This window comes from Lepidochelys kempii, chromosome 13 (genome assembly GCF_965140265.1).
Source record: "Lepidochelys kempii isolate rLepKem1 chromosome 13, rLepKem1.hap2, whole genome shotgun sequence".
Taxonomy (NCBI): domain Eukaryota; kingdom Metazoa; phylum Chordata; order Testudines; family Cheloniidae; genus Lepidochelys; species Lepidochelys kempii.
Window position 1 is genome coordinate 41,107,444 of NC_133268.1, and position 60,948 is coordinate 41,168,391.

Sequence of the window (60,948 nt, forward strand, 5' to 3'; positions counted from 1 at the left end):
CGGACCATATGGGGAGTATAGATTTGCATAACCCCTCCCAAAGTTAGCTTCTCGGCTTCCTCAAGCAATAGGGCAGTAGCTGCGACCGCCCGTAAACATGCCTGCCAACCCTTTGCAACCTGATCCAATTGCTTAGAAAAATAAGCCACAGGACGCTTCCATGCTCCTAACAGCTGTGTAAGCACTCCTAGGGCCACCCCCCTTCGTTCATGTACATACAACTGAAACGGCTTAGAGAGATCTGGCAGGCCCAGAGCCGGGGCTTCCATCAATTTTCTTTTCAGGATTTTAAATGCCCTGTCAGCCTCTGGGGTCCAATAGAAGGGGTCATGATCTGCTCCTTTTACACAGTCGTACAGGGGTTTAGCCCACAGTCCAAACTCTGGGATCCATATCCTGCAAAAGCCTGCCATACCCAGAAATGCCCTGAGCCGCTTACGGTTACTTGGGGTAGGAACTTGACAGATAGCTTCCTTTCTTTCGCTTGAAAGCTGACGCTCCCCTTGCCTTAGCTGTAACCTGATCCCTCTTCACCTCAGACAACAGGGTTCTCAGGAGGATATTACAATCATCCCAGTCTGGCTTGTGACTACTGAGGCACCCCTCAAAGACTGATATAAACCTGCTTGGGTTGGTGGAAAACTCTCCTGCCTGTGCTTTGAAAGCAGCCAAATCCACAGGATTAAAGGGCACATGAGTATAAACCTGCATAGTTGTGGCAGGACGCCTGTCTGATCCAGACCGGGCGACTTTAGTTTCAGTGATTAAGGGGTATAGGCCAACCATTGGGGACTTACAAGGTGTGGGTGTAGGGGCCGAAGGGGACACCGGCTCTGCCATTACAGTGGGGGTGGGGGTCTGGGGACTAACATTAGCTGCTACCAAACCAGTTGGAGTCAGATTACAGCGCTGTAAAATATCTGGTCGAGTACATAAAGTCAGAAACAAATGCGCATACATATGTTCATTCCATTTCCTTGTTCTCTGACAGAACAGGAGTAACTGAAGGATCGTGTTGTAATTAATTGACCCTCCTGGTGGCCACCACTCCTGGTCCTCGAGTTGATATTGAGGCCAGTCAACTGTACAGAATCGTTTTAATTGGCTCTTAGTCATCGGATCCGCACCAAATACCTTCCAGTTTGCTAGAATGCACTCTAGGGGCGTACACCGTGCCCTAACCCCTGAGCTCTGTCCCTGTCCCATACCTACAGGGTAACTCTGGGCGTCCCCAGGTTCCAACAGAGCATATAATCCGGATTTTAAAGGATCCTACCTTATCCAAGGAACCGGTTCTTCACCGTGGCCTGCAGCTGCTCCTCCCCCACGTCCAAGGGACCGGTTCTTCACCGTGGTCCACAACAGCTTCTCCACTATATGAGTGCGTTGCACCGTTGTGCCCTCTGGGGTCGATCAAATCGCGTCTCCTCCGAGGCCCCCGATGAACTCACCGGTGCGCGCTGGGCGTCGGTTCTCGCCGCAATCCTCGACCTCCAGGAGGGGTCCGGGCAAGGCTAAATTGCAGCCTCGAGCCCACCCAGGGACGCCAAAAGCTGTTGCCGGCACCCAGTGCCGAGAGGCTGAACAACAGCTGGAGTGGTTCGTTACCCGGTGTGCTACACCCAATAATCACAACGGGGTGGAGAAGCAGAAAAGTTTATTTGAAGCTTCAAAAAGGTACAGGGAGAATAAAATCTCAAATCCTGCACAACAGAGCAGGAAGTTACACAGGCTTTTATACATCCTTTTTCCCAGCATACTTATCCAATAGCAAGCTGCTCCAAGTATCCATATAGCCAGCCAATCCAGTTCCCAGCTAGTTCCCTGATTCTCTGTATCATTTGTTAAACTATACATAAAGCTGCTTTATTCAGCATTGTTCTTCCATATCTCCCCTGTTTGGCCTTGCTTAGTTTCAGGCAGTCTGACTCTGCAACATACTGTTGCAGATTCTCAGCATAACTGCTGTGTGTGCCTCCAGGCAGGGGGGCCAAGGACACTTGGGCCTAGCACGCAGAGCTGCTGCGAGTGCCTCCAGGCGGGGGGGGGGGCAAGGACACCGGGGCCTAGTGCGAGGGGGCTTCATCGACACTTGTGGTCTTCCATCCCCTCGAGTTACCTAGTGGCCATGCCCCAGTGTTCCCAACAAGACCAATGCTCAAACCACTGAGCTATCCCTCCCCCAAGGGCTATGGCTTCTGGGGAACTCCACTGGATTCTCTGGGGCTGTTTCCCCTCTCAGCCACACACCCTGGTGTAAATCATGAGTAACTCCATTGGACTGAAGGGAGCTGTGTAGATTTCTACCAGCTGAGAATCTAACCCATACATTGTGAGGGGGGAGGGGACGTTCATGCTTGTCTAAGCTCTCCTGCCGTGTGACACAAGGCAGAGAATTCCCCCCAGTGGTGTGAAATAAGAGTAACCTGGGCCAGAGGTTCAGCTGGAAGCCTCTGAAGCCAACAGAGCTTTGTCTTTGGTTTGTATCCCCTGCTGTTCCCCTGCCCCTTCTCTGTGTCTCTGTGCACAGGGATGTATTCGTGCCCTTGTGTGGTTATGTGTGAGGGTGAAATTCACCGCTGGGCAGACAGAGGGCAGCACACATCCTGTGCACCACTCCACCTCACTTTTCACAGTACAACAGCCCCCACCAACTCCATGAAGATCCTGGCACTGTTGTTCTGGGTGCCGCTCCGACACTGAGTCAGACAGACCCAGCCATTCAGAGTTTGCCATTTAAATAAACCAAACACAGTAAGAATTACCAGCCCCATTCTACAAGGGAGAACTGAGGCACAGAGAATTTCAGGGTTTGATTGTCGAAGGAGCCATGCTGCCAAAATTACAGGTTTCAGAGTAGCAGCCGTGTTAGTCTGTATCCACAAAAAGAACAGGAGGACTTGTGGCACCTTAGAGACTAACAAATTTATTTGAGCATAAGCTTTCGTGAGCTACAGCTCACTTCATCGGATGCATGCAGTGGAAAATACAGTGGGGAGATTTATATACACAGAGAACATGAAACAGTGGGTGTTACCATACACACTGTAAGAGTGATCACTTAAGGTGAGCTATGACCAGCAGGAGAGCTGCGGGGGTGGGGGACCTTTTGTAGTGATAATCAAGGTGGGCCATTTCCAGCACTTTACAAGAACGTCTGAGGAACAGTGGGGGGTGGGGGAGAAATAAACATGGGGAAATAGTTTTACTTTGTGTAATGACTCAACCACTCCCAGTCTCTATTCAAGCCTAAATTAATTGTACCCAGTTTACAAATTAATTCCAATTCAGCAGTCTCTCATTGGAGTCTGTTTTTGAAGTTTTTTTGTTGAAGAATTGCCACTTTTAGGTCTGTAATCGAGTGACCAGAGAGATTGAAGTGTTCTCCGTCTGGTTTTTGAATGTTATAATTCTTGACGTCTGATTTGTGTCCATTTATTCTTTTACGTAGAGACTGTCCAGTTTAGCCAAAGTTCAGTGGGCATTGAACACTTAATTCCTACGGGTTTGGGAAATTCTCAATCTGGTTGAGTTGTGTAAGGTCACAAAGAGAGTGTGTGGAAGAGCTGGGAATCTGTTCCAGATTTCCTGGGTTCCAGTCTGAGCATTAGCCATAAAACCCTCCTCTTGTCATCGGGATGAAAGTTGCTCTGTGTCTTTCTGGGCCTCCGGCGTGTTCTCTTACCCTCCCCTTTGCACAGTCGGTTCAGGACAAAGGGCCTTTAGAGGATTACAGCTGATTTAACTGAATCAAAGGTGTTCCTTCATGAGCCAGGTAAGTGGAATAGACACAAGCCTCGTCTTGCACCTCTACTGTGCATCTACACTAAGGGGTTAGCTACATCACTGGGAAGCTCTATAGTGTGAACAAATCCATACACCACACAGAGAGGGATGTGAGAGAAACAGGGCTGGATTAGGGGCTTTTCCAGCAATGATCTCATCCATCCATTTGCTGTAGCCCAGCGCCGCAGTTTTAATAAGGCCACTTGTGATTCCTCTAATCACTATCACTTCCTGCTCCACCTCTGGTGGGCATCTTACTTGGGAGCCAGAATGAAGGGGCAGAAGCAGATGTTATAATTAATCTCTGTAGAAGTGTTATCCCCAGCCCAGTCAGAGCATCCCACGGGCTGCAATGGCCATTGGGATTAATTAAAATGTTGACGTTTCTAATGAATCCCCAGGCTGGGCTTTCTCACTGCACTGGGTACCAAGCTCAGAATTTACTCTTGTTTTGTGTCAGCTGAGTTCCGTGTATCATTGCCACGTACCACAGTGCCGGAACTGCATTTGACTATTTTAATTTGTATTATTACTATAAGTATCATGTTCAATACCCATCACAGATACAGAGACACAGCCCCAGCCTGAATGTGATACATACTTAATAGCTGAGAGTGACAAAGGATTTAATTATCCATATATATAACAGGTGGGGAAACTGAGGCACAATGCGATTTAGTGAGTTACTACAGGTCAAACAGAGAGTCATCTACAAAGCCTATACTTGAATCCAGATCTCCTGTGTTTCAGTCCTTCGTCTTAGCTGCAAGATAATGGTTTGCAAATAATTCCCATGGGCTTTTTAGATGTAGGTGCGATGAACTGACACAGTTCTCAGTTATAAATATTATAGCCACCTGATCTCTCTGCTTCTCCCTCTACGGTCACGCAGTGCCCATGGTTTTGAGGTAAATGGAGCTTTCCCACTGTCCAGCAGAGTCTATTGCGGATTTTAAAATCAATGTGTGTAATTTCTGCCCTGATCTTCCATTCCAGGTTCTCTTATCTCAGTCACCATAGTCTGGGTTTGTGGCTCTTTGGAAATTGATTCCCTGGACCAATGCAAAGAAACCACAGAGAAAATTCAGGATGAATCCCAGCAGTGCAAAGGGGGGCGCTGCGGTGCAGGGAGTGGTGCAGGTACCTTAGTTACTCTTCCCTCAGAGTCAGGGCTGTTTCTAGTGCTGCCATGTTTACTCCTGGGGAAATTCTGCACCACTGCACAATGCAGAATTTTGTAGAATTCCCGGTTTCCCCCACAGAATCGGGGCTGCAGAGCTGCCTGGTACAACTAGGAGCCACTGGACTCTGTGGAGCCCAGCTCGCAGTGAGCAGAGAGCCCAGGTTGGCTGGGCTGGAGGCTGGTCACTCCTCTTGATCCCCATTCTCCTGGGGACAGGAGAGCACCTGGGAGACCTATCTCTAGCAAAGAGTGAGGAAGGGCAGGGCTGCACCGCACCGCATCCCCTGGCAGGACAATAAAGAAGCTGGGGCCAGTAAAAGCTCTAGGGGTGTGGGTGTCTGGTCCAGGGGGTGCCCCATGGCTGGGTCCTGTGAGGAGGGGGGTGCTGGTGTCTGGTCTAGGGGGTGTGCCGTGGCTGGGTCCTTGGGGGAGGGGAGTGCTGGTGTCTGAGCTGGGGGTTGCCCATGGCTAAGTTTTGGGGAATGGGGGTGCTCATGTCTGGGCTGGGACGTTCCCTGTTGCTGGGTTCTGGGGGGAGGGGGATGTTGGTGGCTGAGCTAGGGGGTGCCCCGTGGCTCAGTCCTCGGGGGAGGGGAGTACTGCTGTCTGGGCCGGGGGGGTGCCCTGCAGCTTGGCCCTGGTGGGATGGGAGTGCAGGTGACTGGGCTCTGGGGCCTCCACACAGCCCCCTCCAATGCCCCCCACCTGGAACTGGTTTGTTCTAGGGGTTTCTTTAACTCTCTACTTCTGGGGGAATCTTTTTTGCTGTTGTCTGTATTGCTGACATACTTGTTGTCAGGTATTTTGAAATAAATTACCAAAATAATTGAAAGGAAGTGATTATATTGTGATATTTTCACAAATGAAATATGCAGATTTTTGCAGAATTTTAAACTATTATGCACAGATTTTTTAAAATTTTTGGCACAGAATTTCCCCAGGAGTAGATGTTGGGCTCCCATGTGCTGTTCTGCAGGGAGAAGGGCCAGGAGCCTGGCTCATGGTATCTACCCCACGTTCCTTTCACGTTTTTTATTTTATTATTTTTTCATGTCAAGGCCACAAGGTTAAAACCCACATCCGAGGAGTCAGTGATCATTCTGAACAGTGCATTATTATTTCTGTTGTATGGAAGGCCTGGAGGCCCAGTTGCAAGGGATGCTACACTGACACAGTGAGAGACAGCACCAGCCCCGAAGAGTTTACAAGGGAAATGGGTGGGAGAACAGAATAATTCTTACCACAGTCTCTCAGATGGGGAACTGAGCACCAAAGAGATGATGTCTTTTGCCTCACTTCCTGCCTAGCCCTCAGAAACCCTGGCATGAATGTATTCGCTGCCTGCCTCACCCAAACACTGGGTAATTTCATTAACTTAATGCATCACCTGAACCCTAGCATCACCCAGCTGCCCTACCTCAAACCTTTGGCCTTTTCCCTGACCCTAACACTAACCCTAGGAAAACACCAGTGTCCTCCTCCCTCACCCTGGGAAAACTCCACTGACGTCCCTCTGAACTCCAACCCTGGAATAGCTCCTCTGACCTCCTCCCCAGTTGGGATCAGGATCTCTGGGTAAGGGGGCGCAAGCAAACAATGTGTATTTTAATGTAGCTGAACGTACGCACATACATCTAGGAACAAAGAACCTAGGTTGCACTTATAGGACTGGGGACTCTCCTGGGGAGCCATGACTCTGAAAAACATTTGGGGTCGTGGTGGAGAATCATCTGAATGTGAGCTCCCAGTAGGATGCTGGGGCCAGAAGAGCTAATGTGACCCTGGGATGCATAAAGGAGGAATCTCAAATACAAGGAGAGAGGCGATTTTACCTCCCGTTTGGCCCTGGTGTGACCGCTGGTGGTACACTGTGTCCAGTTCTGGTGTTCACAATTCCAGACAGGTGCTGATAAATTGGAGAGGATTCAGAGACGAGCCATGAGAATAACTGAAGGATTAGCCCTAGCAATGATGTAAGTATGGTGATTTCAAAGGAGTTCCGCCAGCAGAGAACATGAAGTGAGATTTCTAAATGCAACGTGAATTGGGTTTCCAACTCTCACTCTTTCCATGGGAGTTGGGTACCTACAAGCCCTTTATGCCTTTTAAAATCTCCCCGTTTCTTCCAATAATTTAATTCCCACAAGACTAAGGGGGAAGACATTCCATTTCAGCTAGAAATTATTGCTGGGCTGCCTTTAGCCACCTTTCATTCTCCTGAATGCTGCCTTGACTTCCTTATTCCTCAGTGTATAGACCACCGGGTTCAGCATCGGGGTGACCACATCACAAAAGATCTGAATGGGGGTAGCCAGCACCTTGCTCAGGGACGGCTGGGTGTAGAGGAGGGCACAGGGCCCAAAGAAGAAGCATACTACCGTCAGGTGCGATGCGCAAGTGGAGACGGCTTTCAAACCTTCCTCTGCGCTGCGCATTCTCACCACGGAGGCAGCAATCCTGACGTAGGATGTGAGGATGAGGAGGAAGCAGGTCGTGGGCACCATGCCAGTGTTGGTGAAGGTCACGGTCTCGATGATGTATGTGTCTGCACAGGCCAGCTTGACCACCGGGAAGATGTCGCAGAAGAAATAGTCCACCACATTGGACCCGCAGTAGGGCAGCGTGAAGGTCAGGCTGGTGAGGATGGTGGCGTGGAAGGAGCTGGTGATCCAGGTGCCGGCGGCCAGGAGGGCGCACACCCTCCGGTTCATGATGAGCAGGTAGCGCAGGGGGTGGCAGATGGCCATGTACCGGTCGTAGGCCATGACGGTGAAGAGCAGGCACTCGGTGCTGCCCAGGAAGTGGTAGAAGAAGACCTGGGACATGCACCCGCCCAACGAGATTGTTCTACTCTTGGCCCAGAGGTTGGCCAGAAATTTAGGGGTGCTGATGGAAGAGAGTCCGAGGTCTAGAATGGAGAGATTGCAGAGGAAGAAGTACATGGGGGTGTGCAGACGGGGGTCAGCAAGGATGGCTGAGAAGATGAGCAGGTTGCCCAGCAGGGTGCAGAGGTAGAAGGATAAGAAGGTGACAAAGAGGATGGTCTCAAGACCTTTGGTGTTGGGGATCCCTAAGAGAATGAATTCAGACACCACAGTGCAATTCTCCATTTCCATGCAAGATGGCATCATTCCTGGAGACAAAGATTATGCAACCAGATTAGCAATCTCAATAAATCATTGTTTATTTATCTCTTTGCACCCCACAAGCTTTAATCACAAAAGGTAAATCTTTCTAACCAGCCTAAGTTTGGTGAAAGTGAGTGGAAAGTCATGACTCTTATATTTGGTTGATTCTGTACAATTCTACTCGATTCTATTCAGCTGTCCTCTATTCTATTCAATTCTTATAGCTCATCTGTCATCGTGGCATCAGGGAGCCAAAGAAAAATTAATGAAAGCAAAGCAAATTATCATGAATTGGAACATGATCTTACCTGACTCCTAGGTGCCTTCACAATGAGTGTACAAGGCAGAAGGAAAACCTCCAAAATGCTTCAGCATGATAATGCAAATTTCTCTTCTGTATGTGTATACATAGAGAGAGAAACTGTATATTGAATGGGGGAGAGAGAGTAAGTTTCAGAGAGTTTAAGTCCCGAAAGGTCCATTAGATAATCTAGTCTGACCTCCTGTACATCACAAGCTGTTAACTTCCACGATATATACCCCACACTGAACTCAATGATTTCACTTAAACCAAAGTACTTCAGTTCTCAAAAGACTAAACTTCTGTGATCTCAGGCAATGAACAGGAGAAACCAAGGAGCCCCCAATGGCTGAGGCACAGAACTGACAGAGTGAGAAACTCAGATTATCCCAGCAGGTGACCAACCCCCAGCTGCAGAAGAAAGTGAAAAAACCCCGAAGGTTGCTTCAAATTCCTTATGCACACAAAATCTGGTGATCAGTTAAACCCGAGCAAGAACCAACCAGCTCTTTCTCCCCCGTTTGCTCCACCTGTATAGATAGAATCAGATCCTCTAAACCCAAACAGCCTGAGCTCTGAGCAAAGTGTATGCTGTTGGGACTTGGAGATGGTCTCTCTTAGTGACAGAGGTTACAGGCGAGACCTGCGTATTGACACAGCCACCATGGTGACACCAGAAGTGTGCGTAATCTCAAGCTGCAGGAGCATTTATGCTGTTCTTGAGCCCGGCCTTTGGGAGCTTAGCCCTTGGGCAGCTCCCTTCTCCCAGTCTGAGACCTGAGCAGAGGGAGCAATTAATCAGCTGTTTTCCAGTTACTTGTGGCACCTTTAACAAATTTATGAGAGCATAAGCTTTCGTGGGCTACAGCCCACTTCATCGCATGCATAGAATGGAACCTAGAGTAAGAAGATAGACATATATACATACAGAGAATGAGGAAGTTGCCATACAAACTGTAAGAGGATAATTAGTTAAGATGAGCTATTATAAGCAGGAGAAAAAAACTTTTGTAGTGATAATCAAGATGGCCCATTTAGACAATGGACAAGAAGGTGTGAGGATACTTAACTTAGGGAAATAGATTCAACATGTGTAAAATGACCCAGCCACTCCCAGTTTCTGATCAAACCCAAGTTAATGGTATCTAGTTTGCATATTAATTCAAGCTCAGCAGTTTCTCGTTGGAGTCTGTTTTTGAAGCTTTTCTGTTGCAAAATTGCCACCCTTAAATCTTTTACTGACTGACCACAGAGGTTGAAGTGTTCTCCTACCAGTTTTTGAATGTTATGTTATGTTGTGTCCATTTATTCTTTTGCATAGAGACTGTCTGGTTTGGCCAATGTACATGGCAGAGGGGCATTGCTGGCACATGATGGCATATATCACATTAGTAGATGTGCAGGTGAATGAGCCCCTGATGGCATGGCGAATGTGATTGGGTCCTATGATGGTGTCTGTCATAAATATAAAGGGAAGGGTAAACCCCTTTAAAATCTCTCCTGGCCAGAGGAAAAACCCTTTCACCTATACAGGGTTAAGAAGCTAGGATAACCTCGCTGGCACCTGACCACAATGACCAATGAGGAGACAAGATACTTTCAAAGCTGGAGGGTGGGAGAAACAAAGGTCTGGGTCTGTCTGTGTGATGCTTTTGCCGGGGACAGAACAGGAATGGAGTCTTAGAACTTAGTAAGTAATCTAGCTAGGTAGGTGTTAGATTATGATTTCTTTAAATGGCTGGGAAAATAAGCTGTGCTGAATGGAATGGATATTCCTGTCTTTGTGTCTTTTTGTAACTTAAGGTTTTGTCTAGAGGGATTCTCTATGTTTTGAATCTGATTACCCTGTAAGGTATTTACCATCCTGATTTTACAGAGGTGATCCTTTTTTACTTTTTCTTCTATTAAAATTCTTCTTTTAAAAAACTGAATGCTTTTTTCATTGTTCTGAAGATCCAAGGGTTTGGGTCTGTGGTCACCTATGCAAATTGGTGAGGATTTTTATCAAACCTTCCCCAGGAAGGGGGGTGCAAGGTTTTGGTGAGGATACTGGGGGGAAAGACGTTTCCAAACGGGCTCTTTCCTAATAAAATAAAACCAGTTAGGCATTTGGTGGTGGCAGCAAAAGTCCAAGGACAAAAGGTAAAATAGTTTGTACCTTGGGGAAGTTTTAACCTAAGCTGGTAAAAGTAAGCTTAAGAAGTTTTCATGCAGGTCCCCACATCTGAACCCTAGCGTTCAGAGTGGGGAAGGAACCTTGACAGTGTCACTTGAATAAATATGTGGACACAGTTGGCTTTGGTGCAAGGATAGGTTCCTGGGTTAGTGTTTTTATTGTGTGGTGTGTGGTTGCTGGAGAGTATTTGCTTCAGGTAAGGGGGCTGTCTGTAAGCGAGGACTGGTCTGCCTCCCAAGATCTGTGAGAGTGAGGGATCATTTTTCAGGATAGGTTGTAAATCTTTGATGCGCTGAAGACGTTTTAGTTGGGGGCTGAAGGTGACATTCTGTTATTTTCTTTGTTGGGCCTGTCCTGTAGTAGGTGACTTCTGGGTACTCTTCTGGCTCTGTCAATCTGTTTTTTCATTTCAGCAAGTGGGTATTGTAGTTTAAAGAATGCTTGATAGAGATCTTGTAGGTGTTTGTCTCTATCAGAGGGATTGGAGCAAGTGCGGTTGTATTTTAGAGCTTGGCTGTAGACAATGGATCATGTGGTGTGTCCTGGGTGGAAGCTGGAGGCATGTAGGTAGGCATAGCGGTCAGTAGGTTTCTGGTATAGGGTGGTGTTTATGTGACCATTGCTTACTAGCACAGTAGTGTCCAGGAAATGGATCTCTTGTGTGGACTGGTCCAGGCTGAGGTTGATGGTGGGATGGAAATTGTTGAAATCATGGTGGAATTCCTCAAGGGCTTCTTTTCCATGGGTCCAGATGATGAAGATGTCATCAGTGTAGCACAAGTAGAGTAGGGACATTAGGGGACGAGAGCTAAGGAAGCGTTGTTCCAAGTCAGCCATAAAAATGTTAGCATACTGTGAGTTGGGTACCTCTCTCCCTTCAGCTCCTCTGAAAATTCCAGCCTAAAAGACCGTATAAAACTCTTCCCACACCAAAAGGTCCTGGGCATCCATCTAGTGGTTAACACCGTTAGCAGTTACCTGTGTTCAGGGGTGTGCATTAAAGTACATGTATGTTGTGATACAGCATGGCCAGAGGGCAGCAGCAGAGTGGTTTTTTTGGTTTTGTTTTTTTTTTTGAGGCAGAAAAGAATTTATTTGTGTAACACTTACAAGGAATCACCAAAAAGGATAAAGCAAAACTATGCAACAAAACAAAAGCAAACACAAGGTATAACACAGCAGCCTTCAGGAGGGAGAAGTGTTCAGGCTAGCCTGGGCCCAGAGCGGGGGGGTTTCCTCAACACTCGTGGCCTTCCACCCTCCTGAGTTACCTGGTGGCCTAGAGCGGGGGGGCTTCCTCGACACTCATGGTCTTCCACCCCCTCAAGTACCTAGTGCCACGCCCAGTGTCACCAATTATCCCTCTCCTGAGAGTGCCCGACAAGATAGGCACAGCTGCGGGATGGGCGGTTTGGAGGTTGGGGGGACGTACACCCACGTGTGATAGGACCCCTCCTAGGTGACAGTGATGATGGTATCCACGGCGGCAACGGCTGGGGCTGGGGTCTCTCGCTCTTCGCCTCAATCAAAGGGTCAGACAGAGGGAAACGGACGGGGTCATCGAGCAGAGAACCCCGGACAGCACCCACCGCTCCTCGAAAGTGTCAAGGGAGTCGGTGGACGCCGCCCAGAGGAACTCCGCCCGGATACGTGAATGTACTGAGGATCGGAAAACGGCTCTACAGTCGCAGGACGCTTCATTAGCCAACCTCCCCTCTCTAGTTTTATAAATGGATGTTTTAGCTAGGGCTAGGAAGAGGTTAACTAGGAGATCTCGCGATTTTGTGGGGCCATGGATGGGCAGTGTGTAGATAAAAAGGTGAGGGGAAAAGTGTAGCCAAAAGCATAATAAAATATTTGTGAGGAGCCGGAAAAGGGGCTGCAGCCTGGCACACTCCAAATATACGTGCGCCGGGGTTTCCCTCATATTGCAAAAAGGGCAAGTATCCGGGATGGGGGTAAACCATTTCAAAAACACGCCTGTGCTCACAGCTCCGTGAAGGAGCCGCCAACTAATGACCCCGATGGGCCTCAGGACCAAGCTGGCCCACCGGGGTTGCTCACCTTCCAAAGGTGGCAGGAGGTCCCGCCACTTTGTATCGGGGCGGGACACCAGGGGGTGGGCGCGAAGGGTGTGAAGCGTGAGTGTGTATAGATATTTCCGTGGCGCGATTTGGAAGCTGACCGGCTGCAGTTCATGCAGACGGCTCGCAGTGAAAGGGTGAGGGGTTTGTTGGGATCTACAGCATAGGGGCCCAATTGAAAGGTCCGGCAGGCCTGGGGTAGAGGGTGGGCGGGGTGCGCCCTCGCGCAGGGCTCGGTTGAGATAAACCCGAGCAGCGGTTGTCAAGGCGGCCTTCACCTCCTGAAGTATGTGCCGGGGGGTATGAGGTCTGGAGAGCCCCATGCGCCGAGCGAGCGTCAGGGGATCCAGCCAGTCTCCCTGGTCGTAGTCCAGGAGGTCTCCGACTCTCGTGACTTCCGCCAGGACCAAACTCTGGAGCACCGAGCGGGACTCCACCACCTGCACATGGAGCTGGGGGTTGTGTAGCAGGGGCTTCACGAGGAGATCTGCTCCCACGGTGGCCGCCACGGAAATGGTCTTTGAAAACAGTTTCCAGGTCCGGAGGAGGTCCTGGTAGAAGACCGGCAGCCCAGAGAGGTCTCGCGGAAAACCTCTCGGACAAAGATAAAAGAGCTGCTGGTCATATCGGAGCCCTTGGAAGCGGCGCAGGAAGGCGTGCGCCAATATGCTCCACGTCCCCCACCGCCAAGCCAGAGCTCTTGACCCAGTTGACTTGGGCGGAGGAGGCTGCCGAATAGATGGCCTGGCAAGCCTCCACCCGCGCCAAGTCCCCCGGGTCCTGGACCACGAGGAGCACGTCATCGGCGTACGCCGACAGGACTAGCCGCAGCTCCGGCTCCCGCAGCACCAACCCCATCAACCTCCTGCGGAGGAGACAGAGGAAGGGCTCGATCACCAGAGCGTACAGCTGGCCCGAGAGGGGGCACCCCTGCCGTACTCCTCACCCGAAACTGACCGGTCAGGGTCCAGTTGAGCCTAACCAGACACTCCACGGAAGCGTACAGCACCTGGAGGAAACTCACAAACTGAGGTCCGAATCCAAACGCCTGCAGAGTGCCCAGGAGGTACCCATGGTCCACTCTATCGAACGCCTTCTCTTGATCAAGAGACAGGAGGGCGAACGACAGACCGTCTCTACGCCCGAGTTCCAAAAGATCTCAGACTAGAAATAGGTTGTCAAAAATGCTGCGACCTGGGACAGTATAGGTCTGGTCCGGGTGGATCACGTCTGCCATCACGGACCCTAGCCGCAGCGAGATTGCTTTCACTACGATTTTGTAGTCCGTGCTAAGGAGCGAGACAGGATGCCAGTTTCGTAAATCACGGAGGTCCCCCTTCTTCGGCAACAAGGCGAGCACTGCTCGCCTGCACGAAACGGGGAGGACCCCGCCCTGCAAAGACTCAGCCCAGACGATGGCTAGGTCTGGGCCAAGGATGTCCCAGAACACGCGGTAGAACTCCACGGTCAGCCCGTCCATGCCCAGAGATTTATTGGTGGGCATGCGATGGAGGGCTTCCAAGAACTCGGCCAGGGAGAGAGGCAGCTCTAGTCGGTCTCGGTCTCCCACACTGACCGTGGAGAGTTCCTCCCAGAGCACCCTGCAAGCGCCAGGATCAGTCAGATCCGGGGAGAAAAGGCTTGTGTAGAAGTCACGGGCCCTCCCACACATCTCCACCGGATCCATGAGGGGGGTGCTGTCTTCTGCTAGAAGGCAGGTGACATGTTTCTTGGCCCCCCTCATTTTCTCCAGGGCATAGAAGAAACGGGAACCGCGATCCATCTCCCGAAGGAGGCGGATGAGGGATCGAACAAAGGCACCTCGGGCCCGATGGTCCTCGAGGGCCCGGAGCTCCTCCCGCTTCTCCCGGCATGCTCCACAGAGGAGCGGGTCCTCGGGGCTGGTGGCCAGACGCCTCTCCATCTCTAAGACCTCCCTTTCCAACTGCTCTATCGCCGCATTTCTCCGTCGGCTGGTGCCCCGGGTGTAGTCACGGCAGAAGAGCTTGGCACGCACCTTCCCTAGGTCCCACCATTGCCGCGCCGAGGGAAAGGCATGCTGCTGCTCTCGCCAGGCCAGCCAAAACTCCCAGAAGGACGTCACGAAGCCCTCATCCTCCAACAGGCTGTTGTTAAAGTGCCAATAGGCCGGCCCCAGCCTCTCTGCACGGAGGGAGGCCGTTATGGTGGCTAGATGATGGTCGGAGAATGGGGCCGGCCGAATGTTGGAGGAGTGGGCCTGTGAAAGGTGGAAACGGGATAAATAAATACGGTCCAACCGAGAGTGGTGTGACCGATGGGCCTCCACCCGGACAAACGTGAACGTGGAAGTGTCATCTGGGTGGTGGTCATGCCAGACGTCTACTAGGGAGTGATGTTCAACTATTTCTCGGAGAATGTTCACAGCGGCCGGGCTCAGCTCAGCCCCTGAGCGGTCCTGTTCCTCGAGGGTGGTGTTAAAGTCCCCTCCCAGGACTAAGCACTCGCGAGAATCTAGGGTGCTGAGGAAGTCGGACACCCGCTGATAGAATTGCGGCCGCTTCGGGCTCGTTGTCGGGGCATAGATGTTAACGAGGTTGACCACGAGTTCCTCCATACGGACTCGGAGATGCAGCAGGTGGCCCGGCATGGCGTCAGTGACCCCTAGCACCTCGGGCCGTAGGTTGGGGGAGAACAGGGTCACCACTCCAGCTTGTCGGATCGTGAAGTGGCTGAAGTAGACCCCGTCCCCCCACTCCAGCCGCCAGCTGTCCTCGGCGGTCGGATCCGTATGAGTCTCCTGCAGGAAAACCACAGAGTACCCCCCTTCCCGAAAGTAAGAGAGCACCTGGGACCTGCAGAGAGGCATCCTACAGCCCCTGGTGTTCAAAGTTGCAATAATGAGGGGCGTCATGCGGAGGGCTGGGGGGGGGGTTCCTTGTTGGCGGGGGTGTTCGCAGCCCCCGGCGGGTCGCGCAACAATCCGTGACCCATCCCGTAAGTGAGTAAATCGTCACGGAAGCTGCGGGCCCGCCTGTAGGCCGCAGCACCGTGCCTTCCTTTCCCTTTACCCTCCTTTATAAGGGCCCTTGTGGCCTGGATGATGTGATCAAAGTCCCCCCATAGCTGGAGAGCTAGCTGTACCCTGTTGCAGGAGCCATGGATGTCTTCTAAAAAACTGTCGCAATGCTTTTCACAGCTCATGGGTGGGGGGGTTGCGATTTCCGGGTTATTCCCTGGTGGGGCTCTTGGTGCAGCCTCGTGGTCCGCTGAGGCGGGCAGACAGGGTGCAGACCACCGACGGGGCGTCTGACAGGCTAAAGTTATTAGGTCCGTCTAAAGCCTTGGGGTAGAAGAGGATGGCGGAGGGAAAATTGCAGCTCCTAATGGGTTGCAGCAGGAAAATACAAAGGCTGCTCCTTGGGGGGGATCTGCAAAAAACGGGAAGGAAATAACCCCAGGGGCGGCAATAGCATTGCAGGAGGAGGTGGATTGGGCAGGGACAGGGGTGGGGGTGGGGGCGGGGGCAGAGGCGAGGCTCAGGGCTTCGGGAGGCAAGCAGCTGAGAGGTGGCGCCTCCCGAACAGATTCGAGGGTTAAGTGGGGGGGAGGGGGGTCCCAGTGATGCTAGGCGCAGGCTCTGTGGTGGATTTGGCAGCCATGGCCTCAGGTAGTGGACCATCTTCTGCAGGGTGCTCGCCCGGGAAGGCAGTTAGGGGGAGGGAGCATGGGGAAAGGGGGACTGGGTTGCCCAGATCGAGGCCAGCCGGCAGTAGGTCATTCTCTCCCTGGGTGACCGGGGTCAAACCTAGGGCCTCGATCTCCTCATACATGGAGGAGAGGTCGTCTTCTGCCACCCCGGGGGTCTCCCCTCTGGTGCCCGCTACAACAGTCGCTTCGGGGTTCGCGGGGGGTTCGGGTGATATTTGGGCAGAAGGGGCTTCGTCAGGGGTCTCGGAGGGGAGGGTCTCCCATGCAGGGGAGATTCTACCTTCCAGTGCTATTTTGTCTTCCCCTCCCGACACCGGCGGATGGATCTCTCTCATGGGCATAGCGGAAGGCTCAGTGTCAGTGCCCCCCTTCCTGGTCTTCACAGGGGCCTCCGCATCGGACGGGTGCAGCGGAGCTCAAGCCTTCCGCTTGCCTCGCTTCCCCTGGACTAGGGTCCAGCCCTCCATAGCATCGTCTGGGGGCTGGTTAGCAGGGGTCGTGTCGGGGGGCAGAGGCGATGTGGTTCAGGGGCTCGGGGAGGTAACGGTGAGGCAGCATGAGGGTGGGGTGGTTCTCCTTGGGGCAAGCCCTCTCCTATGCCTGGTAATATCTTTGCTGCACCCTCCTCCATAGGCTCTGCTGGATTGTTAACAGCAAGAGCGGGGCTCCCTCACTCGTCTGGGCATTGTAGGGGAGGTGTCTCTTGGGCCCGGGCAGGAGCAGCAGTGGATCAAGCAGGAGGAGAGGTGGTTTCAGATGTCAGGTGGCCAGGGGCGTCGGCAACGACGGAGCCGATGTCCTGCCGGGTCTCGGGGGTCCCTGCCAGGCCAAGGGGCAATCTCTTTGGACATGCCCCGCTGATCGGCAGAGGTAGCACCGGGCCGCTTCTGTGGAATAGTAGACCCGATAGTGGGCTCCCTAGTAGGGGACTAGGAAGGACCCCTCGAGCGCCTCTCCGTCACGCACCACCGGCAGCGGTAAAAGCTGCACTTGCCGGCAGAACAAAAGGACGTGATGGAGGGCGGGGTCCTTGCAGCCCAATGGGAGAGGGCTGATGACGGAAACGGGTTTCTCCAGGGTGGAGAGAGCAGGTAACAGGGAGGCATTGGGTAGAAAAGGAGGGACGGAGGTCAGGACTAGGCGGACTCCCAGGTCTTCTAGCGGCTCCAGGGGGACAAATACCCCCCCACACCGCCAGGCCCTTCTCCACCGCCTCTTGGGCGACAGCCTCCGATGCTAAGAAAAAGATGACCTTCCCGTACATTTTGGAGGCCGCCACAATGGCCGTGGGTCCTACCACCCTCGCCTGCACGTATGTCTCCACGTGGGGCGAGGCGGGCACCAGGAGGCAACGGACGCCATGCTTCCTGGTCATGGTGGGAAAGGGACCTTGGCCGCTATTGATGGTAGCGGAGGCGGTGGGTGGGCGAGATGACGAGGCAGCAGGCGGGGGGGGGGCTGCCACCGCCCGGGCATACACCCTGGGGGCCGGGGGAGGGACACTCGCAGAGCTGGTGGAGGGAACAGCAGGGAGGGACGCCTGGTCGATGATGAGGCCACAGCGGTGAGGGCAGCCTCTGCCATGGAGGGCTTGGTGGTTGTGGCGGGGCCCTTCCCCTTCTTCACACCCTGGCCTTTCCGGCTAACCGGGGGGGCTTTCCTAGAATCTGGGGGGCGGTGGGCGTAGCAGCGGCAATAGTCGCCCTGGTGCCTCCAGCTGCCGATGCCCCAGCGGGGGCGGTGGCAGGTGTTTTGGCAGCAGTGGTGGGGGGGGAGGCTTGGGGGTTGGGCAGGGGGGTAGGTGGGGAAGGGGGAACTGAGGTTGTTAGAGGGGCCTCACCCCTCTCATTCCCCGCCATCGTGAGCAGGGAGAGACAGGGAGACACCAGAAGGAGGAGGGGGGAGGGGGAAGCAGATTAACCACTTCTCCCGGTTGGACTGCAGGCAGGGGGGGCCAAATGGGTCGGACTGGACAGGGGAAGGAAACAGGGGTTGGGGTCAGGTAGTAGGGGCAAACTGTGGGGTGGGCAGTCCGGGGGTGGGGGGCGGGAACGCGGACCCACGCACGTTTATCCAAAGAGTCTCATTTAGTCGGCTGTTGTGTCTGGTCCGGATGATGGAATTCAAAGCAAGCAGTTGAGGCTAGAGGCAGACGGCAGGTTGCCAGCAGGGACGGATGGCAGGGGGGCCGTGACGGTTGCTGTAGTGTGTGGGGGGGCACCGATGGATCGGGGGGCAGCTTCGTGCCACACCCCCTGTGTCCCTACAAACGCAGGTAAGACACAGTCAAACTCCCCCCACACGAGAGTACAGTTCAAAAGTTACTCAGTCTTACGGCCTCCTCCACAATGATTTGTAGCTTCCCTGGGCGATGTCTCTGTCAGCTGTCTTCTCTCCCGGTCTTTCTGGAGCATTCCAAAAATGCCAAGCAAAGATAAGAAGACGATTAATCGCGGATCAACAAACGAACAGCAAAACGGTTGGGTCTGGGGGCGTCCACTCCCCTCCTCCGGGGAGCGGGTCGGCAGTCCTCTCCCCCCCCCCGGGGGTTGCACCTGAAGCAATAGCAGTGTCCGAGGGCAGGCGTGGGGGGGCTGGCAGGCAAGCTGGCAGCCGACCAGCACTCGAAAGTCAGCAAAAAAAATACAGAAAAAAAAAATGAAGAAAACGCATCTGGCCCGGTTGTGGGGAGGACCTAAAGCAGGGGCAAAAAGCAAGGAAAGCCCAGGCCAGAGGGCAGCAGGAGAGTGCTAGAAGGGAGCTTAGTCCCTGTAGAGGGAAGGAAGTTTCCTAAAAATTAATTAAAGCACCTGAAGCCAATTAAAGCACCTGAAGGCAACTAAAGGACCTGAAGCCAGTCACATAAAAAAACTCACTGCTTCAATGAGACAAGAGGAGGAGTTGAAGCAGAGTAGTTGGTGTTGGAGCAGAGAGCAGTTTGGAGGAGTTGAAGCAGAGGGGATTGGTGCTGGCGTAGAGAGTAGTTTGGAGGAGGTGAAGCGGAGAGGATTGGCGTTGGAACAGAGAGCAGTTCAGAGGAGTTGAAGCAGAGCGGATTGGCGTTGGAGCAGAGAGAAGTTTGGAGGAGTTGAAGCGGAGCGGATTGTCGTTGGAGCACAGAGCAGTTTGGAGGAGTTGAAGCAGAGTGGATTGTCGTTGGAGCACAGAGCAGTTTGGAGGAGTTGAAGCAGAGGGGATTGGCGTTGGAGCACAGAGCAGTTTGGAGGAGTTGAAGCAGAGTGGATTGGCACTGGCGTAGAGAGCCGTTTGGAGGAGTTGAAGAAGAGCGGATTGGTGTTGGAGCACAGAGCAGTTTGGAGGGAAGCAGAGTGGACTGGCATTGGAGCAAAGAGCGGTTTGGAGGAGTTGAAGCAGAGTGGATTGGTGTTGGAGCAGAGAGTAGTTTGGAGGAGTTGAAGCGGAGCGGATTGTCGTTGGAGCACAGAGCAGTTTGGAGGAGTTGAAGCAGAGTGGATTGTCGTTGGAGCACAGAGCAGTTTGGAGGAGTTGAAGCAGAGGGGATTGGCGTTGGAGCACAGAGCAGTTTGGAGGAGTTGAAGCAGAGGGGATTGGCGTTGGAGCACAGAGCAGTTTGGAGGAGTTGAAGCAGAGTGGATTGTCGTTGGAGCACAGAGCAGTTTGGAGGAGTTGAAGCAGAGGGGATTGGCGTTGGAGCACAGAGCAGTTTGGAGGAGTTGAAGCAGAGTGGATTGGCACTGGCGTAGAGAGCCGTTTGGAGGAGTTGAAGAAGAGCGGATTGGTGTTGGAGCACAGAGCAGTTTGGAGGGAAGCAGAGTGGATTGGCATTGGAGCAAAGAGCGGTTTGGAGGAGTTGAAGCAGAGTGGATTGGTGTTGGAGCAGAGAGTAGTTTGGAGGGAAGCAGAGGAGAGTTTGGAGAAGTGCTGTGGTGGCCTAAGAAGACCAAGACCCTCGGTAAAGAGACACCTGGTTTGTGCAGAGGGACGGCAGGAAGCCCCACACGCTGAAGGGCAGGAGAGGGAAGTAGCCCAGTGGAAGGAACCGCCAGTTCTAGTGGTTTGCTGCTAACCCTAGGGCCCCTGGGCTGGGACCCGGAGTAGAGGGCAGGCCCGAGTCCCTCCCTCTTCACTCCCCTCCTCTAGGACGCTAGTGGGGCAGTTAATACCCCAGTTCTGGGGCAAGAAACGGTGCCCTGAACGCCCCCCACAAGAAGAGAAAGTGCGAGACCCATCATCGTAGTGCCGGCAATTTGCCCGAATGTATTTATGTGAACATACGTGGGCCAGATCCTTAGCTGGTGTAAACTGGAGTAGCCCCATTGGAGTCAAAGGAGCATATCCCCAATGGGTGTAAATTGGTCATAGCCTCCCTGTGTCAATGGGGCAAATCCCCAGCTGATGTGGATCAGCATAGCTTATCCAGGGAAAGCAGCTATACTGTGAACAGGGGTGGCAGGAAGCCAGGCTGTGGGTTTCTGTGCAGCTGGCACTTGGGTTCCCCTCACTGTGTCTCTCACGGTGCAGTAGTAGATGCCGGCATCACTCAGGCTGGCTCCGTCTTGGGGAGGTTGGTGGAGCGGGCGGCCTTGTCCACAGCCATGGTGAATTCTCCAGCGGTGGAGGAGCTGTCATACCCAATCCCTAGAAAGCTCGGCAGCTCCCAGCCCTGCTGGGGCTGTTTGTACCAAGACATCGAATTATGGGAGGTGGCGTTTTGGCTGCATGGGATCAAGATCCTTTCTCCTTCCACTCATGTGATCTGGGGGAGCTGAAAAACCTGGGCCAGGGCCCATCTCGGAGTCACTACAGGAAGAGAGGCAGGAAGTGAGAGAGGAAGAACTGGTCACCGCCTGAGAAACTCAACTTTCAAATCCAGGCTGGAGACACAGGGAAATAGCTGGAAAATCCTACTCACCAAGGATGGAAAGCAGAACTGAGAGTGTCCTCATGGTGGGACGAAAACATCATTTGCCTTCTCCCACAACCTTCAGGATCAAACCTCTCTGTCTCCACACCCACACTTCTTGCTTGCTGTCCTTGCCGCCATCTGCACATCTCTGTCAATCGGACTCTCTGTGTCACTGTCTTCCTCTGACACCTGCCAGCCAGCCCCTTTGACACAACGGTCAAAGTTCCTGTTTCACACCCATGCAAACCACATGCCCACACAACACAGACACACACACACAACACAAACAGTACACACGCCCACACAAAACAGACATGCCCACACAACACAGATGGTACAAGCTCACACAACACAGGAGGTACACACACAGACTCCACACACCCTGAGGGGCTGTCCACACTAGGATAAAAGGTGTATTTCTAATACATGGTAGCTGCCCATCTCTAATATCTGTCAGTCTCTATCACCTCTCACTGGCTGGCTCTAGCATCTCTCGGTGTCTCGCTCTCTCCCCCGTCTCTTTGTTCTCTCTGACTGCTCAGTGCAGGCACAGATCCAGAGCTCGCCCACCCCGTTTTGTGCAGAGACCCACGCTGCCTTCCCTCAGTGCATAGAGATATACAGCACTGTCCTGTAGAGTCACCTCCCAGATCACCAGGGGGGCCGTGTAATTGCCCACATGCAACTCAGCAAAGACTTGCCCGAGTTCCTTTCTGAGCTGGGATTTGTCCAGCTGAATTAGCAACTGCGGGGGGTGGTGTGTGAGCTGCCGGTACCAGAAGAGATACGGAAAACTACCACTGGTGGAAAAATTATAGCTCAGAGTTACACTGCGCCCAGCTGGGACTGTCAGGGCAGGAGGGGACTGGAAGACGGAACCTTCTGACCATGGCCTGCAAAGATAAGGAGTCATTGTTACACTGCTTTCCCGTGTCTCCGGCTAGCCATCCCCATGCTCACCCTCACCTACCTGCCTACCTATCCCTCCAGGTCCACTTTATATCCATCCATCCATCCCAGGCACACCCTCACCTATCTATCCATCTCTCCTTCTACAGAATGTAGCCTGCCTACCCATTTACTCTCTCTCCATTCTTCCTTCTTCAATATCTCATCTAGCTGGCTATCCATCTGTCAATCTATTTGCTCTTCCTTGGACAGTGTCTTATCCAACGTTCTCTCTCACCCTGTACAATCTCTCTCTCTCTAGCACAGAACCAGGCAGACTTTTATTCCTCTTTTTATTCCCGTCTCTCCATCCACGTCCCTGTCTCTCTGCCCTGCCACGTCTGCCGCCCAAGCGCCGCTGGTGCAAATGGCCCAGTTACCTGCTCTGCCACGGGCTCAGGACACTGGGCACTTTCCCCTCTGACTCCAGCGGGGCTCTTGGTCGCTCAGATTCCCCCTGTGGTGAAAGTCGCCCCTCACCGGGCTTTGCATGCCCCACCAGGACTGCCTGCCAAAGCAAGACCATGTTGCTCTTTCCCCGCCTCATGGAGCTGAGTCGTAGCTGAGGGTGAGCCCTGTCTTAAAACTGCTATGGCTCTCTAGGCCTTGAGGTTTGCTTCTTTGCATCATCCTTTCTCCTCCCCCTTCCAGTTCAAAACAGCAAGGAGCGCGAGCCCCACAAGCCCACACCTGGAACCCGGCACTCTGTAACGGGGCGTCTGTTACAGGGAGAGGGTAACACTAGGATTCAGGAGACTCAGTTCCTTCCTCTGCCATTGACTCTTTGTGCCCTTGGGTAAATCACTCGGCGTGAGATTTGCAAAGGGATTGGGGTGCCCAAGGGAGCAGGAAAGAACCTGGAGGGATTTTCAAAAGCACCTGTGCAAATTAGGTTCCTAACTCCCTTTGAAATCAATAGGAGATAGGTGCACAAGGCTTCTGAAAAGACCACTCGGTGCCAATCAGCCTCTTCAGGTGCCTAACTACCTTTGCAATCTGGCCTTTAGTCTCCACAGGCTAGATTATTAAAGAGATTTAGGCACCTAAAAGTACCTAGTGGGGTTGTCAAAAGGGCCTAGGTGTCCAACTCCTTTCACAGACAGTGGGAGTTAGGCACTAGGGGCATTTGAAAATCTCACTCAGTGCCTCCATACCTTTAAAAATCTGGCCCTCTGCCTCATCTCCCCAGCAGTGAAAGGGGGATCTAGCCCTTCTCTGCCTCACTGGGGGATGTGAGTCTAAGGCTATTAATGCTTGGAAGCTGTGGGAACTATGTGCTACCTAAAATGGTGGTGGGGATGGTTTGAGGAGGAGGATGGTGCTGTGGAATAGGCTCCCAGCCCATCTCTTTTACCCCTGTTCTACACACAGATTTTGTAGATGGAACTTTGTCGTTGGGTGGGTGAGTTCTTCACAATCTAGTTATCCCAGAAACTTTCTGAATGCGGAGGAGGTTCCGCTGGAAAAAAGGGGCCTTGTCCTGGTGCCGTTGATTCTCCTCACCATTCAGCAATAGATATGCCAAGATAAGCCCCTCTGTGCTGGTATCACTGTGTCCGCACTGGGGCGGTTGTACCACTTGCCATTAGACCAGACTGGCTCAAGCACTACAATTCATCTGGCTCCCCAGCATCTCAGCACCCCAAAATCCGCAATGTATTGAGCCTCACAATGCCCCAGTGAAGCAGGGCAGGGAAGTACGGCACTACTTTGACAGGTGGGAACTGAGGCATACAGCGCCAGGTTTGTAAAGGTATTTAGGCACCTAAAAGGATTTTCAGAAGTGCCTAGGTCCAATGGGAGTTGGGCACCTCTGTGCTTTTCAAATGCCCACTCAGTACCTATCTGCCTCTGGAGGCACCTAAACACCTGGAAACATCTGAATCTAAATGATGTACGCAAGGTGACACATGAAGTCAGTGGAGGAGGAGGCAATGGAATCGAGATTCCCCAAGCCCCAGGCTGGCACGCTGACCCCTGGACCATCCTTCCCAAGGGAGCACTGTCAGCCACAGAGCCTGGGACATTTACGACGAGGCCTGGAAAGTGGTGTACGGGGTACTGACCTCTGGGGCATCTCCTCTGGTGTAAATCAGCCTGCATCCAGTGATTGCAATGGGCGCTGTGGGTCAGACCCTATGACGCGACTTGTCAACTGGCAACTTGGCTTTATGCAGAGCCCTTTCAAAGGAGCCTGAGGGATTTAGGCACTCAATTCAATGGAAGTTGGGTGCCTAACTCCTTTGACCCACTTGGAAATTCCAGCCTTCAGAACCAAAGGGAAGCCATGTGAGAGATTCCCCATTGATGATCCTCGCCTGCCATCTAGTGGCTGATCCATCCCAGTTCCATCTCACCCAGCCAGAGCTCCTGCACCTTTGCTCATACAGGAGCTGCATTCCCTCACCTCTGATTCTGCACCCTCGTTAGTCTCATCATGTGCTGTTTGTATTGCGGTAGCACCCTGGAGTCCTAGCCATGGGCCAAGGCCCCATTGTGCTCACTGCTGTACAGACATTCACTGCTGCTAATCCTCTGAGTCGTTCTCAAACATGGGCCCTCCCCACTCGTCCCCCAGGGTGGGGATTGGCATCCTGAAAGAAATGTGGGAAATGAATGGAGGGTGAATTGCACCTTGGACTGGAAACCAGCAGTCATAGGTGGGCAGGCCCGGGTCCCCCAGCCACTTTGGTGTGATACCATCCACATCTATCCATCTATTTATCCATCCCCATCCACATCTATCTGTCTATCTATCTATCATCCAATCCACATCTATCTATCCCCATACATCCCATCTATCTATCTATCCATCCCCATCCACATCTATCCATCCATCCCCGTCCACATCTATCTATCTATCTATTTCCATACAGCCCCTCTAGCTAGCTAGCTAGCTATCCCCAGACTCCCCTTCTACCTATCTAGATAGCTAGTGTGGTAAACCCAGAAAACAGCTACAAAAGGGGGGTAGTAATTAGTCCCAGGGTATTAGAAGGCCCCTCCCTATCCACTGAGGAGAGAGAACCAGGGGGCAATAAGGTTCAGCTGGGAAAGGGGTTGCTAGGGAACCAATTAGGTTCAGGTGACTCCAACTACTTGGGACCTTTTTAAACCCTCCCCTGGGTAGTAGGAGGGGGAGAGTGAGGGGAGCAGGAAAGCTGCCAGTAGGCTGTTTGCAGCAAGACACCAGACCTTCCCAGTAGGGAGGCTGCGTTCGCTCCCCAGAAGGGAAGGAAAACAAGCCCAAGGGACTGACTGAGGAGAGGGGTAGCAGGACCCTGTGCCACCTCTAAGGATTCGCCTTGCCCCAAACCCGAGTCTCCAAGGCTAAAAAGGACTGAGCCTACAGAGGCGAACAAGGTATTTTGCTGCACTAGCTATTTGCAGTGTTGTTGTAGCTGTGTTGGTCCCACAACATTAGAGACACAAAGTGAGTGAGGTAATATCTTTTATTGGGCCAACTTCTGTTGGTAAAAAGACAAGCTTTTGAGCCACACAGAGCTCTTCTTCAGGTCTGGGAAAGGCACCCTCTCTCTCTGTCTCTGTCTCTCTGTCTCTCCCCCTAGCCTTCCATTCCATGCATGGGTCTGTCTGTCTGCCTATCTAATCATTTCTCTCCCCAGAGGGAAGGTCCTATCAGAACTTTGAGAGGGGATACTGTGGAATACAAAAGAGACAACCAAACTCTGCAGAGCAGCAGAACTTTCCCCTGGCTTTGGAAAGTAGCAGCCCTGGGTCCCCGTTTCCCTCCCCAACCAGCCACGAGGGTGCAGGAGAACTGACACACTGTGAGTTTGGGTGAGTGTTTGGAAGAACTTGGGCATCTTCATGATGTCCTCTGTGCTTCAGTTGCACAACTGCAGATCCCCACAGCCCCCAGTGCAGGGTGAGCTGATGTCACAGAAGGTTGTGCAGAGGCTGACTGAAGAGGTTATATATTTGGAGAAGAACAACAGAGCTCAGCAGCTGTGGAAGGGCTGGACCAGGCAAGGCATTTATCTGGAGTTCCTCATGTTGCTGTCTCCCTGTAAGTCATTCTTTATTACTTGGGAGGGAGAGCATCACGGTGCATTCACTACCAATTTACTCCTGTTTCACACCACATTAGATTTACACCAGCTGAGGATCTGGCCTGATATCTTTGTTCTATTAACCTCAATACCAGATTGACAGCTGCATTACTCCAGTTTTACACCAGCATAATTGCACTGAAATCATTTCTCATCTGCAAGGAGGACCCTTTGCAGGGCTTCAACAGGATAAACAGCTTTAAGTGTAATTTACAACTTATTTAAGGTCACTTGGGATACCAGATGTGTCTAAAGGGGCTCAGATGTAAATGAGAATGAGGCCCATTGATTGAAGTAGAATTACACCTGCATAAAAACTGGAGTAATGTAGCTGTGATGCAAACTATCTATTTCTGAGATTATCAGGACAAAGATCTTGGGAAAGAAACTGAGTTGAATTTGCCACCACAGAGCAGTGGTCTGTTTACAACAGTTGTGGGGCTGGTTACATTGACTCTGATGGTACTATGGCCAATTTACACCAGCTGAGAATTTGCCCATTGACTCAACTGGAACTTTGGACAATTGACACCAGTGGGGGCTCCGTCACTTTAAAATTAGTGATTGATTAGAATAAAAAGAACTGTTGTCCTGAGATTCATGTTTTCTCTTTTTTGGAATTAGTGAACATATTGGGCCAGATTCTCAGCTGGTACAAATCAGGACTGCTCCCTGGACTCTGAAGGAGCAACACTGATTTACACCAGCTGGCCGAAAGACTTTGAATGCAAAAACATTCCTTCAAAAATGAGATGAAGTGGGTAGATTAAATTCCCAGCTGACGTCTTTTACTATGTCAGCTTGGCAGAATTTGATTTTTATTTTTTTTATAATTTTGATGGACAATATTGATATTGATTTTAAGGTTTTTTTCTATTTTTATCAATTTAAATTTTCATAGTTGCACAGAATTATGGGGTTTAAGGTTTTTTTCAGTTTTTATCAATTTAAATGTTCACAGTTACAGGAAATTATGGAGGGCTCAGACAACTGGGGGGTGAGACAACAATTATTTAAAGACAGTAGATATTGAGATTCAAAAAGTTAAAACTTCATAACTGTTAAAATGCTTTGTCAACATCACATGCCAAAATATACAAAGAAAATATCCTTAAATGAAACTCTAAGGAGTTCTCACGCAGCATTTTGCTTCCTTATGGAGATCAAAAAGAAATAGACCCTCTGGGCAGGGTATCCCAGCAGAGTCTAGTTGGGAGACAGAGCTGGACTGAGCTTGGACTGATGAATGCCTTGCATGTGACAAAGGTAAATATCTTCCCTTCACATCTAACACCCTAACCGTCCCTCATACCAGGCAGCTTCCATGCTGGATAAAGAATCAGGCTGTTTAACTGCAGTTCAGCCCCTACCACTAAGAAATATGTTTCATGATAATGTTGCTCTTAAGAATCTTGGGCCAGATTTTTAAAGGTATTTAGGTGTCTAAAGAGGTAAATAGCTACTTAGTGTTTTTCACTAAGTGCCTAACTCCCATTGAAACCAATAGGCATTAGGCACCTATCTGCTTACTGAGGTGCCTAAATACCTTTGACATTCTGGCCCATATAGATGCAAATAGCCCTTTCCCAATTCAGCACCATGGACAGAATCCGCCACTGCTTCACATTCCTATAGCTTCCACTAACATATCTACATGCTGGAGTCATGATATTCTATATTCTTTCAAAAGCAGAGGACATGGGACCAGGTTTACAAAGATATTCAGGCCCCTAAAGATGCAGATAGGCAACGACTGGGATTCAAACACATACCTAAGTGAGTTAGGTGCCTAACTCCCATTGAATTCCAACAGGATCTGTTTCCACGGTAAACATCTGATGAAGTGAGCTGTAGCTCACGAAAGCTCATGCTCAAATAAATTGGTTAGTCTCTAAGGTGCCACAAGTCCTCCTTTTCTTTTTGCGAATACAGACTAACACGGCTGTTCCTCTGAAACAGGATCTGTGTGCCCCTTTGTGCCTTTGAAAATCTCCCTCAGTGATCGGATATAGTGGGAACAAGCCCCAACACCAGAACTAGATAGATAGATAGATACTGTGGAGAGAAGTAGCAGGCAGGCAGACAGGTCTAGAATAAGAGCGACACCTGTTTACACCATTTGAGGATTTGGCCCTTTGTGGTTGAAGTGGTGGAGCAGGAGAAACTAGCCCTGGGCTGTTAAGAGGAGAAGTGAAATGGGGAAGCAGCTGGTTCTATTGGCTGGGACTCAGAAAACCTGGGTTCTGTTCCTGATTCTGCCACTGATCTCGGGCAAGTTGCTTCTCTTCTCTGTGCCTCAGTTTCACACCACCACCTCTTTTTGCTTATTTAGACTGTGAGCTCTTCAGGAAAAGTACCCGTGACTGTCTATCTGTGCAGTGCCCAGCACCATGGGGTCTCCAGAGGCTACTGTAGCCTTAACAGCAGTGAAGGCCTCACAAGACAACTCTTGCATCTTTGCTCTCTGTTAGTGAGGAGTGAATAACTGATCTGTCAGTTTGGTGGCCAAAAGGAAAAATCCAAAATACTTTTGTTAGAGAGCTTATTCCTTCACTCTCCCACTTCCCTGGTCCTTCTCGCATGAACAGAAAGCAACAATACCTGAAGTCCGAAGGTGCAAACAATTCAATGTTTATTGGGGTGAACTCTCAGCAAGCTTAAATACAAGTTCCTTTTTCCTTATTTTCGAATCCCAACTTACTTCCTGTTTGCCCCTAATTTATATAGTAATATTCTTAGCTATGCCTTAACCAATCATTCTACTGAAATTTAACTAACCAATCCTAACATATTGTAACATGATTAGCTAACCAATTATATCCCACCACCTTAATTAGTTTACACCCAGCAAAATTAATTATACAGCAGACAGAAACAATCACAGAACCAGACAGATTATACAGACAAACAATAGCAAAGTGGGAACTATAATGACAAAACAATACAGAAGTGAGGATTTCACATCCCAGCTATTGAGAAGTGAGTTCTTGCCAGACAGGATGCTATCAAACTAAGTTTCCTTTTACATTTTCTAGGCACTTCCCTTTCTCTGGAGGTGATAGGAATACAATCCTGTCCTGATAGTGCCTGACAGCCCAATAGCACCTTATTTCAATGTGACTAGTTTGGAATGTGAGGATGTGACCGGTCGCTTCCTAGCTTATGGCTGCCTCTGCTGCTTAGCCAAAGGCCTTAGCCTAAGAACAGGGCCTCAGACTGTCACAGTAAGAGAAGGACCTTACACCAGCAGACAGTGATTTTGATTCTTTCTTTTATACCTCTAGAACTAGCCAAGTGATAAGAATACCCCTAAATTTTTAAAGTACAGGCCTTTGCAGACAGGCCTGAATATCTATATCCTAACAACTTTCATTTTGGTTTGACCTAAAATGGATTTTTTCCAGTTTTTCCCACTGAAGCAAAAACCTGAAAAAATTCATATTTCTTAAAAATATGAGCTATATTAGCAATTCTCCAGTCATAGGAGAATTCTCCAGTCATAGACACCCCTGAGTTTATGGGTTTATTAAAGATCCTTCCTATTGGCCTTGCAATTTCATGTGCCAGTTCCCTTACTATCTTGGATGGAGATGATCCGGGCCCCCTGAGTTAGTCCCATTAAGCTGTCTGAGTTTGAATTCCACCTCCGATGTGGTAATTTCTACCTCCATGTCCTCGTTCCCATTAGCCACCCTGCCACTACCTCTAAGCTTTTCATTCGCCTTATTAAAAATGCGGGCAAAGTATTTGTTTAGGCATTGGGCCACGCCTAGATTACCTTTACTCTCCACCCCATTCTCAATGTTAATGCTCCACCTCCATTGTCTCTCTGCTAGTGCTCTGGTGATGTATGCTAATATAACTATGTTATGGGCCAAATTCTGCTCTCCGTTACACTGGTGTATATCCGCCACACAGTTAACTTGCAGCACAATTAAAAAGGCAGAACTGGGCATGAGAAATGAGTTAAACAGATGCTCTCCATCCTAAAGGCCATTTCACAAACACATTTCCAGTGTCCAGATCCTCAGCTGCCCCAGTAAATCAATGCTGCTTTATTGACCCCGTTGGAGCCAACTGTTGTTCTTGGCGTCTAATTTGTTCCGACACAAATCTGATTTGTTCTGACACAAATCAGATGTCAAGAATTATAACATTCAAATACCAGTCGGAGAACACTTCAGCCTCACTGGTCACTCAATTACAGACCTAAAAGTCACAATTATTCAACAAAAAAACTTCAAAAACAGACTCCAACGAGAAACTGAAGAATTGGAATTAATTTGCAAACTGGACACCATTAAATTAGGCTTCAATAAAGACTGGGAGTGGATGGGTCATTACACAAAGTAAAAACTATTTCCCCTTGCTAATTTTTCCCCTACTGTTACTCACACCTTCTTGTCAACTGTTGGAAATGGGCCATTCTGATTATCACTACAAACGTTTTTTTTCTCCTGCTAATAGTCCACCTTAATTGACTAGTCTCATCATAGTTGGTATGGCAACACCCATTGTTTCATGTTCCCTGTGTATATATATCTTCCTACTGTATTTTCCACTGCATGCATCCGATGAAGTGGGTTTTAGCCCACGAAAGCTTATGCTCAAATAAATTTGTTAGTCTCTAAGGTACCACAAGTACTCCTCGTTCTTTTTGCTGATACAGACTAACATGGCTACCACTCTGAAATCTGTAATGTCTGTCTGTCTGCTGCCTCTGCTGGAAGGAGTGCATGTCTGTGTGAGTGATGGCTGCTATCTCCTGGCTTACGGCCCCTGAATCGCCTTCTTCCATTTCCTCTCATTATAACCGTGTCTCTCTGCTCCCTCCACACTCAGGACATGTCTACGTCAGATATACCTACATGTGAAAAAGTTTTCTGGCAGCAGACAGCTCTGAAATTGAGCAGCAAAGGCATGAGTTCCAACTGACCAAAACTGAAGCTACCAAAAAATCAGACTAGATACAAGGCACAAAGTCTGAACAGTGAATGGAACTAAACCATTGGAGCAATTTACACAGAGACGTGGCAGATTCTCCATCACTTCTCCATCAAGGCTAGAGGACTTTCCTACAGATTCCCTCTAGCTCAAACAGGGGTTATGGTCGTAATGCAGAAATTACTGGGTGACGTTCTCTGGGCCATGTGACGGAGGTTAGGTTAGACTACCATAATGGTCCCTTCTGGCCTAAAAGTCTAGGAAAAAGGATTACGTGGAAAATTTCAAACACTTCTGATTTATTTTATCAAAAAAATTCATGAAAAAAATGTCACTTTCAATGAAAAGTTATCAGTGTTTTCTCTTCTCTCCTAATTTCCGCTGTTATATTATAATTTTCTCTGTTCTCTTCTGTTCTATTCAAGTTATATCTGACTCTCATTATCGTAACTGAACTTCTTCCAGATCTGCATTAACTGACACAACTAACATCTGTCACCTGTTACTGCCCTTTGACATTTTCCTACTAAAAAATGCAGGGAATGGGGGGGAAATAGGGGGGAAATTTGGAGGAATTTTTTTTTGTAAAATTTAAAAATTCAGAAAATTAAAAAACAAAAACTGAACAAAGTTTTCTGAACAAAAGCTAATTGTTCATTTAAAACTCTTTGCACAGGGAAATGCTTGAACAGCCCCTATTATTTGCAGTAGGCTGGTGCCTTACATGCCCCCGCTGAGTCCCATATGCAGGGGAGATGGGTCTGTGCCAGCAGCAGTGAGCGAAGCCTGGCTTGCTCAAGGTGCAGCATGCTTTTAACCATGAAGGTCCACAGGTCAATCCCTGGTTAGCTAGCCAAGACGGTGGCCATCCCTTAGGCCCCTACAGGGCCCAGCCAAGCAAGGATAGGGGCTAGAATGCTGCCGTGCACTTCTGGAAGGTTCCTGCCCCCTAGAGCATGTGTGAGGGAGCAGGGGAAGAACTGTGACTCTGCTCAAGCAGCCCAACGGGCCTGGAACAGAACCTGATCTATTTACCAGTCTGCACAGCTCTCCAGCTGCACACATTTCACACAGTTTTCCTGCTTTGCACGTTTTGCACTGCTGTCCTGTTACAAACATTTTCCACATCTCTTCTCTTGCACGCATTTTCAAAAGTTCTCTTGTGGCATGGATTTTTGCATGGCTTTCCCATCGCATGTGCTCTTCAGGGCTCTCCTTTGCATGCGTTGTGCAGGGCTCTCTTGTTACATATATTTTTGTTCTTCTCTCCTCTTGAACAGATTTTAAAGCTGGAGTCAGGGGCAGAGTCTTGAGTCTCCCAGAATCAGAGGGAGCCCAGGGAGACCACAGGAGTCAGGGCAGCATAAGAAATCCCTGGGAGTCAGGGCAGCCAGATGCTCCATTTCATCTTTAAAAAAAGTAAAACGGAAACAGTTTGATTTTTCCGAAATGTAAAATTTCACAATTTCATTTCTGCAGGAAATTTTGAATTTTCAAGTTTTTATTCCAAATCACAAGGAGAACATTTTTTTTAAACCCTGGAATTTTCCTGTGGGACAGAAATTCCCAAGCTGTGAGCAGCTCGACAGGGGTTGCAGGTTCTCCTCTTGAGTGTGCATTTTGCACATTTTTCCCGGCTCTCCTCTTGCACAGGGCTCCAGAATGTTGGCACCAAATACCTGCCATCACTTCTTGCAACATGTACCCCTCAGCTACCCACCTGCCTCTCCCACCATGTCCATTCTTTCAGGGGCAATACACCCAAGACAGAACATGGTGGCACGGAATGAGAGCAGAGTGAATCAGTTCGTCCTTTCTGGCCTAAGCACCAACCATGCCCTGGAGCTGGTCCTGTTCGGCTTCTTCGCAGTCATCTACATGTTGATCCTGCAGGAGAACACACTTATCATCTTCACCATCGCCTATGACCAATGCCTGCCCACCCCCATGTACTTTTTCCTCAGCAACCTCTCTTTCATCGACGTCTGCCACTCCTCAGTGGTGATGCCCAAGATGCTGGCTGACCTCCTAGTGGAGAGGAAGACCATCTCCTTTGGTGAATGCATTGCCCAGATGTTCTTCCTCCACCTCTTCACCTGCACTGAGATCCTCCTCCTCACCGCCATGGCCTACGACCGCTAGGCAGCCATCTGCAACCCCATGCACTAGGGCACCATCATGAGCCGCAGATTCTACCTGAAGCTGGCAGTGGCCGTGTGGCTGGGTGGGCTGGTTCACTCCATGACCCTGACTGCCTTGACCCTTAACCTCCCGTACTGTGGCCCCAATGCCATTGACAACTTCTTCTGCAACGTCCCGTTGGTCCTCCAGCTGGCCTGCACTGACACCTATGTCTTTGAGGTGCTCATCGTCTCCAACTCGGGGCTCCAACTCCGTGGCCTGCTTTGTGGTGCTGGTGGTATCCTACACAGTCATCCTCATCTCCCTGAGGAACCATTTCTCCGAGGGGAGTCACTAAGCACTCTCCACCTGCGTCACCCACCTGACGGTGGTGACGCTTTTCCTGGGCCACTGCATCTTCATCTACCTCAGGCCAGCCAAGAGCCTGGCCGTAGACAAGGTGGTCTCGGTGTTCTTCATGGCCGCCACCCCGCTGCTTAACTCCGTCATCAACACCCTGAAGAACGAGGACCTGCAGCAGGCACTGCACAAACTGCAGGCGAGGCAGGTCAATTCCAGAGACAAATGACCCTGAGTTCCAAGGAATCGTTTTTGGGGCAGTTCTCTGGCCTATGTCACACAGGAGGCCAGAATAGATGATCACAGTGGTTTCTTCTGGCCTTTGTATCTATGACTCTATGAATATTTATCACTTCTCCACCACCCATTACTGTTTTTATCTGGGTATCTGTCCATCTTTAGGGATTTCTTCTCTGCCGTGATCACTCATGGTGTAACTTGAGTATCGCCCCCTAACCCAGCTCCCATACACACTCACCAATTTCTAGCTCAAGTTAAGTGGTGGTTTATGGTCAAGCTAACTGGCTCATTGGGGGATGGGGAGATGGGGGTTAAGCTTGAGTGCTGCTTACCAGAGCTAACGGAATAAATTATTTTTTGGTTCTCTGGCAGTCCCAAAAAATTATGTAGGGGGGAAGGGGGGGATAATTTTGGATAGAATGAAATGTCTCCTTCAATCTGAAAGTGAATTTTTGTTTCATTTTTTTAACTTTAAAAAAAAACTTAATAAAATCAAAGTAAACTTTGACACACAAAATTATCTCACATCAAAAAATCAAAACATTTTATTTTTAAAATATAAAAATGTTTCATTTTGACATTTTCAGAATGTTTTTTCCCTATCAGAACAATTCAGCAAAATAAACACGAATGCATGGTGAATGTTCATGGTGGAGTTCACGGCAGATAGGTCCATCAAAGGCTATTAGCCAAGATGGCTAAGCCTGAGACTGCCAGATGCTGGGACTGGACAACAGAGAATGGATCACCTAATAATTGCCCTGTTCTGTTCATTCCTCCTGAAGCACCTGGTACTGGCCACTGTCTGAAGACAGGCTACTGGGCTAGATGGGCCTTTGGTCTGACCCAGTCTGGCCGTTCTTATTGTTAGGATATAGATATTCAGGCCTGTCTGCAAAGGCCTGTACTTTAAGAATTTAGGTGTATTCTTATCACTTGGCTAGTTAGAGGTATAAAAGAAAGAATCCAAATCACTGTCTGCCAGTGTAAGGTCTTTCTCTTACTGTGACAGTCTGAGGCCCTGTTCTTAGGCTAAGGCTTTTGGCTAAGCAACAGAGGCAGCCATAAGCTGGGAAGCGACCGGTCACATCCTCACATTCCAAAGTAGTCACATTGAAAGAAGTCCTATTGGGCTGTTAGGAATACAATCCTGTCCTGATAGTGCCTATCACCTCCAGAGAAAGGGAAGTGCCTAGAAGATGTAAAAGGAAATTGAGGTTGATAGTTTTCTGTCTGATAAGAACTCCCTTATCAATAGACACAGCTGGGAATCTCTTATGTCTTTATAGCTGTAGTTGTGAAATCCCCACTTCTGTATTGTTTTGTCATTATAGTTCCCACTTTGCTGTTGTTTATTGGCATGGTCTCTGTCTGGTTCTGTGATTGTTTCTGTCTGCTGTATAATTAATTTTGCTGGGTGTAAACTAATTAAGGTGGTGGGATATAATTGGTTAGCTAATCATGTTACAGTATGTTAGAATTGGTTAGTTAAATTTCAGTAGAATGATTGGTTAAGGTATAGCAAAGAATATTACTATATAAATTAGGGGCAAACAGGAAGTAAGTTGGGATTCGAAAATAAGGAAAAAGGAACTTGTATTTAAGCTTGCTGGAAGTTCACCCCGATAAACATCGAATTGTTTGCACCTTCGGACTTCGGGTATTGTTGCTCTCTGTTCATGCGAGAAGGACCAGGGAAGTGGGAGAGTGAAGGAATAAGCTCTCTAACACTTATGTTTCCTATTCTTATGTGTGAAATGTTTCCGTCAATCCAAATCTGCATTGTTCAGCAAAAATATTCAGGTGCTAGCCTGTCTCCGCCTGTTATTACAAGAAATATTTAGCCACTGGAGCTCAATACCTCATGGTACCACTGAGCGTTCGCAATGGAGCAAGTAAAACATTCTCCACCTGAACATTTTCTGTCAAAAAGGGACATTTTGTTGAATTTGAAATTTTCTATGGGAATGTGTCTATTTTGATGGGCAGGAGCAGGGAGGAGAAAGCATTTTGAGAAAGTCAAAATATTTCATTCTGACCTTGTCGGAATGAAACCTTTTGATGTTTCATTTTATTTCAAAATTTACTTCATTGTACATTACAGTATGAATTACAATTTACAATATTTTTTAAAACTGAAATCAGAACAGAACATTTTTATTGACCTGAAAGTGGGAAAGCTTGAACTTTTGTTGTTTTTCGTTCTGATTTCAGAACGAAAACAAATTTCAAAATGTCCAGTTTTCCCATGGCATGGAAATCCTGAGTATTGCCCAGCTCCACTGAGCAGGGCCTCATACAGTGCCACGTTGATATCATTATCCCTTTTGACATAGCAGCTAGTCCAAGTTTGGGGAGCTGGGGGTGTTCCGGTTGGGAGTCAGGGCAGCATAAGAAATCCCTGGGAGTCAGGGCAGCCAGATGCCAGGGAAATCAACAAGGGAGTCTGGTATTTTCGCTGATGGACTCGTGTTTATTGACAAGGAATGTACATTCCTGCTTCTCCAGTCACAGGAGAGAAGCAAAAAACAGGGATAGCTTCTTTGCTCCTGACACCAAACTCTTTCAACCAGCTGGTTCAGGCTGCATAGTTGGCTCTCCTTCTCTCTTGCTGCTGTCCCTTTCTAGCCTTGTGTCCCTTTGCTTGTGTTGTACCACAGACCTACAATGACAAATCCCTTTGGTGCTCTCTGCTCTCTGCTGGGTGGGCTCAAATACCCCATTTGTCTTCAGTGGGTTGGTTTAGCTGTCTCTTAAGGCTCATCTAATCTGTTCCGACCTCCGCCTCTGGTTTAACACATCTCACTTAACAAGATAGCTAAGGAGAACATCCAGAGTTGCATTAGGTAGTTTGGAAGGGTCATTAACTCTCCAGGTTCTGAGCATAAACCCAACACTAACAGACAGAGGATAGGGGAAACTTTCCTCTAGGCGGTTTCCATCGCTGGTACCGGGCACTGTCAAGACAGAAATCTGGGCTGGATGGGCCCCAGTCTGATCTGGTCTGGCCATTCCTAGGTTGACGGGTCTAAACCCTAGGTGCATGAATGAGTGAGTAACTTAGAGCAGCTGGGAATCTGTCCCATTGACTCTAATGGAGCTATGGGTGATTTACACTACCTGGGGACCTGGTCCCCATTGACTCCACTGGAGTTATGGCCAATTTGCACCAGTGTGGAATCTGGCCCCACTGACTCCAGTGGCATTATGCCTGACTTACACCTATTGGGGATCTGGCCCCTTATCTCTGGTCCATGCCATTGCAAAGTCTCCAGCACAAGTCTGCATCCTTCTAATCAATTCCTCGGGGTCCCGTTACAAGTTTTCAAAGGAAGTCCAGCTGGGCTGATGCTGCCTCCGGAACGAGTTGTTCAGGATCTAATTAAAAGTAGCAGCAGGAGTGTGATGAGGCACATGGAAGAGACAGAAGCAGAATCAGCTCTCAGGAAAGACTGCACCAGCCTGCTGGCGTAAGAAGTGACACAACTGTCCCAGCGCGTCACATTTGGGCTGTTCCACTGTCCAACTCTCCCTGCATTCCCACCAATCATCAATGGACTGGAGTGACCCCTAGGGAACTAGTAATGTCCCACCTGCCCATAAACTCATCACCTATTCGAGCTTCTCACCCCCACCCAGACAAAGCCCCCAAAACTTGGGGTTGAGGGTGAAATCTAAGAGGTCAAGCAAGGGCTGGGAGCCAGGACTCCTGGGTTCTATCCTCAGCTCTGGGTGGGGAGTGGGGTCTAGTGGGTTAGAGCAGTGGTTCTCAACCAGGGGTACGGATATCCCATGGAAGACCTCTGCATTCCCCCAGGAGGGGTTAGAACGGGGTACACAGAGGTCTTCCAGGAGGTCCATCAACTCATCCAGATATTGGCCTAGTTTTACAACAGGCTACAGAAAAAGCACTAGCAAAACCAGTACAAACTAAAATTTCAAACAGACAATGTCTTGCTTATGCTGCTCTAAACACACCATACAGTGAAATGTCAATACAATATTTCTATTCCAGTTGATTTATTTTATAATGATATGGTACAAATGAGAAAGTCAGCCATTGTTCAGTATGAATGTGTTGTGACATGTCTGTATTTTTAGGTCTGATTTTTGTAAGCAAGTCGTTTTTAAGTGAGGTGAAACTTGGCAGTACACAAGACAAATCAGACTCCTGAAAGGGGAACAGTCATCTGGAAAGGTTGAGAACCACTGGGATAGAGCAGCAGGGCTGGGCGATAGGACTCCCAGGTCCTATTGCAAAATATTCCACCGAGTGACATTGGTAAACTCAGACATCTATGGTCACATGTGACTAGTTCTGAGACCCCACTCACTCAGCTCTGCTGGTGCCCCTCTATCCCAACCCACAGCCTCCCTGCACTCCCCACACCCTCCAGCTCCGTTAGTGTCCCTCAATCCCAACCCATAGTCCCCTGCTAGGCCAGCCCTGGGCTCCCCACGTGCTCTATTGAGCAGCACCTGACCTAATGGTGTGACAGATTCCAAAGTAAAATCTCTTCTAACTCCTGGTGAAATATGGCAGGGAACAGAGAATGCGCGGAGGAGAATTCCACAGCTGGAGTTTCCTGGCGCTTCTGGCTCCACAGAACTTTAAAGAAGAAGTACAGAGAAAAAAGGACTCTTGCAAAGTAACTTTAATCGTGTGAGCTTGGGCCTTTGGATCAGTTAAGCCCAGGGATAATATCAGCCGATAGCATGTACTCAGTGCATCGGACTCTGTGTCCAGGACCCAGGAGAGCTTTCCTTCCCTTCCTGCTTTGTTGTTACGTTCCCTTGGACTTACATCCGCTCAGCTTTATTGTTGTTGGTAACCACAGTAAAGAAAAAATATGTTAATGTTTGTGTATTTGTGTGTGTGTGTTTTTGTGTGTCTTCCAATCCATCCCTCTGGACCCCATTTCCTCATGCACTGGTCCATTCCTACCTTGGAGGGTTCTCCTCCATATGGACCCCATCTGTCTGGACATTACCCTATTTCCCCCGGGAGAAGACCTGTCTCTCCCTCAGCTTCCTCATGGCCCCCTTCACCTCCTGGTTCCTCAGGGTGTAGATCACCGGGCTGAGCACTGGTGTCACCACTGTGTAGAAAACTGACACAACCTTGTCCAGCGAAAAGCTGGTGGCAGGGTGGATGTAGATGAAGATGCAGGGCCCAAAGAACAACCCCACCACCGCCAAGTGGGAAGCGCAGGTGGAGAGCGCTTTGTGCCGCCCTTCAGCGCTCTGGCTCCACAGAGAGACCAGGATCGCCAGGAAGCAGGTGAGAGAGATCATGCTGCTGTTCGAGACGATCATCACCCCCTCAGGTAGGTGTCAGTGCAGGCCAGCTTGATGACAGGCGGCACGTCGCAGAAGAAGCTATTGATGATGTTGGAGCCACAGTAGGGCAGCCGGACGGTGAGCACTGTCTGCACCAGGGAGTGGACAGTGGCTCCAGACCACAGCCCCCCACCAGGCCAGGTGCAGGCTCACATGCTCATGAGCGTGGGGTACTGCAGCGGGTGACCTGCAGTAGCAGTCGTAGGCCATGACGGTCAGGAGGAAGATCTCAGCGCAGGTGCAGAGGTGAAGGAAGAAAAGCTGGGCCACGCAGCCCCCGAAGGAGATGGTCTTCTCCACGGAGAGGAGATCAGCCAGCATCTTGGGGGCCGAGACCGAGGCGTGGCAGAGGTCAATGAAGGAGAGGTTTGCCAGGAAACAGTACATGGGGGTATGGAGGCGCCAGTCTTTGGACACCATCACCATGATGAGGACCACCCCCACCAGGATGAGCAGGTAAGTGATGGAGAAGAGGGCAAAGAGGGCCAGCGGCAGCTCCCGGCTCTCGGAGAGGCTGAGCAATACAAAGTGCATCACCATGGTGACATTCTCCCCATCCATGCAGCAGGCTCTGCGGGGGAGATCCACGCACTGTACCAGGCAGGGAATCATGGGGACGTGTGCCGAGCAGAGCTCTTCGCTGGGATCTGGGGGCAAGACGTTCAGAGCCTGGGCACGGGGGAGGTTCAAAGCCAGCTAAGGGATCTGGGCACTCAAAATGAGTGGATGGAGGCATCCGATTCCCTAGGGGGGATTTGAAACACTTGCTGTACAGACGGTTTTTTTAAAAAGAGAGTGCCCAACTCCCATTGACGTTTGCAGTGCCTCACTCCCTTGGCCTCCCTTGGAAATCACAGCCTGCGTGTGGAGGAGAAAGAAAGAAACCATTAGCCAGATAAAACTGTTGCGGACACTGATATATGGTTAATAGCAAGGATCTCTACACACAGTCATTAGACCCAACAACCCAGTCCATACACAAGACAACCAATAAATCATTGTACATAAGCCATTCGCACAGAGACACACACCTCTACCCTCCACACCGTGGGCTCAGAATAGAGCCTCAAGTATGTCCGTGTCTTTCCACCTTACAAAGAGAGAGAAGGGGAAGTGCTGGGTCTATTCAGCTTGCTGACGAGAAGGTTAAGAGGTTTATAGATTCACAGATCAGTTTCCAAGGCCAGAAAGAGCCACTGTGATCATCTCATCTGACCTCCTGTATAACACAGGCCACAGAATTTCCCCAGAATAATTCCTGGAGCGGATCTTTTAGAAAAACATACAGTCTCAATTTTAAAATTGCTGCTGATGGAGAATCTACTATGATCCTTGGTAAATTGTTCCAATGGTTAATCATCGTCATTGTTCAAAACGTATGCCTTATTTCCGGTCTGAATTTGTCCATCTTCAACTTCTAGCCATTGGATCATGTTAGGTGTTCCTCAGCTAGACTGAAGAGCCCACTATTAAACAGATGTTCCCCGTGTACGTGCTTATAGACTGTAACTTTCTCTTTGCTCAACTAAATAGATTGAGCTGCTTGAGTCGCTCACAATAGGGCAGGTTTTCTCACCCTTTAATCATTCTCGTGGCTCTTCTCTGGCCCCCTCCACTTTATCAACATCCTTTTGAATTGCGGGCACCAGAACGGGACATAGGATGCCAGCCGCTGTAGCATCAGCGCCAGATACAGAGGCAAAACAGCCTCTCTGCTCCTGCTCAAGATTCCCCTCTCCATGCAACCCGGGATCACATCAGCCCTTTTGGCCACAGTGCTGCGCTGGGAACTCCTGTTCAGCTGATTATCCACCATGGCACCCAAATCTTTTTCAGGGTCCTGCTTCCCAGGACAGAGTCCCCCATCCTGTATGTTTGGCCCACATTCTTTGTTCCTAGGTGTAGACATTTACATGTGGGTGACTTGATCCCAGTCTATAAACACCTGCTTGGTGAAGAGATCTCTGATAACAGAGGGTGCTTTCCTTTAGCAGCCAAGGCAGCACTAGATCTAGTGGCTGTGGGCTGAAAAGCTAGACCGATTCAGACAGGAACTATGGTTACAAAAAGTTAACAGGCCATTGAGACAATTTACCAAAAGACACAGTGGATTTTCCACCCCTGGAATCTGTAAACCAATAAGGGACGACTTTCTCGAGGATTCACTCCAATCCAACACTGAGTTACTGGACTCGACTCGGGAATCCCAGGGGTGAAATTCTCTGGTCTAAGCTATGCAGGAGGTTAAACTGGGTGATCAAAATGGCCTCTTTAACCCTTAAAATCCATGAATCTATCCTCCAGGGCAGAATTAGATTTTTTATAATTTCAACAGATAATATCCATGTTCTATTTTTAAACATTTGTTTCTATTTTTATCTATTTAAATGTTCATAGTTGTGGGAAATTATGGAGGTGTCAGACAATAATTATTTAACGCTGTGCTATAAAAAGTTAAAGCTTTATAACCCTTAACATAAATTGTCAACATCACATGTCAAAATATACAAAGTAAATCTCCTTCAACTAAACTCTAATAAGTGCTCAAGCAACATCTTTCTTACTTTGCCTAGCTAAATTTTGATTATTTATCGATGGAGATATTTTTGTCAGTTTGTGTGTACAATTAAATCAGTGTTCACCAATATTTACTGACAAAAAACTAACCCTTCCAAGAGCTTTATAACATGAGTGCTCAGTTACTGGGTTCAGTAATGGACGGGGGGAATTCACTCCACCACCCAAGTGCCTGGGTGAAACCACCTGCCCTGGGTTATGCTGGAGGTCAGACAAGGTGACCAAACGGCCCCTTCTTGGTTTAACATCTATACATCTAGGGACTATTTTTAAAAAATCACCATTCCACTAGGAGATGCAATCAGACGAAAGAACTTGGAATTTCCAGAACATAGGCATATTGGACTGGAAGGGACTTCCTGAGTCATGAAGTCCTTTCCATACTATTACAAGCAACCCATTTGTAATCCCATTTGTAAATTTATCAAACTCCATCTTCAAGCTCACTAGCTTGTTTGCCCCACTCCTATTGGGAGGCTATTCCAGAATTTCTCTCCTCTGATGGTGTAGCCAGACAGCCACCCCCCCCCACCCCCCCTCAGACCAGCATTGCTGGAAACACAGGAGGAAGCCGGAACAGGGCACTTAACATATATTCCAGCACAGCCTTTGAAGCTGTGAAAAGCACAGGTGTGCTGCTACAATGTGCCTCTGGGAACAGATACAATGATTAAGCTCACAGCAGGCAGAGGCCCTGTGACAGACATGGCTCTTAGCCCCTACTAAATAGCGTGATGCACACACCCCAACATCCTAGGTGGGAAAATATTTACCCTGATAAAAGAAATGTCCAGTAGTCGAAACTTATTGTTTCTCTCCCTTGCAAGTGTAAACTACTCTTGCGAAAGCTGGCGTCGCCCCGACAGACCAGCCTCAATTTGGCATAAGAAAGGAGAAAGAGAATAAAGGAGTACAGAGGTATAAGTAGGGGACCTACAGCACCATGATTTTTGAGTGCTTTTCACTATCTATCTGCTGGTCAGATAAGTGACAGCCTCCCAAGGCTTCTGCAGCTAAGAGGGACCCTAAGCCTTGTCCCTTATTTGTCTTTCCGCGGAATTGAGTGACCGATCCTGGCTTGGCACCGCTGGAATCGAGAGATGCAAGGAGGGTAAGAAGCACCCACACCTGATCTCCTATCTTTAGTGTACACATATTTTGAAATAGAGCTCTATACTTTGTTTTCTTTCTTTGGGATTGTGGCTTCAGTTTTGTAACTTGTTTGTGTGTGTAACATCTCTACATTTAAATAAGTAGGCACTAGCAATTTTGTAACCACATGATTAGAATCTAGCTTAATAAATTTTGGTAACCATTTGTGCATAAGCCTGACTTGTTTTCTCTGGTTTACTGTAAAGCAGCCAACACAATTAAAGAACCTCAGCCGTTTTGGCTCTAAAGCCTGGCCATTAGGTGAGAGTACTAAGAGCCTAGCGTTGAGTTGTGCCGCCTCCACGGGGCAAACTCTTGGGGCACCTGTCAGTCAATCCTGGCTGCCCGCTGCGAAGGAGCTCTGAGCTCTAGCAGTTAAAGTCACGGGTGTGGAGAGGCTCTTAGTGCTGCCATTGGGGCACCTGTCAGTCAGTATTGACTGCCCACTGCGAAGGAGCTCTGAGCTCTAGCAGTTAAAGTCACGGGTGGTTAGGACCTTGGGGCATCCGTCAGCCTAGCCCGGGCTGCCTGCCGCGAAGGGACAGTGCGTCCTAGCGGTTAAAGTCACGGATGGTATAAACGGGCATAGCTGGCACCTCACCAAACATCCTTGGCCGTCGGCTAACAGATGGTTGGAAATCTTCTTCTCATTTCCAGCATAAATTTACGTGTGGCCAGTTTATCCCCATTTGTTCTGGTGCCAACTTTCAGTAGCTCTTCTCCCTCCCTGGTATTTACCGTCCTGATGTATTTACAGAGCAAAATCAGTTCCTTTCTCAGCCTTGATTTTGCTAAACATGCTGTCAGGGTTCCCTCCGCACTCTGAACTCTAAGATTCAGCTGTGGGTACCCGCATGAAAGACCCCCTAAGCTTATTTCTACCGGCTTAGGTTAAAACTTCCCCAAGACACAAATTCTTTGCCCTTGGAGGGTACGCTGCCACCACCAAGTGATTTAACAAAGAATCAGGGAAAGGACCACTTGGCATTCCTATTCGTGCAAAATATCCCCCCAAGCCCTTACACCCCCTTTCCTGGTGAGGCTTGAAAATAATATCCTAACCAATTGGTTACAAAGTGATCACTGACCCAAACCCCTGGGTCTTAGGACAATAGAGAAATCAGTCAGGTTCTTTAAAAGAAGAATTTCATTTTAAAAAAAGGTAAGAAGCACCTCTGTAAAATCAGGATGGAAAATAACTTTACAGGGTAACAAAAGATTCAAAAACAGAGCAGAACTTCCTCTAGGCTTAGTTTCAAAGTTACCAAAAACAGGAATAAACCTCCTCCAGCAAAGGAAAAATTCACAAGCAAAACAAAAGATAATCTAACACACCTTGCCTGGCTTTTACTTACAATTTTTGTAATATGAGAGACTTTTAGGATGGTTTATAGGACAAGGAGTTTTCTGACCTGATGCTTCTCTGCTTCCCAAGAGAACACACAAAACAAAGCCTTCCCCCCACCCCCAGGATTTGAAAGTATCTTCTTTCCCCATTGGTCCTTTTGGTCAGGTGCCAACCAGGTTATTTGAGCTTCTTAATCCCTTACAGGTAAGGAGGAATTCTAGGCTACCCGTAGCTGTATGATTATAACACAAGCCCAGCTCTTTGAGCCTCCTCTCCTAAAATCAGTTCTCTATTCCCGGGATATCTTAGCAGCCCTTCTCTGCATCTGTTATAATTTGATTTCATCTTTCTTGACCATGAGTAACCAGTATTGGACACGGTATTCCAGATGAGGTCTTGCCAGTGCGTTGTACAATGGCATTAATACTCCCCGATTGCTATGGGAAAGCTCTACAGAAAATGTGTTCAGTATTTGTTAGGTGTGAATGTTCTGTTCCTTGCTTGTCGTTCAGATCCCAACAGAGAGGGAAAAGGAGTAAATTTGTGCCCAATGCATTGGACACACAAACAGCTCTGATGACCCATCAAGATACTGATTCACTGCTGGCTTACCAGTGTGCCAGAGTGGAGAATCTGGCCCCAGCCTAGTAACTCTGGCTCTATAGGTTTTGCCATGACATAAGGGGATTTACCTGATCTAGTGCAGAGGTGGGCTGAGTAAAGCTGCAGCCTCCTTAACTGAATCCCTGTCAGAAAGCTCCACAGATTCATGCTCCTATTGAAAGAAAGAAAGAAAGAAAGAAAGAAAGAAAGAAAGAAAGAAAGAAAGAAAGAAAGAGTTTGAGTCTCTTCTCAGGAATCTTTGGGGATCCTGAATTTTCCTGACAATGCACCCAGACAGCTGCACATTTCCCCCCAAGATCATAATGGTCCCTTCTGACCTAAATATCTATGAATCTATGAATCTATTTCCAGTCGTTAGTAGCAAATGTCTCTATTCATCTTCACCACAGAGCTTAGAACAATCTAACGTACAATACTCCAGTGATTTGCTGGCCAGCCCTTCAGCTCATGTGAGTCAGTGCAGACACGCAAGAGGCAGCAGAGCTGCACTGATTGACGCTGGCTGAGTCTCTGGCTGGCTATTTCTACAGCCTGTTCCATCCAAGGATCTTCAATCACTTTATAAACCATGAGCTGAGGTTTTCCTAGGAACCAAAGGGAGTTAGGTGCTCAGGTTTGCTGGGAAATCCCAGCTAGGTTGGCAGAAGAGGATGCTCAGCTGCACGCTCTTGAGCTGTGGAGCAGCTGGGAGCCTCTGACTGTCAGGCTGTCCGTGACCCATGTAGGGCCCGAAATCAGTGGACGTTTGTGAAGACGTTGGCCTCATGATGTGCCCAGCGTTCCTGGCAGAGGCCAGGGGAGACGCCAGAGACCCTGTTCCCGCCCACACTAGAATAGAGCCTTAGCTGCTCCGAGTCAGTGCAGCTCCCACTGAAATCCGTTTATGGGAAACCAGCTGGCAAGGCAGTCCTCCATATAGTGCGCGTCCCCAGCCACCCGAAACTTCCTCCAACAAGGACGGGGAATGAGCCAGCCTCTTCTGCAGGGGTGCAAGGAAAATTTCCCCCATGGCAGATTTGCGAAGGAGCATACAGGGTTAGAGTGAGGATGAAGGTTATGGTTCGAGTGTGGGGTGACAGGTCTTTGACAATGGCAGCCACTCAGGGCACGGCCTCCTTTCTTGTGTGGCTGCGCATCACCTGCCTAATGAGTTCTGGTATCATGGACACTTCTAGGTACCACCGTGGTACAAATGAAAGACGGAGCCAGCTCCCCGGCCGTGTAAATCCGCGGCGCATTTCGCTGCAATGGAGCGGTGGCCAAGTTATGTCAGCTGGGCATCCAACCCATTAATAATAAATCCCAAACCACAGGGCTGGTTAAAATCCCCTGCTCTGCCTTTGGACGGCAGTGTATTTACCTGCGGAGCTAGAGGCGCCCAAGCAGCTTCAGGATTTCCTCTCATCTCTGCATCCTGGCTTGGCAGCTGTTCCCGAGTTCCCAGCCTATGTGATGCTGTCTCCTGTCAGATATAGGACCGTCTGCTTCGCTCAGCCTCCAGGCTGGGGGCTGGTTGAAAGAGTGAGCTATTGGGAGACCTGTGCACCGTCCCCTAATTAAATCATCAGGGACATGACTTTTTTTTAAGTATGAAATGTTTTCCCCAGGCACAGAGTTTTCTGCAAGCCATAGTGAACTCCAGAAGAAGCCAAAGCAGGGAGCTCTGGGAATTCGGAGAACTTCCCACGGTTTCACTGGACTTCCTGGGCCCGGTGCTGTTTGCTCCAACTTTCCCCCTCCGCAACTTCACTGCCCACTGGCATCTCTCATCTTCTTCTCCCTACCTTGTCCCCTCACCCCTTTCCCTCGCCTTTCCTTTCCATTTCACTGAGTCCCTCCTAGAAAAGTCAGCCCCCAAAACTCCTGGCACTCAATGCCATTCGCAGCTATCCCATTGTTCACTCTGCTGGGGCGTTCTCTCCCTTCCCTCCTCCGCTGTCTTTCTGGTCTATTTAAATGTCAGCTTTTCGGGACAGGGCCCAGCATGCTGTTCTTGGCTGGCCCCAGGCACTAGCAAATGATGATAATATAATAATAGTAGCCGAGCGCTGCTAGAAACCGGCCGACATCTGGTGGGGAATATCACTCTAGAACAGGGGTCAGCAACCTATGGCACGCATGCCAGAGGCGGCACATGAGATGATTTTGTGTGGCACTCACACTGCCTTGGTCCCGGCCACCAGTCCCAGGAGCTCTGCTGCCTGCCTGGGGTCCTACCACCGGCCCCCTGCCACCTAGGGTCCCATCCACCGGCCCCACTCAGCCCGCTGCCGGCCCCAGGTCCCGGCCATCGGCCCCGGGCGTTCTGCTGCTGGCCTGGGGTCCCAGCCGCCAGCCGGGGCTCTGCAGCTGCCCCCCACCCCAGCTGTGGCCCACTGGCCCCAGCCTGGGGCAGTGAGGGGTGCAGACAGGGGCAAGAGGGGGCGTAGCTCAGCACTCCCACCTTAAAAATTGTTCCAGCACCACTGTACTGGGATATTTTTAAGTCCTGATTTGCTACTTACATCACTCTCATGTCACGTGGAACAGCGCGCTGCGTTTGACGTTGTGTGAGGGGTACATCTGACAAAATGGCAGCTCCTAAGAAAGCAAAGTTTGATGTCCATTCATTTCAGCCTTCTTGGACAGACACACTTGGATTTATAAAGAAGGACCATGCTGTTTGTGCTTTCTGTTGTGAAAGTAGTGTTTGTCGCACATCAAGTGTTCAACGACATTTTCAAATGAATGTAAGGGGACTGTTGCCCCCTTACTAACATTCAGGGGGGTGTTTTGGTTGGCTAGCTCCCAGTACTAAAAGGGGGAGGGTCGATGGGAAACCAGGACCCTGAGACTGATAGACCCCAGGAACAATGGGGAGAGGCCAATTCTGCAGGTGAACCTGAATGATAGGGCGAGAAGGCTAATGAGGGAGTCAGGAGGCCAGGGGGGTCCCGTCCTCCATGTGAGCTGGATTTGCCTGGGTCAGACAGAGTGGGGTCGAGCTAAGGAGAAAGCAGGGGCCGGAGCTGAGCTGGGGAGCAGAGCTGGGCCAGATGCAGAGGGACCAGAAATGCAGCCCAGAGAGAGCAGACCCTGTCCTGGGAGCAGAGCTGCAGCAACCAGAGCCAGAGGGGCCAGAGAAGCAGCCCAGAGAACAGGTCAGTGCTGGGAGCAGAGTCACAGAAGCAGCCTGCAGAGCAGACCTGTCCTGGGAGCAGAGCTGCAGCAGCCAGAGCCAGAGGGGCCAGAGAAGCAGCCCAGGGAGCTGGAGGCCGAGCAGCAGCAGCCGTGCAGAGACCGAGTGGTGGAGCTGGGGCTGGAGCAGTCCAGAGCTGGGTGTCATGAGCAGCTGGGGAGAGCGAGGGGGACCCTGGGCAGTGGGCCCAGCACAGGGAGACACCTCAGCCAAGAGGCTCTGCAGGCCAGGCTTGGATCGTAACCCCGCCAGGGCGGGGGCGACACTGGGCAGAAGGGTCCTACCACTTAGAGCCTGAGAGCCTGTGGCTACCACCAGAGCAAGTGTCCAACCCACAGCAGCCCTGCAGCACAGCCAGGGCCTGAGAAGAAGGCCTGGGACTTACAAGGAGCAGACTGTGAACTGCCCGGACATTCCAGAGACACTGTTTGTGATGTTCCCTGCCACAGAGTGGGCTGATGTGTTTCCTTTAACCTTTCCCATTTTTCCTTATTCTTTTTAAAATTAATTGTTGATTAAATAACTTGCATTTGCTTTAACTTGTATGTAATGGTCAGTGGGTCAGAGAAGTGCCCAGTGCAGAGAGAGTACCCCGGACTGGGGACACCCTAGCCCCTGTCCTAGGTGACCACAGCCGGGTTGGGGGTCGAGCCCCCCAGGAATCCTGGGCCCAGCCTTGTTGGGGTTACAAGGACTCTGCCAGACAGGAGAGTGGAAGGGGAGTCCTCAAGGGCAGGGAGGCAACTGGGTAAAGGAAGTGGGAGCGAGGACTCAGATCCTTTCTCTAGCCCACTTCACTGGGGTAGTGCAGAAGCCAGGAAAGTTCCCCACAAAAGCGGGACTATTCCCCCGCTTACATGAAACATGAGAAAACCTTTCTTGATGAAGCAGACAAGACTGAATTGATCAAAAAGGCAGTAGCAGGATATGAGAAGCAAAGTAGTGCTTTTAAATGCTTAAGTGTAAGTAAAAATCAAACCACAGAAGGAAGTTACAAGATTGCACAGTGCATTGCAAAAAATGGAAAGCCGTTTGCAGATGGGGAATATATAAAAAAAAATTTTCTCAACAGTTCGGAGGTTTTGTTCAGTGATTTGCCAAATAAAGATACGATCGTATCTAGAATAAAACAACTGCCTGTCTCTGACAGAACAGTTGAGAGACACATAAGCGTAATGGCAGAAAACATTAACGAAAAGCAGACGACTGCATTCATAGATTCATAGATACTAAGGTCAGAAGGGACCATTATGATCATCTAGTCTGACCTCCTGCACAATGCAGGCCACAGAATTTCATCCACCCACTCCTGCAAAAAACCTCTCACCTATGTCTGAGCTATTGAAGTCCTCAAATTGTGGTTTAAAGACTTCAAGGAGCAGAGAATCCTCCGGCAAGTGACCCGTGCCCCATGCTACAGAGGAAGGCGAAAAACTTCCAGGGCCTCTTCCAATCTGCCCTGGAGGAAAATTCCTTCCCGACCCCAAATATGGTGATCAGCTAAACCCTGAGCATGTGGGCAAGACTCACCAGCCAGATACTACAGAAAATTCTTTCCTGGGTAACTCAGATCCCACCCCATCTAACATCCCATCACAGGCCATTGGGCCTATTTACTATGAATATTTAATTACCAAAACCATGTTATCCCATCATACCATCTCCTCCATAAACGAATTAAATTAAAAGACACAGTAGTGTTCAGCATTGCAGTTGATGAGAGTGTGAATATAAACAACGTTCCACATTTGGCAGTTGTTGCAAGATATTGTGCTTCCGATTAAATCCAAGAGGAACTTTGTTGCCTAAAACCCCTGCATGGCACAACAAAGGGGGAAGATATAGTGGAAAGTTTGTAAACCATTTTGAAGAACGAGGAGTTGACATCAGAAAAATATTTTGTGTGACAACAGATGGTGCTCCTGCCATGGTCGGAAAACAGAAGGGATATGTAAAGTTACTTGTAGATCAAATTGGCCACCCAACAGTCAGATTTCACTGTATCATCCATCAAGAAAACCTGTGTGCTATAATTCAGAGCTTAATAATGTGATGACTACAGTGGTGCAAATTGTGGATGTCCTTGTTGCTCGATCTGCTTTGACTGACAGACCGTTTCAAGCACTGCTAGATGAGATGGACAGTGCTTATAACGCCATTCCACTTCACAGCACCATTCGGTGGCTAAGTCGTGCAGGTTTTGGTGCGCTTTGTAAACTGTTTTGATGCAATCAAGGCCTTTGTCAGAAAAAGGACAAAACTACCCTGAACTGGATGATGACAAATGGCTGTGTAAGCTCATTTTTCTAACTGACATCACCGCTCACCTAAACGAACTCAACCTCCGTCTCCAGGGTGCAGGGCAAACGGTTCTGGATCTTTATGAAGCCTGGAAGGCATTTGTTGTTTAGCAGTTTTTGCTCAGGATATTCGAACTTTGATTTTCCGCTACTTCCAACACATAGAAGAGCTATCGACACATTGCACTGTCAGTGTCGATGAGATTGGAATGTACACGCAAGAACTGGAATCTGAATTTTCTGACAGGTTTCAAGATTTCCAGCGATTTGACCCAATGCTTTCTTTTCTAATTAAACCTGAAAAGTTCAATGAAAGCAACTTGGATTTGTCTGTATTTCAGTGGATGGGTGTTGAAGATTTCAGAATGCAGCTCATTCAGTTAAAAAGCTCAGAATTGTGGGCATCAAAGTTTGAAGATCTGCGGTGTGAACTTGAAGCTACCGAGAGAGATCATGGGGCCTCTGTTCTGATCTGCTGGACGTGCCTGCCAGTGAAATTTAACTGACTGAAGAAAATTGCGTTTGCAATGCTTTCAGCATTTGGATGCACATACCTGTGTGAACAGATATTTTCACACATGAAATCTGTCCTCTGTCCCTCTCGGAGCCGGTTAACAACTGATCACTCAGAAGCCTGCGTGCAGCTTAAAGTATCCAAATACCTGCCAGACATTGGAAAACTCAGCAAGAAAAAGCAAGGACAAGGATCACACTAAAGTGATAAGATCTGCATTTTAATTTAATTTTAAATTAAGCTTCTTAAACATTTTTAAAACCTTATTTACTTTACATAGAACAATAGTTTAGTTATACATTATAGAGAGAGACCTTCTAAAAATGTTAACATGTATGACTGGCACGCGAAACCTTAAATTAGGGTGAATAAATTAAGACTTGGCACACCACTTCTGAAAGGTTGCTGACCCCTGCTCTAGAACTATTTGATAGGGGAGAAAAAACCGGCTATAGACTGTTTGACAGATACGGCAATTGCCTGCAATGTCCTGGGCAAACCTCACTGAATTAAGTTCAAGTATTTTAGGAGTTCATTTTAAGACATGCAAACATTCATGTCTCACTGTGGGTGGTGGGGAGACCTGCTCATGTAAACCCTGGGAAGTGCTATGCACATCAAAGGATGGTTTCAAACAATGGGAACTTTTAAAGCTAAGTGGGTGTCCCCAGGAGATTGGTAGGTGGGGGTTTTGCAAAAGTAACTCCCCCAGTTAAGCAAAAACCCAGCCTCTTGAAGCAATGCCCTGTGGAGAGTCCCACTGGCTACAAATCACCTATTCCCAAAGACCCAGGCTGTATAAAGGAGGGACTAAACTTGTCATGCTTGTGCTTGTTCTGAGCTTGATGAACTTGTGACCCCAGAAAAAATCCTTGGTGAGGTCTGGAGAACTGTTCACCTACCAGAGCCCTTCTCTAGCAAGATTCTCCCATGCAAGTAGGTTCTCTTCATGTTTCTAATCTGTGTCCTCTGGAATGCTTTTACCTTAAGAATAAATGTGCTTGCTTATAAAGGGCAGTGTGGTGACTTAACTGTTGGAAATTGCACTGTTTATAGCTGCTGAGGATCAGGCAAAGCAGCCCTGCTGAGGTAGTGTGACTTTCTGGGGAATTCACCTTGTAGACAGGGAACTGAGTGGCCTGGAAATAGCTCAGTCAAGAGAAAGAGAGATGTGCATCTCTCAAGAGAGGTAACGGCTTGGGAGCAGGCAGCCTGAGAATGGGTGCCCTGGCTGGACCACGGAGGGGGGAATACAGGTGTGACCAGCTCTGAACTGTGGCAGACCAGATCCCATTGACTGCAATGGAACCGACTGAATTTGTGCTAGGCAAGGACCAAAGTATTTTGCTAAGTCCTTTATTCTTTCATTATTTTAGCTTCCTACCAAAAGAAGACATTTTCTGCCACCTTTTTCCAGTTCTGTCTCTGTTTACATGGCCCCTATCAGCTCAGGCACACTGATGGATTTGTCAAACTCTGAAACTGTCCTGTCCCATCAGATAGCCATGACTCTACCCCTGAGCTCTCAAAGGTGCGGGCGGGGGCGGGGTGGGGGGCTGGGCTGGGAGGTTCTTGTACAAGGGGAGTGGGTTGTGGCTGGGAGATCCTTGCTTGAGGCAGCAGTGGCTGCAGGGCTAAAGGGCCGGGGGGGGCCTTGGGATTGGGAGATCCTTGCCCAGGGGCAGGATGGGGTTATGGAGGGGTGTGGAAGTCGGGAGGATCATGCACAGAGGAGAGGGCTGGGGCTGGGCTGGGCTGGGTGATGCTCAAACAGAGCAAGGGCAGGGCTGCAGGGCTGTGGGACTCAGCACGCAGAAGAACACAGCGGAGTCTGAGACCCGACTGCAGAGATATTCGGAGAGGCTGCTCCTTGCTGCTTAGCCACCCAGAGATGCAGACACGTCTCCTCCTCATTCGCCCTCTCGGTGAATCCCAGGGTGTCTCCATGAATCAAATACTCCAGGGAATGTGACCGGCACTGCCGATACCAAATGACAGTGCAGGTGGAGGAGATGGGCATGAAACTGCAAGCTAAGGTGACGTTCTCCCCTGCAGACGACATCAGCATGGCAGGAGGCTGGGTCACCTTATCCTTACCCCTGTGCTGGGCTCTGGCCAGTGGGGCTGCGAAAGAGAAAAAGGCAGTACAAAGCTGTTTGCCCAGAGATCACACCCCTACCCCACTCCTGGTAGCCTTCCCCTACTACCCCCCGAATTCCCTTCTCGCCTCCTCCCCGCTCCTTGGCAGGCTGCAATCTCCCAGTCACAGCACCACTGATGCACCTCTGGTGGCTCAGATGTCAAGTCTGGTGGCTCAAAAAAGCCTCCTGAAACTTCTTTTTCCTACAGAAAGTGTTTTTTTTTGACAGAATAAGAGGCTTCCCCTTTCCCTCTAACCTGGCTCTACCATGGTGTTTTTCATGCATCAGTCTCAAAAAGATTGACAGAGAAGGTTGTTTTACAGGTGGGGAAGTGAGGCCCAGAGAGGCCTTGCCAAAGCTCACACAGCGGGCAGAGCTGGGACTGGAACCCAGCAGACCCCGGTCCTATGCCAATGAGCTCTCCCTACAGACACACTGCCCAATTTGGGGGATTTCTGCCAAAAAGGCACAAGCTGAAATGTTTTCACTTTTCATTTTTTCCAGGCGTTTCTTTGGTTGATTAATTTGGGTTCACTGGGGGATTGGTTTGTTTGGCTGGGGTTTGGGGTTTGGTTTTTGGCAGGTAGTTGTTTGCTGTTTTACTATGTAATCATTTCTAATGGAACCTTTCTTTGCTTTTTAAACAGATTTCTAGGAAAACAAATGACATTTTGTCCCCTGGTTTGACTATTCAGAGATGTAAAGGCCTCAAAGGAATGCTAGGAGCATCAAGATCCCCTGTTTAACCCAGGCTAGAGCCTTTCTCTCCAGGGATTTCTGCACAGTGGGTGAGCTACAGCTTAGCTTTTAGAAAGACCCTAAGCAATGGAGACGCCAGCAGGTTCCCAAGGTAAGTTGTTCCAATAGCGAATCACCCTCCCTATTCTAAATTGTCCCTTTATATCCAGCCTGAACTTGTCTAGCTAGCTTCATCTCTCAGTTGTTGGATCCCATTTGAATTAAAGAGCCTGCCATCGGCTTTCACATCTCTTCACCCTCTGTAGCTACTTATCGACCATGAGCAGCTCACCTAGCAGGAGTTATTATCAGCAATTTCCCCACAAACCCACCTGAGACGCAGAGGGAGAAAACCAGGAGAACCATCCACGACGATCATTGCATTGAAGAGACAAAGAAACCCCCCGGCTCTCTGCTCTCAGCAGGTTTGCAGCTCTGAACAGTCAGGATTCTCCCCCTTCTCCTACCTTTTCCAGTCAAAACGTGTAGAAGGGCTGATTCGAAACCTGACTTTAGTGCCCCCCAGCAGCCTGTCTGAACATTGCACACTGGTCATATGTGTGTACGAGGGAGTTACCCTAGGAGGCGTTTGTGGCTGAGGTTTGCAAAGGCTTCAGGCACCCAGCTCCCATGAAATTTGAGTGCCCAATTCCCTTAGGCTCTTTGAAGGATCCCAGTCTGTAAGCACATCTCTGGATGGAGACGGGAGAGTATTCGGTGGTGGGTGAGTCACAGCTGGGTGACTTCTGGGGACCACACTTCAGAGCCCCAGGGGTATCTCTAGTTCTGGTGTTAACACTTCCAACCCCCTGGAGTTTGAAAGCCAGGAGGGACCATTCAAACTACTTTGACCTGCTGTATGACACGGGCCAGAGAAATTCAGCCAGTTGCCCTGAGCCCAATAAATGGTGCTGGATTAAAGTATCTTCCAGGAAGGAGAACAAGAAGGTTCAAAGGCAAAGGTTCAAAGGCAAGAAGAAAGCCAAGGAAAGTGTGGGCCCCTTACTGAATGAGGGAGGCAACCTAGTGACAGAGGATGTGGAAAAAGCTAATGTACTCAATGCTTTTTTTGCCTCTGTTTTCACTAACAAGGTCAGCTCCCAGACTGCTGCGCTGGGCATCACAAAATGGGGAAGAGATGGCCAGCCCTCTGTGGAGATAGAGGTGGTTAGGGACTATTTAGAAAAGCTGGACGTGCACAAGTCCATGGGGCCGGATGAGTTGCATCCGAGAGTGCTGAAGGAATTGGCGGCTGTGATTGCAGAGCCATTGGCCATTATCTTTGAAAACTCGTGGCGAACCGGGGAAGTCCCGGATGACTGGAAAAAGGCTAATGTAGTGCCAATCTTTAAAAAAGGGAAGAAGGAGGATCCTGGGAACTACAGGCCAGTCAGCCTCACTTCAGTCCCTGGAAAAATCATGGAGCAGGTCCTCAAAGAATCAATCCTGAAGCACTTGCATGAGAGGAAAGTGATCAGGAACAGCCAGCATGGATTCACCAAGGGAAGGTCATGCCTGACTAATCTAATCGCCTTTTATGATGAGATTACTGGTTCTGTGGATGAAGGGAAAGCAGTGGATGTATTGTTTCTTGACTTGAGCAAAGCTTTTGACACGGTCTCCCACAGTATTCTTGTCAGCAAGTTAAGGAAGTATGGGCTGGATGAATGCACTATAAGGTGGGTAGAAAGCTGGCTAGATTGTCGGGCTCAACGGGTAGTGATCAATGGCTCCATGTCTAGTTGGCAGCCGGTATCAAGTGCCCCAAGGGTCGGTCCTGGGGCTGGTTTTGTTCAATATCTTCATAAATGATCTGGAGGATGGTGTGGATTGCACTCTCAGCAAATTTGCGGATGATACTAAACTGGGAGGAGTGGTAGATACGCTGGAGGGGAGGGATAGGATACAGAAGGACCTAGACAAATTGGAGGATTGGGCCAAAAGAAATCTGATGAGGTTCAATAAGGATAAGTGCAGGGTCCTGCACTTAGGACGGAAGAACCCAATGCACAGCTACAGACTAGGGACCGAATGGCTAGGCAGCAGTTCTGCAGAAAAGGACCTAGGGGTGACAGTGGACGAGAAGCTGGATATGAGTCAGCAGTGTGCCCTTGTTGCCAAGAAGGCCAATGGCATTTTGGGATGTATAAGTAGGGGCATAGCGAGCAGATCGAGGGACGTGATCGTTCCCCTCTATTCGACATTGGTGAGGCCTCATCTGGAGTAGTGTGTCCAGTTTTGGGCCCCACACTACAAGAAGGATGTGGATAAATTGGAGAGAGTCCAGCGAAGGGCAACAAAAATGATTAGGGGTCTGGAACACATGAGTTATGAGGAGAGGCTGAGGGAGCTGGGATTGTTTAGTCTGCAGAAGAGAAGAATGAGGGGGGATTTGATAGCTGCTTTCAACTACCTGAAAGGGGGTTCCAAAGAGGATGGCTCTAGACTGTTCTCAATGGTAGCAGATGACAGAACGAGGAGTAATGGTCTCAAGTTGCAGTGGGGGAGGTTTAGGTTGGATATTAGGAAAAGCTTTTTCACTAAGAGGGTGGTGAAACACTGGAATGCGTTACCTAGGGAGGTGGTAGAATCTCCTTCCTTAGAGGTTTTTAAGGTCAGGCTTGACAAAGCCCTGGCTGGGATGATTTAACTGGGAATTGGTCCTGCTTCGAGCAGGGGGTTGGACTAGATGACCTTCTGGGGTCCCTTCCAACCCTGATATTCTATGATTCTATGATCTGGTCTTGATCTGAAGGCCTCAAGAGATGGAGAATTCACCCCTTCTCTTGAGAGTTTATTCCTCCGGTTAATTGCCCACAGTGTTAGAAATCTGGGCTTAATTCTTGTTTGAAGTACTTGTGGCACCTTAGAGACTAACCAATTGCTCAAATAAATTGGTTAGTCTCTAAGGTGCCACAAGTACTCCTTTTCTTTTTGCGAATGCAGACTGACATGGCTGCTACTCTGAAACCTATTCTTATTTGAATTTCTCTGGCTTCAACTTCTAGCCCTGGGGTCTTGTTCTGACTTTCTCCACCAGATTGAATGGCCTTCAGCACCCGATGTTTCTACAGTGTGATGAAGGGTTCTCTCATTCCCCTTTCCAATACGCCAAACAGCCTGAGCTCTATAAGGCTCTGGAATAGCCAGAGTTTTAATAGTGACAGAAAACCTTGGTAGGGACATTCAACTTCATGCTCCAGGGCTTGAGCCCCTCTCTGACTACTAGAGGTCAGAAGGAAACCTTCACAGAGGAAAATTATCCCACCTCGGCCTACACTGCAGGATCTCTTACACCTTCCTCAGAAGCAGCTGATGCCAGCCATAGTCATAGGCATGAGACTGAGCAAGATGATGCTGGAACTAGCAGCCCTCCTGTTCCTTTGCAAGTGGTCATTAATAACACCATCGCCTCTCCCTCATATAGCACTTTGGGCGATCTCAGAGTGCCTCCCAATCTTTCACGTATTGATCCTCCCAGTCCTGCCTCCCCCTGGCTGTTTTCCCCTTGGACAGATGGGAACTGAGGCTAAGTGCTGGCCCAAGATCACCAGGGAAGTCTGTGGCAGAGTAGAGGCCTGAATCCAGTAACCTCTGCACTGTTCCCAGCCAGCAGCATGAGATAACTCCACTCTCAGCAGGAGGGGAGATCTGAGGAACCCATTCCCCCACCATACACACCCCTGTCTAGATACTGCATGGCTCAGGAAGCCCCTGGAGTCAGAGTGTCTCTTACAGCACACAGATAGGAGGCAGCGTCTGAGAGCCAGGTCTCCTTGAGGCGAAGGAAGCTGTATTTCCCAGTGGTGCTGGGAAAGCAGTGAATCACCCATGCTCCTCCTGACCAGCTGCCACCTGGTATGAGACCAGGCCTGGGGTTTTTCCCTCCCGTTGCTGGTACCAGGCCAAGCCCTAGAAGTTGGTAGTTTGGTATGTGCAATTGATCTGGAAGCCGTCCCCTTCCTTCACAGTGACCGGCCCCTCTGGCTGGTGCACAGTGGTCTGGGCCCTCACACCTGGAACAAAACAACCATTAAGGGGTCTCACACTGACAGCCACATAGAGATTGTGTAAGGTCCCAGGCAGAATGGACGGCAAGTGTCTGGCGAGACGGTCAGAGACTGTGCAGAGGGGTACCACTCTCAAAGAAAGGAAAGTTCAGAGGGAAGCGTGGCTAGAGGGAGGGAGCTGTCATCTGTCTTGCACATCTGGGTGAATCACACCTAGTCCAGGGACACACCTTGGTCATCTCTGGGAGAGCAGGAGGCTGGGCTCCCCATGCCCTGCAGAGAGAGCTCCGCTGCGTTCAGCAGAGCCCCATGCCCAACACGGGATGGGGAGGCTGGCAGGCTTTTTTGCACAGGGACGCTGAGCTCCCAGCTCAGGGTGGATGCCACGGTGCAGTAGTAACCTGCGCTGTCCTGCAGGGCTGCCCCCAGGATGCTGAGGGGAGCCACGTTGTTCTGCGGATGCCACGCTGCCCAGAAGTGCCCACTCTGGGATGACTCCTGCCTGTAGTTGTTGACACGCATGATAAGCTGGGGTGGCTGCTCCCGGCGCTGCCAGTACCAAAACAGATCCAGCTGGAAGCGGCTGCTGGAGAAGTTACAGCTCGGGGTTAGGCTCTGCCACTCTGTCAGCATCACCTCCGTGGGTACCTGGGACACTGACTCACTGAGGGCCTGAGCTGGAAGGCAGAAGAATGGCAGGATCAGCTGCACTGGTGCATGCAATCTCAGCAGGGCTCCCCAAAACACAGCACTGCATTAAGCTGAGCGTATAAAAGCCAGGCAGGAGCCTGACCTTGCCAGGTCCCTGTGTTCATGGGAATTGGCCATTCTACTCCCTTTAGCAGCTTTGGAAGTCTCACATTGGCTGCTAAAAGCTAACAGTTGATCAGCCAGCAGCAGGCTGGTGATAGAGAGAGATCTTTTCCAGCTCGGTCTTCAGTTCTCCTGGCAAAGGTTCAGCAATCTGGGAAGGAATGGCCAAAAACAAAGCAAAGAGAGAGCCCCACCAATCTGCATTTGCCTGGCATTAAAACCAGCCCCCAGTGCTTTCAGTCAGCACTTTCTGATCCCTGCAGAGACCTGGGAAGGGCCAAAGGAGGTGGGAGGAACTTCTTATGAGAGGGGCAAATACGTCTGAGGACAAGTCCATGCTTACCCCAAAAGCCACCTAGAGTGGCAGCGAGGAAACACCTGAGGTGCATGCTGAAATCTCTCCCTCGCTGTGTGGAGGAGACACAGAAAAACTGAAAGAGCAGCGAAGTCATTTGGGGATTGGTCCTGCTTTGACCTCCTGAGGTCCCTTCCAGCCCTGAGATTCTATGATTCAGGAAGTGACTCAGGCACCAGAGCAAAGAAACCAGAGGTAGAAGGCCCTGTTCCTCCAATCCCCTGTCATGGCCCCCCTTCTGGAGACTAACTGGGTATCCCTGCAGCCAGCACCAGACTCAGACCTACCACAGCACGGAGATACATGGGCTGAATGGCTCGGCAAGAATGAGTGAGCGCTGGATGGATGCTGCGTGTGAAAATGGATGGGTAGGCTGAGCATTGTGCATGGGGAAAGAGAGCGAAGGTGCGTGAGGTAATAGCCTTGATTGGACCAGCTCCTCTTGGTGCCAGAGAAAAGCTTTCGAGCTATACAGAGCTCATCTTCAGGTCAGTGCCTCACAGCGAAACAGAAGGTAGAACAGCTTGTTTAGCCCCAGTAATTAACATAGTCTCAGCCCTTTCGAGGTGAAGTGGCCTGTTAACACCCCTGCAGTCATAGGACAAAAAAGAAGGGTTAGTGGGGTTCAGATTGGTGTAACAAGCCATAAAGATGGTGCCTTTATTAAGACCATGATTTTTGGTGTGTAACAAAGTCATGAATTTAAGCTCCCCGGCTTGTCTTTTGCAGGGGCTTTGCAGGTTTCCTTTGAGGACGAGTCCCGAGAGGTTAGATATGGAGTGATCACTTTGTGACAAATGTTTGCCCAGGGCTAGCAGGGTGTTTTTGTCTCGTTTTCATTGTTCCATGTGAGGGGTTGTGAGAGTGTGGTGAGCGTCTGGTTTGAGCCACTTACTTGTTACTGGGGCATTTAGTGCACTGGATGAGGCACACCTCACGCTGCCGTGGTGTGTGCCGGACCCGGGGATCGTCAATAGATAGATAGGGAGTGTATGGGGATAGATAGATAGACAGATAGATAGAGGAGATTGTGTGTATGTGGCTGGATGGATGGAGAGTGAGAGAAACAGAGCACTCCTCAGCTGGTGTAAATTGGAGTCATGCTGGTTTGCACCAATGGAGATGTGGTCCCAATTATGGGACAGTCTGTGTGTGCAGGAGGTTTGCCTTCACACATGCTATAGAAATAAACAGAGGAGTCAGACTCCAGGGCATGTTCCCCAGTGCTGCAGCTGCTCTGTACAGACCCGAGTCATCACTGGAACGATTCTACTACAAACAATTCTCACTGACCGTGTGCTGAATGCCACTGGAGTCTCACCCAGAAGCACATCAACCCCTGCTCAACGCTTAGGGCATGCTGCCATCATGTGGGCATCTTATGTGGTTCATTCATAGCTGCCGTCTTTGAAACACTTCTGCTTCCATGCAGTCACTTCTCTCTCCTGGCCTAATAAATCCTACTCTATTTTCAGCTTCTTAGATTCTCTGTCTGTTTTCTAGGTTACTCACTGGGTTTCTAGGTTAGTCACTGGGGTTCTTCGGGTATAGATTTCTCATTGGGTTCAAGATTCTCCACTGGGAGTCTAAATTATCCCATTATGGTTCTAGGTTCCATAGAAGAGTGTTGGGGACCTTCTGGATATAGATTTCCCATTAGGTTTCTAGATTCTCCATTGAGGCTATAGATTACTTGTTGGGGTTCTAGATTCCCTTCAAGATGGTCAGTTCATCTGTGCTCTAGATTCTCCCACTGCTTTCTAGGTTCCCTAGAAAAGTGTTGGGTTCATTCTGAGCCATTTTCCCCACTGGTGTTTTTGATTATTCATTGGTCAGTAGCTATCCCATTTTATAGGTGCCATGCGTAGATTTTAGGTTCCTGGTAGAGGTGTAGGATCTCCTTGGTATAGATTCAAATTTCAGTGGGAGGAGGGGT

The 60,948-nt window shown here is 49.5% G+C and overlaps 2 protein-coding genes and 1 pseudogene across 2 annotated transcripts; 1 reads left to right on the forward strand and 2 right to left on the reverse strand.

The window, feature by feature from the left end:
• Positions 1–7,167: 7,167 nt before the first annotated feature.
• Positions 7,168–8,085, reverse strand: LOC140897096 (olfactory receptor 10D3-like). The gene has a single exon (XM_073309402.1). It carries the CDS (start codon positions 8,083–8,085, stop codon positions 7,168–7,170), a length of 918 nt encoding a protein of 305 aa, XP_073165503.1.
• A 24,889-nt stretch (positions 8,086–32,974) lies between these two features.
• LOC140896829 (olfactory receptor 4E1-like) lies at positions 32,975–33,911 on the forward strand (annotated as a pseudogene).
• Positions 33,912–38,914: 5,003 nt separating this feature from the next.
• LOC140897097 (olfactory receptor 4E2-like) lies at positions 38,915–39,823 on the reverse strand. The gene is given in 3 exon segments (XM_073309403.1): positions 38,915–39,246; positions 39,249–39,444; positions 39,446–39,823. Coding segments are annotated over 3 exon segments (906 nt in total).
• Positions 39,824–60,948: the final 21,125 nt, after the last annotated feature.

Coding starts and splice junctions, on each gene's coding strand:
- LOC140897096 (XM_073309402.1), bottom strand. CDS start 8,085: ATGGAAATGGAGAATTGCACTGTGGTGTCTGAATTCATTCTCTTAGGG.